This window comes from Chanodichthys erythropterus, chromosome 21, assembly GCF_024489055.1.
Source record: "Chanodichthys erythropterus isolate Z2021 chromosome 21, ASM2448905v1, whole genome shotgun sequence".
NCBI lineage: Eukaryota > Metazoa > Chordata > Actinopteri > Cypriniformes > Xenocyprididae > Chanodichthys > Chanodichthys erythropterus.
Window position 1 is genome coordinate 26,267,697 of NC_090241.1, and position 69,714 is coordinate 26,337,410.

The window sequence follows — 69,714 nt, forward strand, 5'->3', positions numbered from 1 at the left end:
GTTGTCCATGTCCTCTTTAGTCCGGATGACATGGCGTCCCAGTTTTCCAAAAAGAACTTCGAATTTTGATTTGTCTGACCACAGAACAGTTTTCCACTTTGTCACAGTCTATTTTAAATGAGCCTTGGCCCAGAGAAAACGCCTGCGCTTCTGGATCATGTTTAGAGATGGCTTCTTTTTTGACCTATAGAGTTTTAGCCGGCAACGGCGAATGGCACGGTGGATTGTGTTCACTGACAATGTTTTCTGGAAGTATTCCTGAGCCCATGTTGTGATTTCCATTACAGTAGCATTCCTGTATGTGATGCAGTGCCGTCTAAGGGCCCGAAGATCACAGGCATCGCATCCAGTATGGTTTTCCGGCCTTGACCCTTACTCACAGAGATTGTTCCAGATTCTCTGAATCTTTGGATGATATTATGCACTGTAGATGATGATAACTTCAAACTCTTTGCAATTTTTCTCTGAGAAACTCCTTTCTGATATTGCTCCAATATTTTTCACTGCAGCATTGGGGGAATTGATGATCCTCTGCCCATCTTGACTTCTGAGAGACACTGCCACTCTGAGAGGCTCTTTTTATACCCAATCATGTTGCCAGTTGACCTAATAAGTTGCAAATTGGTCCTCCAGCTGTTCCTTATATGTACATTTAACTTTTCCGGCCTCTTATTGCTACCAGTCCCAACTTTTTTGGAATGTGTAGCTCTCATGAAATCCAAAATGAGCCAATATTTGGCATGACATTTCAAAATGTCTCTCTTTCAACATTTGATATGTTATCTATATTCTGTTGTGAATAAAATATAAGTTTATGACATTTGTAAATTATTGCATTCCTTTTTTATTCACAATTTGTTCAGTGTGGCAACTTTTTTGGAATCGGGTTTGTACATTTAAAGTCATCCACTTTAAAGCACTACCACTATAAACACTCAGACGTCACTTCTCATGCTGTTTTTCTAAATGTCCTGCCAAAACATTGTTAAGACAGCATTTCAAGTTTAAAATAGTCCGACCCTTAAAGAAACATGTCTTATTAAGGTCAGATAATTATGCAGGGTTCCTGAAGCTTGACTAGACTAATTGTTCCACCAATCCACTGATTGGTTGATTCTAAAAATGTGTAGTTTTGCATGTATTCACACATGCACTCATTCTTCAAAGGGAAAGCAAAGGGCTCGGTATACTGTATGAATTGGATCCACTTAATTGAAAATCTCAGAACAGTAATCATTTAGAAGTGAGGTATATTCATAGTGATGTTGCACTGTGGCCATGTAACATTGATTACCTGGAAATGCATGTTAACGACATTAAAATCACAATCAGGAAAGCTAAGAAACTTGGCATCATTTTAAGCAATTGTTGTTAAGCCTGTAATAATTATAGTTCTGGTGGACCTTGATAAGATGACTGTAGGATAATTATATATTAGTTGGGATGTTGGAAACAAGATGAATGCTCTATAATGGAAAGCTACTGGTGCTTTTGTTGTAACACACAATGTAATGAATGACCTCAATGCTGATCCACACATGACTGCCAATCAATACCTCACTGATTAAACATATATATAAGCCTCAAGCTAAAACAGAACAGAGCAACATTTCCAAGTATGGCAACCCACATTTTAAAGTGAATGGGTTCATTTAACAAATCCTTTCACTTGAATCTATTATTATTGTACTGCACTTTTAAGTCCGTGAGAATATCTGCACCTTCTGATTTGCTGTATTTTGTAAGCACAAAATGTTCAGCTGGTTTTATATGAATTATATGCTTGTGTTCCTGCAGTAGACAGATGTGAAAACACATTGATGAATCATATCTGCCATGGAAAGATAGCAGCATCCCAGTGGTATATCTCACACACACAGACACACACACACACACGCACAGACATGTGTAAAGAAGGAAGTCAAGAATAAGCCTAATAAATATCAGTGACCTCTGTCTGTTTGGAGGTACATGGCTACAGCACCTTTATTCACAGACAATCACAAATTCAGGTAAGAAGATTTTATATCTCCCGTCCCAGCTAACACACCATGTACCCGTTCTGTAAGCTAAACTCTGCAGGACAGTGGCCATCCAGGATCAACGTTCCCCACCCCTGGGCTACGAAGGCCCTGTCCCAAATGGCGCACTTCATGTGGACTTTCGGTCTCGTGGACTTAAATTGCGCATGCTCGTCGAGTCTACGAGTCCGTAGGCCGTCCCATTCAGCATTTTAACGCTCTGAATTGTGCTCAGCAGCGCCCCTTTGCACCCTTGAAGCGGCCTTCCGCGAAGCCTGCATAGATGCAGGCTCCGCACACTTTAACTACCCAGGAATCCTTGCGAAATGCCAATCAGACAACAGATGGGAGGAGATTTCGCTCAAGAGCAATTGGCTGAGAAGAAAATATTTAAGTGTAGGTATCATTACGGTTTTTATGACCTAGGTGTACATTTTACCAGTTGTTAGCTACAGTTTATACAAACATTATGGTCATCGACCAGTGGTTGATATCTCAAACATAATAATAGCGCGTTGAATAATACGATCGCATTATGATTCATTAAATAAATAGAACCGAATGTCAGTGCTTTACTGAGTCATATGTAAACCTATTTATTATAATTCATCTGAAACTCACGCACATGTTTATTATGTGTTAAAATTCAAATGGAACATTATGTATTATTACAACTGTATACATTATTTAAATAAGCATGTATATATTTAATGCCCAGGTGGTATAAGCAAAAGCAGGCTGTGTAGTTGACATGGAGATAATATTTTGCAAAAGTAAAGAAACCTGTTCTTGACGCTAAATATTATCCCCGAACCTGCAGCGCCTGTCAAAAAACAACCAGACCGTTATTTCCGGCGTGACGATCGAGTCTGTCCCAAAAATACCTCTCAATGCGCCCTCGTGGACTCGCGCCAAGGGCCCTATAGATCTGCACTACATGACGTCACCAAAGTGTGGACTCTGAGGAAGTCCACAAGTCTGGAGTGTGCCATTTGGGACAGGGCCATACTCTGCCACCCACCTTTTGGGAAACATTGGTGTAGGGTTGTAATGGTATGAGATTTCCACGGTATGATAACCGTCTGAGTAAATATCAGGGTTTCACGGTATCACGGTATACGGTATTAAATTTTTATTTATATCATCAATTAAAATGACCAATAAATTAATTAAAATGTTTGTTTTCTCTATTCAGATTTCAGTAATCAAAAACAATCAAACACATTTAATAAATGATTATGGATTAGAACATGAACAAATTTTATTAATAATTAAAATTCAGAAATTCTGACTTGACTAATTCTTCTGGCTTTTATTTTTTAATACAAATATTATCAAAACGATGAAAATGAAATTAACTTTTTTATTATTATTTTGAGAAATACATTCTATTTAACAATCATAATAAATTTCAGTCAATTTCTTCGAGTTAAAAAGCGGTCTTTTATTTTGACGGGATGTAGTGAAGAGCAAACAGATATATTTATACAGCCGTCTTTTTGCGCTTTAATATTCACAGACCCCGCCTAGACCATGTCACGATTTTATTTATTGTACAGCTCTGATTTCGTTTTATTCATCAGTCCAACAAATCGCGCGTTTTTACCTGACATCGCTGCGTTATACTGTACATTCCATTTTCATGACTGGATTCCTGGATTCCCTCTCCATCACGCATATCATACGACCTAAGTTATAAACGGAACATACCTGCATCTACACGGATGGTGTTCTCGAATATAGGTCAACATGTTCGATGCGTTTCCACCTTTTGCAGGTAGGCCTACTTTGCGCCCACATTGTTTTTGGATATCTACACTCGAGGACAGCCCTGCGTTTGTTTTTCTATATCTAAAGTAGCCATAATGCAAATTGTAACTTATTTTTCAACGGGGCATAGAGATTAGAGATAGCAACTTCTGTCTCTGACATTGTCTGCTGTATGTGTGGAGCAAGTTTAGAGTGTAGTGAAGTAGAAAGTTGTTGTCTATGTGCAAGTGAAATTCTGTGTCTTATTTATTTTTTTACAATACCGTAAATAAGCAAATGTAAACGATATGATAATCGTACGTGTTCATACCGAGATATATCGTCATACCGGTATATCGTTACAACACTACATTGGTGTAGAGCAGGCATGGACAAAGTCGGGCCTGGAGGGCCACTGCCCTGCAGAGTTTAGTTCCAACCCTAATCAAACACACCGGAACCAGCTAATCAATACCTTCAGTATGGCAGGTGAGTTTTATCAGGGTTGGAGCTAAACTCTGCAGGACAGTGGCTCTTCTGGAAATAAATTTGACACCCTCGGTTTAGAGTAAAAGTTGTCAACACAAAGTTGGGTACTTTTTGTCTGATGAAAGCTATTCATATTCATATATATTATGTATTTGGTAATATTTCTTTTGACTTCTCAATTAGAGATTAAGTATAAAGGTCAAATGGTGAAAAATTCTAATTTTCTTTAATCTTTTGATTAAGATCTTTTTATTAGGATGTGACTTTCAGAAATGAAATTAAATAGAAAAAAGTGCTTTTAAAGATCACTTTACTGCCAATAAGGGTCAGAGAGAGAGAGTGGAAAATGGCCATGTAAAACTTATATTCAACAAATTATGACTATGCAAAAAAATAACATGACAAGAAGACCTCATGGAAATAAAATGCTAAAAATTTTGATTTGAACCTTTGAAGCTTGATAAGAAAGCATCTGCTGCTTAGAACAACAAAGTAAATGTCAGCATATTCATGCTAGCCCTGTATAATAACTCTTAAGTCTGTTTTTTTCCTCACATATATTAATCATCTGAGCACCGCAGCAAGAAAGGACCCTCATTTGAAATGCTGTTGAATTCATTGTGTGTGGCATAAACATAATGTACAAAGTACAAAGGGAATGGAATAATACTACAGAGAGAGGGGACCAAGTTTCCCTTTTAAACTAACTGCATTAAAAATTGACAGCCATTTCTCAATACACCCCAACCCCTTAATACTCTGAATACCCTGACTATGACACCTTAGGAATACACCCGAAAATATGCCTGCCCAATAAAGGGGGGACAACCAAGTTTGTTCTCACAATAAGAGTGCTGAGATGTGGAAAAAAACAAATATTTCAATAATCAGTAAAAACTGAATTGAAAAAAACTTTGCAACTTCTGATACTAAAAAATTATGGAAAAAATATTACAATTATTAATGAACAATAAACAAAAAAAGAAAACAACATTCAATTCCTTTAAAAATTACTGGAGCAACACAGATTACAGACTAAGTAAACAGTATAATACATTAAATAATAAGACGACTACAAAAGTGCATTTCTTTGACTGCCAACTCAAAACATGCATGCACACAAATGCACATGCACAGCTTCACTGAATTCAATACTGAAAATATACATAACCCAAAGAACACAAATGAATTAATACATTAAAAAAACAGTCAAACAACAACAGAACATTCACAGCGTGTTTGAAACAGAACAGTATGAGTCAAAAATGTTTGAAGCCAGGGTCTAGATGCCAGCTCGCCTATGGGCAGTTGCATATGGGCATCATACAAGTCATGCCACTCAAACCCGTAAGCATTGGCACGCTTGCTCTTCCCGCAGTGGAAATCACACAGAAAAGTCCAACGCTGAGTAAACATTCGAATGGACGCATTCCCGAAAATCACCTTAAGCACGTCATACAGTATATATGCCCTTGTGGTGGGTCCCAGTTGGTTCATTAAATCACATATGGCATGGCCCTCTGGACCAAACTTAACTATTCATGCTACATGTGTATGTTCAGATTGCTTATTTTGTGGGGACTAAATGTGCACACAAGGATAGTGAAACCTGAAATTTAGAGTAATAATATCATAGTGAATAATATTCAAACTAATATGTGAAAATAAAAGGTTTCTGTGAGCATAAGTTTGAGGCAATTAAAATGTGTATAAACAACAGAAGTCAATGGGAAGTCCCCACAATGATGGAAAAACTAACTTTTGTGTGACATTCACAAATATAAATAAAAAAACACAAACAATACTGTTTTTAATGAAAAAAAAAATAGTTAGGAAGTATATGGGACTGTATGTACTTATTTACACACTCATTTCACTAAGTAAGCCTGTGTCTTTCAGAGGCCTGATGAGGAAGCAGTGGTGGACCATGGTGGCACCAGCTCAGTTCTGAATATCCATTATGAGAAAGAAGAGCTCGAGGGTTAGTATTCAACCACACATGCATTTAGTTATTAATCTGATACAGCCAACAGCTCAATACAGTCATATTAACTGAAAAAAATCACATTGAATCTCGCTCCTCTATCACTTCTCTCAGGTCACAGGACTCTTTTTGTGGGTGTGCGGATGCCCATGGGCAGACAGTCTCACCGTCATCACCGGCCACACAGCTCCAAACACCGCAGGAAATCTGAGAGGATGAGGGCTGAAAGTGTATCTCAGGATGATGGGAACACAGAAAGTGCCTCAGCGTCACATGGTGAGAACAACAACAGACCAAGTAACAAGTCAAGCAATATCCAGGATCCAAAATTAATTATATGTGGTATTGCTTTTATAAAGCAATCAAGTAGAAAATAAGTTAGTTAATACTGAGTAACTTACATTTTAATGGTTTGTTTTTGGTTAGTAATTTTCCCTTAATGTTATTATAATATTTCCAGAATGTTAGTTTTTGGTTCCCAGAACGTTATTGTAACGTTAATCTAACATTCCCAGAACGTTAGTTTTTGGTTTGTATAATGTTATTCTAACGTTCTGATAATTTTATTATAATGTTCCCAGAACTTAATAGCATAATAATTTGATATATATATAGTATAAAATAACATTATATATCATATGTGACCTAGCCATGCGCACTTAATAGACTTTCTCATTCTAGCGTTAAAAGGTATACATTTTTGCAATATTACTTGAAACTGTCTTTACTAACTGATAAAAGACTATTTATTAGGTGCACAGAAAGGAATAATATTAATATACATCATCTGTGCACGAGGTAGGGCCTTAAAAACATCAGTCAATCGTTTACGCGATCATCATACGCGAAACACTCATGTTCCAATACTCGTGCATGAGTTTTGGGAGGCGTTCCCTTGAACTGAGCTGTGAAGGAGGGGGGTTGTTCTTACGCATGCACTCATTTAAAAAACTCGATGAAAAGATCCTCTTTAGCACCTTTAATGCTGAGTAAGTAACATTTTAAATATATATATATATATATATATATATATATATACACTGCGTTCCAAATTATTATGCAATTGACATATCAGTAAGATTTCAGTACAATAAACATTCAGATTTTAGTTTTTCTAAGAAAATGTTTGTTTGTTTATTTATCCATGTCTTTTTAGATAACTGGTATCAATCTCGGACAAAATAATTTGCCAGATCTATGGAAACCCTACTTAGAGGTTTTTCCACTTTATTAAGCAAGTCACAGTTCTCATGCAATATGGGGAGGAAGAAAGATCTTGCTGAAGATGAAAAGCATGAAATGGTGCAATGTTGTGCAAAAGGCATGAAAACAACTAATATTGTGTGGAACTGAATGGAGATTATCGAATTATCATAAGATTTGTAAGTGATTTAGAGCACAGCAGAACTCAGTCAGATAAAGGCTTATTAATGAAAGTTCCTATCAAAAAAATGTATTGTATTAAAAGGGCAGCTATAAAAAGAGCCAGTGTTGAACAGCAACAGCAAACAGGTATTTGAAGCAGCTGGTGCCTCTGGAGTCTTGAAAACCTCTCCATGCAGGCTGGCAGTTGTGCGTAAAGATGCATTTTAGACACCACTAACCAAACCTAACAAAGAGAAACATTTACAGTGGGTGTAGAAATACATTTTCAAACAGTTTTATTGCTGTGGTGTTTTTTTGCAGCATGGGATAGTGCATATTGCATTGTACAATAGTGCATTGTACTATGCACTATCCTCCTTTTTATACCATAGCTGAAAATTAATTATAATGAACTCCACATATCTTGCAAAAGTCATTTTAATACCCTCCATCTCACTTCCCAGTATTCTAGCCCAAATCATCACCCACCAGCTCCTTGCTGACATCACAGTCTTGTTGGAACATGGTGGCCATTCACCAACCATCCAGAAATCCAACCATTTAGACCATCCATTTTAGTACGGCATTAGTCAGTGAATAAAACTATTTAAAAATGAGTCTTCATGTATTTCTAAACCCACTGTAAATGTTTCTCTTTGTGAGGTTTGGTTAGTGGTGGCTAAAATGCATCTTTACGCACAACTGCCAGCCTGCATGGAGAGTTTCTTGAGACTCCAGAGGCACCAGCAGCTTCAAATACCTTTTTGCTGCTCAACACTGGCTTTTTCTTATAGCTTCCCTTTTAATACAATTAATTTTTTTGACAGGAACTTTCCTCAATAAGCCTTTATCTGACCGAGTTCTGCTGTGCTCTAAATCACTCACAAATCTTATGATAATTTGATAATCTCCATTCAGTTTTCACAAAATATTAGTTGTTTTCATGCTTTTTGCACAACATTGGACCATTTCATGCTTTTCATCTTCAAAAAGATCTTTCTTCCTCCCCATGTTGCATGAGAACTGTGACTTGCTTAATAATGTGGAACAACCTCTAAGTAGGGTTTCCATAGATCTGGCAAATTATTTTGTCTGAGATTGATACCAGTTATCTAAAAAGACATGGATAAATAAACGAACAAACATTTCTTAGAAAAACTAAAATCTGAATGTTTATTGTACAGAAATCTTACTGATTTGTCTCTTGCTTAATAATTTGGAACGTAGTGTACATATATATATATATATATATATACAGCTATGGAAAAAATTAAGAGTTCTTAATTTTCTTAATTCTTAATTTTTTCCATAGCTGTATATATGAAATATAAATTAGTGCTGTCAGATCGATTAATCGACAATTTAGTGTAATAAGAAAAACATTCAAATAGTATACAGTAATCCCAGCTAACAATTTTTGGCTCCCAGAACGTTAGTTTTTGTTTAGCCAGGAAAGTTTTCTTAAAGTTTTCCCAGAACGTTATTCTAATGTTAATCTAACATCCCCAGAACATTAGTTTTAGGTTTCCAGAACGTTATTTTTTATGGTTTGTTATTGGTTAGCCAGGAAAGTTTTCTTAACGTTCCCAGAATGTTAGTTTTTGGTTACCAGAATGTTATTGTAACGTTAATGTAACGTTCCCAGAAAGGACACCAAATAGCCAAATGACATGAGTCCATATAATTCATACGTTTACCTACACCAAAGCACCCATTAAAAAAAATCACAGCAAAAAAACATTTTAGAATTCAAGTTGCAATACTGAACAGGACCAGATGGAGATGCCAAATAGACCTTAACCAACCGCCTTGACCTGCATATATACTAAAGTTCACAGCAACATACACAGGACATATCAAAACATTATCTTGAATGTGTGTGAAAACAGTGTGAATGTACTGAAATGTGTCTGTGCATAAATACAATGTGCGATCAGTGGGTCGAGAGCGCTCATACATGATTTGTTTGTGCATCAATATAACGGACTCACACGTGCTTAATGTACGACTCATGTACGTCACTGCAATCATCTTTACTTTGATTGCAATCCTCATCCATCAAAACTTTATTAGCGAGAGGCTGGTCGGACAGGAACAGCGTAATGCAGGAGGGCTCGCGCTCTTCAGATACATTGACAGAATATGACAGAGTTCGTGTTTCAAAGCGAAACAGACACTGGAATGAATAATTCTCTCTGCCATCTCTGATATAATCAGCATGGACTTTTAAGATCATCTAACTGCATGACGTAGGCTAAATTACATTAATGACACAATTTCACATGCTTCAGTAATGTATTTGCGTTAAATGTTCCCAGAACGTTAGTTTTTGGTTTTAATAACGTTATTTTAACCTTCTCATAACGTTATTATAACGTTTCCAGAACATCAGTTTTTTTTGTTTTTTTTTTGTTCCCAGAACGTTATTCTAATGTTAACATTCTCAGAATGTTATTCTAACGTTAATCATAAACGTTTTCGGTTCCCAGAACGATATTCTAAAGTTAATCTAACATTCCCAGAACATTAGTTTTTGGTTTGTATGGCGTTATTCTAACGTTCTAATAATGAATGTTAGTTTTTGGTTTGTGTAACATTATTCTAATGTTGTCATAACGTTATTACAACAGATTATATATTATAACTTCTACTACAACCCTCCAAAGGACTGGACTATGAAGAACACAGCCTCACCAGGATGCAGTCTTCATTTTAAGAAACACCCATAAAATGCAGTTCCTGAATGAATCTATGTTTTGAATGAATCGGTTGAGTGAATGATTCAAATGATTCACTCACATTCACTTGCCGCCACCTACTGGCATAACTATGTAACCTGCAGTGAGAGTCACTGAAAATCCACAAATCTAATGAACAGACCAACAGATAGTTAAGATTAAATTAATATTTGTGAAGCACAGGGCCTAAACTGTTTCATAAAAATGTTCATTACCCTACTTAGCCTACATCCTCTCAGCATTGTGCCCTTGAGCCCACAAAACCTAAAAACATAAACTCTTATTTATGATAACAAACACTGAAAATTGCTCTGGTGAAACTTTTGTTTACTGTGCTTCCTTCCTCTATTCCTCTCTCACAGTGAAAATGAGGTTTACAAATATACTCTTGTCTGTGTCTCTCATTCGTCCTATCTCTCTTTCTCAGATACTCCATCCCAGAGGGTTCAGTTTATTCTGGGCACTGAAGAGGATGAGGAGCATGTGGCACATGAGCTCTTCACAGAACTTGACGAAATCTGTGTTAAAGGTGGCAAAGATGCAGAGTGGAAGGAAACTGCTAGGTATGAACATGTTTCTTAATATCAACACATTTCCTATCCTGCAACAGCATATTCAGTGCTAAAATGTAGGTTAACTCAGGGGTTTTTAGTCTTTTAGATGGCACAGACCCCAAAACATGAACATCCACATGCTTGAGACCCCATCCTAATATTTTTAAGGCAGCTATATATTTTCATGCATAAACACCCAATTTGCAAAATATTACTTAAAAATATTTAGTAGGCTATCTATTACGTTACATTATTGTTTTTTTGGTACGCACTATACTATTGTACTTGAAGTAAGAGGCTGTATATATGAGTCTCTTCTTTCTTTAATACTTCTTAGGTGGCTAAAGTTTGAGGAGGATGTGGAAGATGGCGGGGAGAGATGGAGTAAGCCGTACGTAGCTACACTTTCTCTCCATAGCCTGTTTGAACTACGAAGCTGCATCATAAATGGAACTGTCCTGTTGGACATGAAGGCCAGCTGCATTGAGGAAATTGCAGGTCAGTCAGAAATCAGTGGGTATTGTGCTTTGCACGTTTAACTGGGAAAGGATGAATGTTTAACATTGAAATGACACACTTCACCTTTAAGGTTTTTAAAATGGTTTTGTTGTATCAGATTCCGAAAATGTCAGTAGTATACTACAAAATGCTTCCTCAACACTATTTTGCTTAAATATGTATATAAACAACAGAAATCAATGGGAAGTCCCCACAGTGATAATTCCCAAAACGTTATTCTAAAGTTACTCTAAAGTTCCCAGAACGTTAGTTTTTGGTTTGTATAATGTTATTCTAATGTTCCCATAACGTTATTATAACGTTTCCAGAACGTTGTTTTTGGTTCCCAGAATGATATTGTACGTTATTAAAGGCCCCGGTATACTTCAAACGAAGTTCTTTTTCGTTCTTCGTTTAGGGGTAAAACAAAGTTCGAAATGCATGACCAGCGATATACTGTAATCGAACATCTGACGCCGCCCACACTGCTGAGATCGACGGTTAGATGAATATGTAAATATGTGCTGTACACTTTCTTCTCAGTAACAAAATAAACACAACAAAAATGAGAAAACAGCAAGCATTTATTATAGAAAGCATAAGAAAAGCGTCTGATCATAACAGCATGGGAATGTTAGCACGAGCTCTGCAAATTAGCACTCCAGTCACGTCACGTTTATTAATATAGCACTTTATTTAATAGATTGCTTAAAATCAAGCAGCTTTACAGTATCAAACATGAAAAACAGTGTTAGGGGCCGTTCACACAGAACGCGTTTTTCTATTCCAATGCGCTACTTTCCCATTGTTTTTCTATGTAAACACGCGCTTAACAGACGTGCATGACCGTTACGCTCGGTTTCGCGTCTTTTGCAGTGCCTCACACATGAGCGCCGCGTTTTTAAGACGCCGTGTCAAGTTAAAAGAATTTCAACTTTTACACGCAGCGCCGCTCATCAATGTCAGTTCCAAAACAGTGGACCAATCAGAAGAACTCGGAGGCGGGGCAAGCGTTGTGAGCTTCTGTTTACAAAAGCAAGTTGGCATGACAACTGTTATATATGACTGCAACATGGCTCATTATTATCTTATTTTCTTTTTTTCCATGTCAAAACTTGTATCTGTCAATTCTGCTGTTTGCCTATTTCTATTATTTCCGTTATTGTTGTTTTTTCATCACGTCTCAAAAGCGCGTCTCGAGACCCTCGCGTTCTATGCTGCGCTTTTTTTAAAACCACTCCTAAGCGCTGCGTCTCGCGTTTTTAGATGCAAAGACGCGTTCTGTGTGAACGGCCCCTTAGAGCCTCATTTTTTTACAAGCACAACTTCATTTTGTACTATAACGTGGCTATCCAGCGTGTTCATGTTTTCACCCGCGGAGCTCTTACCTCGACGAACTCAAACACACCAAATGAGTCAAAGACGCGCGTCCCACGTGAATGAAGGCGGAGCCTCAGCGCACACCTCCTGTTACGTCACTGACCTATGGTAGTATGAAGGTGTTTTGCAGCTGGAGCGAACTTTCCTGAAAGTGCGCTTTGGCAAGCCGTTTCGAACTTCCAAAAAGAACACAAAACAAACTTCGTTTTGGCCTGATTTTGTTCGAAATGACATCACATCAGTTCGTTCTTCGATTTCGTTTGAAGTATATTGGGGCCTTAACTCTCCCAGAATGTTCCCAGAACGTTATTCTAACGTTAATCATAAACGTTTTTTGTTCCCACGTTATTTTAACGTTAATCTAACGTTGCCAAAATGTTAGTTTTTGTCTGTCTGATAACATTGTTATAATGTTTCCAGAAGTTAATAGCGTAATAATTTGATGTAATAATAAGAAACATAAAAATAGTATAAAATAACATAATACACATATAAAATAGTGCTGTCAGATCAGATCAATTAATTGATAATTTAGTGCAATTATTAGTTCCCAGAACGTTGGTTTTTGGTTTGTATAAAATAATTCATTAAAGAGGACATATTATGTCCTTTTAAAAAGTTTTGATTTTGTTTTTGGGGTCTACTAGAATAGGTTTTCAGGCTTGAATTTTTCACATATTTTACATTGTTGCAGCACCTCTCTTCCCAGTTTGTTAGTACTGCTCTGTTTAGTTCCTGTCTCTATGAAGCGCAATGTGCTGTGATTGGTTGGCTGGACAAGTGTTGTGATTGGTCGACTATAACAGCGTCTCTTGGACATGGCGACAACACACAACTAAGGCAACACAACCAAGCATTGCCCCCAATTTTTTTTTTTTTTTTGGCTAATGCCTTGGGCAGGAATTATTTAAATGAGGAATATATTGGTGTACTGAAGAAAACTCAAGACTACAATCAAGGCATTTCAAGGAGTTCAGAAACAGTGCTTATTGATATAAAGAATAACTCTCTTTGTAGTGACTTTGTGTTTCATAACTTTGCAGACCCATTTATATTCTCAAACAGCAACATTACACACTAAAGAAAGTTGAAAATGTAAAAAAGCATAATAGGTCCTCTTTAACAGTCTGATCACGATCTGACTGATCCTGACAAGTTTATATTTATTCAGTTCACATTTTTAGTAAAGATTAGTACAGCAGTGTGACAAGTGTGTGTGTCCTGCAGTATATTAGGCCCACCTGTAACTTTACACACATACTGTAACCTCACACTCCCACTCATGCTGGTGATAGACATATGCAAACACTCATAACACCCATGGGTACTTAGTTTGAGAAACGATGCATGGCTGTTAGCAGCCCTTAAAAGGAGGAAAAATTTTTTCAGTTTTAAAATCTCCTTTAATGTGCATAGACAACTATAAGAACAGCATTTGTAGGTTGATTGTTCAAAGAGTGCAAAAATTGTGGCAGTTCTTTTAAAACTGTGGATGTTTGAATGGCTTGAAATGTCCACTGCATAAGTTGGCGCGGGACTACCTGTTTGGAAACAGTCATTTTTGCAATTCCATTTGGTGCCACTAGTGGCACTCATTATACACATCGCCTTTCAGATAACAATACAACAAAAACTGTGGCAAAATATTTAATTTAATAATTAAATGTTAAAAAACACATAGAAGTCAGCAATAATATAATTTAGAAATTCCCATCAAAGATGATTGCAGCCATGCAACAAAGTTCTAATACTTAATTCAAACATCAGCCATTTAAGTCTAACATACTGACAATGTAACCTGTGTCTCATTGATTCATGACTGTTATGATCAATGTTGCAGCAGTGGTAGGCACAAGATTAATGTCTGAGATTCAAGAGAAGGACAGGGAGAGCCTGAGAGATTAATTATACTGTAAAGGTTGGAGGGGAGGGAAGGAGTGAGTGATGCAGATTAACACTGCTGCATCAGCTCCAACTGGAATTGTGGAAGGTTTTAAAGAATAAGAGAGTGTGAAAGTGTTGCAGTATTTAGCATGCTGGAATACAACATATTCAGTCCTAAATATGAGGTTTATCCGTATCGTCATACAGTTTAATCACGCAAAACAATACATTGTCACTTTAAATTATACGATATTGTGCCTCAACAGTATGATGTACATTTGTGTTCTCATGTGTAATTTGTTGCATGTAGATTTGGTGCTTGACCATCAGGAGGCAGCTCATGAACTGGATGACAGTGTCAGAATGAAGGTTCGAGAGGCACTTCTGAAGAGGCATCATCACCAGAGCGACAAGAAGAGGAACAACCTGCTGCCTATGGTCAAATCCCTCACTGACTCTGGCAGGAGACAGAGTGAACCTCACTCAATGGATAAGACGGGTGAGCTAAACTGCACATTTTACATGTGCGTTTATTTCATGAATAATTCTGAATTTCCTCATTCAAATCATTCTTTTGTGGTCGGAACTACTTCTGGTGAATTAATGGCATAATTTCTCTGGGTGGAGTGTCAAGCTTCAAAAAGTGCTTTACAGATTACTTCACATCCTGTGTGGTATCCTTGTGGGTATACTATGAAAATGAAATGGTTTACTCTATTTGCATGCTCATGATTTGAGATCAAAGAGTGGATAGAGCTTGGTTGTTAAGTGATTCTACCATATCAGTCTCATACTAACACCTAAAATGTATGGTTTATTGTTATATTCAAAAATTTTTATAAATATATATTTTATTTTATATATTTATGACCTTTATTTCAGCACTATAAATTTCCATATTTAATTTTAGATTACTCCAAGCACATTTATGTGGTATCACCTGCAATAATGCATAATTGATTCCTGTGGTAATGCTGAAGCTGAGGATATTTTAGGATGCTGCCAATATTAGATATTTATCATGTTTAATTGTATCTTTAAGGTCCTGCCACCTCTCCTCAGCCTCCACCTACAAACCCAGATGTAAAGAACGGCGCAGCACCGGATAATGGCCAGATGGATCTCACCAAGGTACTAGAACCACAACATCAAGACTAATTAGGAAGATTCATTTTTATCAAAATACAATTAAATAATACCAAATAATAGATACACACATTTGTGGGAATAAAAATGTACGCTATATCACTAATGTTTGCATACTGTGTGTAGCCTGGCCTATGGCCTCATTCTGTTTACCTCCAGAAATTAAGGCACAAATCATATACACAATCAGACGAAACAATAATGCCAAAACCTGTCCTGCATCCTGTTTTCAGAGAAAACAGATCTAGAAAAATGGATCATTTGTGAAATGGAATGGTAAACAAAGAAATAGTATAAGAAAAGAGAGGAAAGATGATGCGAACCCATTAAACCAAACAGGTTCAATCTGTTTATTTCTGTTTCTATTCTGATTGCTCACTGGAGGCAGGCAATGTATCGATTACCAAGAACATTTGGGTCAAATGCAATGCACTTACACAAACACTGCTATCTAGTGATCCTTAGAGGTACTGCAGCTTGTTTGTGTAATGTTATGCTACTCATCAGGAAACAGGAAATTAACTGTAATGAGCCAGATGTCAGCCATTTAGAGTGACAGTGAGGATGGCAGAGAGGCGACCCCAATCAGATTACATACCTTCTGTTCTTCTTATCTATAACTGTCACCCTGACCGAAATGAACAGCTGTTTGTAACTGGAATAACCACTAATAGAGTTCTACATCATTTATTTATACTATATATAATATATGAAATAAAGTTTAAATAAAAAAATGAAAAACAATTGATGAAAAACTTCTTAAAAAACAAACAAACGCAGCGCTTTGACATGTACAGTTGCACTTTGAGCGACCTGAGTTCGAGTCCTGACTCGTGGACCTTTCCTGATCCCGTCCCCCTCTCTCTTCCTCTGCGTTTCCTGTCTTCACTATATTAATCTCAATGAAGGCAAAACACTTTAGAACTGTTGCTTTGGCAACTAACTGAAATAAAATATGTTTACGTTGAAGTGCTAAATTACTAAAAATTAAAGCTAAAAACAACTAGTAAAATGGAAAAGGAACACAGCAACATTACTAAAGCCTAAAACAAAAATTTAAAATGAATACTAACAATAAATGAAAAATATGAATAAATACTATAATAGTATATAAATAATACAAAAATAACACTGCTATGACCTTCTTTCTCCATAGGTTGACACACATTTTATGAAAAAGATCCCAACTGGAGCAGAGGCTTCTAATGTGCTGGTTGGAGAGCTGGACTTTTTAGAGAGATCCATTGTTGCATTTGTTCGCCTGTCTCCTGCTGTACTGCTCACAGGGCTCACTGAGGTTCCCATTCCCACTAGGTATAAATTGTTTGTTTGCAAATGCATGTATGGAGCTGATAAATCCACTGGAACAGAATGATCAAAATCATTCTTTACTCTGCAGATTCTTGTTCATTTTGCTTGGTCCAGATGGAAAAGCCCACCAGTACCATGAGATCGGTCGCTCTATGGCCACCATCATGACCGATGAGGTCAATGCAGAACTCGACATACAGTGTATCAGTAGTCATAGCATTATCTCATTGGATGTTAATGCATTAATGGGGTAGTTCACCCAAAAAATAAAATTTTGTCATCATTTACTCACCCTCAAGTTGTTCCAAACCTGTATGAGTTTCTTTGTTCTGTTGAAGACAAAAGAAGATATTTTAAAGAATGTTGGTAACCAGACAGTTTGATGGTAGCTGTTGACTTCCATTAGTAGACAGATTTTTCATTTTTCAGTGAACTATCCCTTTAACCCCAGTCCTTTTCAGAAATACCATTTGTAGATTAAATTGAATTTTTTCTTTAATATAATTTTCTTTTCTTTTTTATCTTAATATGTCTACATTCTTCCATCATTTAGATTTTCCATGATGTTGCATATAAGGCCAAGGACAGGAATGATTTGTTGGCTGGTATAGATGAGTTTCTGGATCAAGTGACAGTTTTGCCTCCAGGAGAATGGGACCCCTCTATACGCATAGAACCACCTAAAAGTGTCCCATCACAGGTAGGGAAAAGAACACAGTTTTCAAAGTGAGGTTTAAGTGATTGATTATTTGTTTTAATTGATCTATGCCTCTATCGGAATAGGAGAAAAGAAAGATGCCAGGGGTGCCGAACGGAACAGTTGTTCCTGTTGAGGAAGAGCAGCATGGGGAACACCATGGACCAGAACTACAGAGAACTGGAAGGTGTGTGTGTGTGGGTGTCAAGATTTAACTACATTTTGGGAACTAGATCTGCTAACAGCCCCCTTGAGGAGAAACAGCTTAATAAACATATTGAATAAACAATTAAAGGTGCTAAAGAGGATCTTTTCGTCGACTGAGAAACCAAAGACTGTTAGTGTTTTTGAAATGAGCGCATGCGTAAGAACAACCCCCCTCCTTCACAGCTCATTTCGAGAGAACGCCTCCCAAAACTCGTGCACGAGTATTGGAACACGAGTGTTTACCACCGGCATTCGCTGTGTCGTGTTAGTGGATTCATTATGTCAGACTCACCGCAGGTAACTCATAATCTGCAGTTGTTACGCCTGTCTCCTGACAAAAACATTGCATGCGGCGCCTGTGGAGTGTGGAAAGTTACTGGAGCGCGCAACCGTGCACATCTTTCACAAGGAACGTAATGGCAGTGATTGACAAGCCAGAGGGCCATTCGCGTAAATGATTGGCTGATGTTTTTAAGGCCCTACCTCGTGCACAGATGATGTATATTAATATTATTCCTTTCTGTGCACCTAATAAATAGTCTTTTATCAGTTAGTAAAGACAGTTTCAAGTAATATTGCAAAAATGTATAAAACAAAACATCCTCTTTAGCACCTTTAACAAAAGCAGGTTCGTGCGGGGTTTAGAGGTTTAAGGGATAGACATGTTTCTAGTTCAATATAAAAACAATAAAAATTCATAAAAATATATATTTCTCTCCTTCTAGGCTGTTTGGAGGACTGATTTTGGATGTGAAGAGAAAAGCTCCATTTTATCTGAGTGATTTTAAAGATGGTCTGAGTTTGCAGTGTGTAGCTTCTTTTCTGTTTCTGTACTGTGCCTGCATGTCACCTGTTATCACATTTGGAGGGCTTCTGGGAGAGGCTACAGAGGGACGCATTGTAAGTATGCAAACACACACAGTTTTGTTTCTGTGTGGTCTACTAGGCAAAGTCATGCAAAAATATGTTTATAATGTAAAACACAGCGGTCGTGTGTATGTGTGTGTGTGTGTGTGTGTGTCAGAGTGCGATTGAGTCTCTGTTAGGAGCGTCTATGACTGGGGTAGCATACTCTCTGTTTGCTGGACAGCCGCTAACTATACTGGGCAGCACTGGACCCGTCCTTGTGTTTGAAAAGATTCTCTTCAAGTTCTGCAAGTCAGTACAGACCACACCAAGTATTAATAATATACATATTTAATCAATCACCTAATCATTCAATTTCTCACCCAGAACAATTAGTCATTGGTTATTGTGATTTTAATATATATTTTTTTAATAATTTGTATATAATATTTATTATTATATATTATTTATTCATTAATTAATAATTCTTAAAAATATTTTATTTTTTATATTTTACATATTATAGTCTAATAATACTAATTCTCTTTCAAAAACATAGTTCATTTCAGGGGATGTTAAATAAATATTTACAATTTATATTCTGTATCAATTTAGTATTCATTTAGCCTCACTATGTCATAAATATTTCATATAAAATCAGATCTTAACCCTTTTTATTGTTGCTGTCCTGCCCGCTTCTGTCCCTGCAGAGACTACGATCTCTCGTACCTGTCCCTGCGTACTTGTATTGGACTGTGGACGGCTTTCTTGTGTCTGATTCTTGTTGCAACAGATGCCAGCTCCTTGGTCTGTTACATCACACGTTTTACAGAGGAAGCTTTTGCTGCGCTCATCTGCCTTATCTTCATTTACGAAGCACTGGAGAAACTTTTCCATCTTGGAGAACTGTACCCGATCAACAGACATGGCGATCTGGACAAACTAACACTGGCCTAGTAAGTATAAACTCCTATACGCAGACACCTACACAAGTTGGATCTCGGGAAATATCTGGAGTTCCTATTTTTTTGTTCTTAGATGATAATAATACTGGTTCAAATAAATGAATAAGGAAGTACATAAATAAGTTATTCTCCTAGACATCAATGATGTTAAATGGAGAGAAATTAAGACTGGAATAACTGTTTGTGAACACGCATTTTAACATATTGAATTGTGTGCCATCAGTTGTAAGTGTGCAGAGCCTGATAATCCCAGTAATAAAACGTTAGAACTGTGGAATCAGAGGAACGTCACAGCCTCTGCAGTGCCATGGAGCAACCTCACAGTAACGGTACTTCAACCTCCCACAATCCTCACACAGTCTAATCAAAGTACTGGAAACTAAAACATTCTTACATGGTCTTAACTTAAAAGTGCACTGAGCAATTTTTGCTTAGCTGGCCGATAAAACAACATCTAAGACTTACTTATACTGACACCTACTGGTGTGGATGCATTATCATGCAAAAGCAACCATTTTGTTTAGACCACTGATGGGGCTGGAGTCTTAAAGGGGTGGTTCAGTGGTTTTTTTCTAGGCTTGATTGTGTTTTGGGGGCACAGATTAACATGTCTTAATGCTTCGTTTTTTTGAAAAAGCTAATTTTTTAATATATTTTACATTTATTCTACACCTCTGTTTCCACTGTCATATGAACGGCTCGTTTGACTTCCTGCTTCTATGAAGCCACTCCCTCCGATATACGCAATGTGCTCAGATTGGTCAGCAGGTTGGTAGCTGGCCCAGTGTATCGTGATTCGCTGAAGCGTCCGGAAACGCCACGCCCCTTACCATCCGTTGTTACGAGTTTAGGTGGAAATGTAAATAATAGCGCCTATATTGCTGTATCAAATTGAGCCGAATCAGACCCAGATGAAGAGGAAAAAGCAGAACCTCTGCAATCATGGCTTTTAAAGGACGTTTATAAATGGTATTTCATTTAGTATTTGTGTCAAAGTGTTTGGATGCTGTCACTGCTGTTTGTTAGCTTTCAATATACAGTTTTGTCCTGATTAAAGCTTTATTGTAGCCGAATACATGCCTGAGTAGTCGCATATTTGTAAAAGTAGCGTTTAATTTATAACATGAGCAACTGTTTGTCTATGAACATAGATGTTTGTTGGTGTTTGTTGCACTATAACTTAGCTAACTGGATAGCAAAAACGAGTTTGCTCTTTGTATATGTCCTTGATGCATTAAAAATGGCAACAGAACTATAACATTACCTTTAAAAGACATGTACAAACAATAAAAGGTACTTACAGTTTGAGAGCCATAAACAGCAGCTTCTGTTGTTAAAGTAGGAACTGCTTCATCTTTCTGTAAATCCAGCATTGAACTCGTGCAGATTATGGAAGTTGTCTTCAGCGCCGCATCCAGTGTAGAAAATATCACAGATTATAATGGGTTCTATTATCTTTTGACGCGTCGCGTCGCGCAGCTCGCGTTCGGTGTAAACAACTCGTGTTTATGTTAATAGCAAGGGTTTATGATGTCACCAACCCGGGAAGAAGCTCATTGTAGTCCAAACCAGTCGTTTTTGTAGGCATTAAAGGTACAATATGTAAGATTTTTGCAGTAAAATATCCAAAAACCAGTAGGCTAGTGTCATATATTTTGTCCAGCTGATTACAAACAATATCTCTAATGTTTTCAACTACTTGTAAATCATGAGAAAATTCACATTCTAAACAGTGACACGGGGCAGTGTAGTCGCCTGTCAATGACGCCAGTTACCTTTGTTACCACCTTTACTGACGTAGAAACCACATGACAACAGTGCCGTGGACAAATGCGGAAGTAGTGTCTAGCGTCCAGTGCCCAAAGAAGTCGACCGGAAGTTGAAGTCGGCCGCGTGCCGCCATCTTGTAGCAGAACTTCACTTGCGTTAGCATTCCATTGACTCCCATTCATTTTGGCGTCACTTTGACAGCGAATAACTTTACATCTGAGGCGTTTAAAGACTCCATTTGTCCTTAATTTATTTCTAAACATACACGACAATGTATAAAGGGCTCCATTACCTTCTATGTTACATTATGGTCCCGTAGAAACAGTTTTTGTAAAAATAGGCTAACGATTGCGTCATAACCACTCGACTCTCTGTCGCACAGTAGAGAAATTACCGTACAAACAGGAGGAGAAGCTCGCAGGCAATAGTATGCATTAACTTAATATGGCGTACTGGCGTTACATTTTAAAATACTATACAAACTAATTAATCAGAATAATTACTCCTGCTCACTCACGCCAAAGAACTCCCCGCTCAAGCTCGCCGTCTCTGCAAGATTAACGATGGCAGTTTTCATGCACAGCTACTAGAAGATTAACTTCTGTCAGACAGGTTGCTGACGTCATCAAGCTTAGTTTGAAAAAAAAAAAAAATGGGCTTCACTTGTCTCAATTGAGTTTCAATGGGGTCGCTGTGTCCATTTCTTTTACTGTCTATGCTAGCGTCCAGCAAACCACTAGTTTGCTTCAAGGAGTTCCTTATTTACTTCTTGCACGTTTTATGGTGGATTGTGTTACTTATTTATGGAAAATAATTACTGTTTACCATCTGCCGCTGGTTCTGTCGACAAGGACAGCTCCCGTAAACTCATGACCAGAAAAGCGGAAGCGGCGCCGGCGACTGTGTCATAATAAAAGTCCCGCTGCTCGTGAGGCGTGTGTTGATCAATCGCTCCAGCTCCTCGTTCAGCTCCCGCAATGCTCGGTCCTGCTCTGCTTCATACTACAGTAACGTTAATAATCGCATCCACGAACATGAGTTCTTCCCCACTCCAATCCCTATTCTTTTGCACCGCCCGTTGAGATGGAGACCACATGTCCCAAGTTTCCGCTCTAAAACTTGGCGTCATCAAACTACGCCTTTGTTTTGAATAGGCTTCTAGCGACCTCTAGCGGAAAAAAATATCACAAATTGTACCTTTAAACTGCCATAACTTTAAAAGACAATATCGCCGTTTGCATTGAACCTTCAGCCCTGTAACGTTGCAGATACCGTTTATGCTCAAGCAGCAACATTACACACTAACTAAAGTTAAAAAAGTGAAATCGCATTGAACCACCCCTTTAATCTCATGTGTGTAGGTGATTTTTGAACATACCTGTATATATCTTTCAGTGTAAATATTAATGAGAAAAAAATTCTTTTAAAGGTGATTTATCTAACTTTTAACTTCTCAACAGCCTCACATTGTCATGAACATCTTACAGCATTGGGCAGTGAAAAGAACACACATTGTACAGTCGGAGGAGTCCTGTTATTCAATTCTCGTCCCATTACCGCAGTGCAATGTTATTTCACAGTGTAGTCTCACACAGATCGCATTTAGTGCTAATCCTATTTTCACAGCTGAGTCAGTGTCTGGGCTGCCAGTGCTGTTAAATATGAGCCAAACTTTGTGTGTGTTTGTGAGTAGGAGTGTTTAGATCTCCAGGGACAGTTTATTGGATCGTCGTGTGGACACCATGGTCCCTACACCCCTGATGTGCTCTTCTGGTCAGCCATCTTGTTTTTTAGTACCTTTTTCATGTCTGGCTTCCTGAAACAGTTCAAAACTAGCAGATACTTCCCAACACGGGTGAGGCTGAAATACTTACATACATATGTTTGCATACATGTGATTTTGTATAGAATAAATGCAAAGTGTGTATTCATGTGTTTTTGTGATGTAGGTACGGTCAGTGATCAGTGATTTTGCTGTGTTCCTCACCATTGTTCTCATGGTCCTGATTGATTATCTCATTGGAGTTCCATCCCAAAAATTACAAGTGCCCAGCAAATTTAAGGTAGGAATCAATAATCAAATGTGCACACACACACTGGTGTTTGCATATTTAGACCTATAATGCTGTATTTTTCAAATTTGGTAAATGGCTTTCTAAGGTTTTACAATTAATGTGATAAATGCTGCATACTTTGATGAAAGATACTGGTACATGTCTTCTGTCCCCTTGTGGAAAATCCATGCTCTTCAGGAAGGACTTTTAATGTAATTTTCAAAATGCCCGTCTCTGTCATTATCAACATCCCTTTTGCTGGAAAATATTTGCATTTATTATTTTTAATATTTATACCGGATTGAAGTAATGTGTTCATAATATTCCATACAATATATCCATACATATTTGAGGTATATTTATTTTAATCATAATAATAATAAATAAATAAAATGTGGTCATTAAATAAACTAATCATTAAATTAAACTAAAAAACTGAAATATAATTTTACTATATAATTTTACTCATTTGTTTATATATTTATATATGAAGCTTGATCTATCTTTATTAAAATCTCATTGATTTTTTTTATATTAATGCAAACTCTAACATATGATAAAATATAAATTAGACAAATAAAACAAAATAGCTGCCAGTCAGATCTGATTTAATTAGTACCAAAAAGGAAACATCTTTGAAGATCAGTAAAGAGTAAAAGCTCTCTAGTTCTTCCTAACAGTTTACAAAGCTTTTTCATTCAAAGCTTACCTTACAGTGATGAATGCACTGCTTCAGTCTTCAGTCAGTTCTTTGCTGCCCATTCATAATCCACAACAGTACTGTTTTGTGCAGTTTGTTCATGTCTTGTTTCTAGGTACATTTGTTCATATGATTAGATTAGAGTGGCACCCCTGCAGTGACAGATTAGATGATTAGACAATGCTGAGTGTTGGAATTGAGTTTATACCCCAGGCTAATCCACATACATGCGCCGTGTGCTGACAGTGATCTATGAACAATTGAGCTGGACTAATATGTAATCCACAGTCAACAAATATTCCTCAATTTAGACTGAATTGTCAGAAACGTTGCATTATTCTTGGTTAAATATCTTAAAGGAAAGACACACATATCTTGAGCTAAAAGTCATCTGACACTAAACTGTAAAAAATGTTTGGTCAATTTATTCCTTTTTGGGGTCAGTAAGATTTAAAAAAAAAAAAGATTTTAATACTCTTATTAATAATAAGATAGAAATAAATTGATTTAAAAAATGGACAGTAAAGACTTCTACTGTAATGTGTGATGTTTTAGTAAAGATGTATGTCCAAATGAAGTATTATTTTAATTTTTTTTCAAAATAACAAAGGTAAATCCAAGCAAAGGCAAAAAACTGAGTACATCCAAACACAATGGGAAAGGCAGACAGAAACTGAACTAAAAACTAAGAACACAATACATCCACAAAGGACAACACCAGACAAAAAACATAGAAAACTCTAGGGTATAAATACACAAAATAACGGCTTAAGAGGCTAACAAGGGACAGGTGATGGTAATTAATCACTATAGCAACAAACAAGGGAACCCAAGGAAACAAACCAGAGGCCTGTACCATGATGGTAGATGAACAAACTCAGGGTTATAGGATTAGTTTCGAGTTGACAAAACCAAACCACTCCAATCTGGCTTTGTTGGTACAATGATGCTGATCTTCAACTTTCTCTGTCAACTCAGGATTTGATCCTGAGTTTGTGGAGCGTGTGCACATGAATCCGTGACATTAGTGGCAAACAGCCAATCACATGCCTTGCAACAGAAATAAACTGTGATTCACTTCTCGCGAGAGAGCCAGCGTGATTCAAAACTCTTTCGCTGAAAATGAAGAACTTAAATGCATTTACACTAATGGAAAATACTTGTCTGTTGAAGAAGACAAATAAAATAAATGATCTTTCTCTATCAGTGCAAGTGAAAGTTGTGAAGTTAGTTTATATAGTTGATAATATATAGCGATAGAGACTTAAACATACAAGGTCACGTAGTAATTTTTAAAGAGTATATTTACTCCTTATTTAGGCCTATATTAAATATGATATATTAATATTCATTGAAACTAACTGCTTAATAACTACTGTTACACTAAACTTGCGTGTGTGTAATGGATTAATAAAAATATAGATCATATAATTATACAAATCATATAAATTATATTATCATTAAAACCAGACAATTTCATCGTTATATATTTGTTTGTACTATATAATGACCTTTAATTTGGAGGAAGAGAAACTGGGGGAGTGACTTTATTGTGTTGAGTGTGTCAGTGTCACTTTGCTCACATCTGATTGGTCCAATTTCAGTTTGAAATCTCTAACCCCGGAGCAGGTTAGCCGTGGAGCGTAAGTTACTATGGTGATGAACACCAATAAAAGTTACTTTCAAGGTACTTAAAACCCAGGATTGGCGCAAACTAATCTGAAAATTACCTGGCTAGCCAGCTAATCCAGCTTCATGGTACAGGCCCTGGGAAGATAAGCCAACAAACACAGGAAGTGAGACACAGGAAAAATTGAAACAGAAAATACATATCAAAATAAGAGTCCTAAAACAGGAATTGTCACATCTAGTTACAAAAAAAAAAAATCTATTTCAAATAAATGCTGTTCCTTTGAACTTTCTATTCATCAAAAAATAATTAAGCAGCACAACTGTTGATAATAAAAAAAAAGTTTCTTGAGCACCAAATCAGCATTTAGAATGATTTTGTAAGGATCATGCAAGGAAATGGCTGCTGAAAAATGTGTTAGTTTCTTAAGGTAATACTAGCAAAGATGAAAAATATATGAATTTGCAGTGAAGCTTTTTTTATGTTTGCCTCACAAAAAAGTATTAGTAATACTATGGAGTAAGTATGATTACCATGCTATTTTCAGGGGGTTGGTTGGTTGTTTAAATTCCTCCTTGTGTTTTACAGCCCACACGTGATGACCGTGGTTGGTTGATTAACCCCATCGGGCGAAACCCTTGGTGGACTGTGCTGGCTGCCTCAATACCAGCTCTTCTCTGCACCATCCTCATCTTCATGGACCAACAGATCACCGCCGTCATAATAAACCGCAAGGAGCACAAACTTCTAGTATGTATAGTTTTTTAAAGTAGCCTTTACCTAGAATGTGTGTGTGTGCTGATCATATGTATGTCCTCTATTCCTCTACACAGAAAGGCTGCGGGTACCATTTGGATCTTCTGATGGTTGGAGTGATGCTGGCCGTATGTTCTATAATGGGGTTGCCCTGGTTTGTCGCAGCAACCGTCCTGTCAATTTCCCACGTTAACAGCCTGAAGCTGGAGTCTGAAAGCTCCGCCCCTGGAGAGCAGCCTCGATTTCTGGGTATTAGAGAGCAAAGGCTGACTGGTTTAGTCATTTTTCTACTAATGGGCTGCTCTGTGTTCATGACTGGGGCATTACAGGTACTCACACAAAATGTGGTTTCATATAATATGTACGGTGGCCTACTTGAATGAGTCACACTTAATGTCATTGCATTAGATAACAAAATATCTTTTGTTTTACAGTTCATTCCCATGCCAGTTCTCTATGGTGTTTTTCTTTATATGGGTGCCTCATCCCTGAAAGGCATTCAGGTAGAGATATTCATCTGACACTAAACATAGACATGCATTCAGTGACACGTCAGTCACTTATCATCTTTCTCTGTCCCATCTTTCTCAGTTCTTTGACCGTCTGATGTTGTTTGGCATGCCACCGAAGCACCAGCCAGACTTTATTTATCTACGTCACGTTCCTCTAAGGAAAGTCCACCTGTTCACTCTAACCCAACTTACCTGTCTTGTGCTGCTCTGGGTCATCAAAACTTCCCCTGCTGCAATCGTCTTCCCTATGATGGTAGGACCCATAACCAAGTACATACTTTATGTTAGGGGTGTAAAAACTTCATTAACAATTCAATATTAGAATAAAACATGTAGCTTTTTTGTACATTTATAGTGAACAGTGGGTGTAAAATAATAATACATGTCTGTGAAACCGGAGGTAAGTGTATTAATGACAGACACTTTTATCCAAAGCATTTGAGGTATACAGTACATTTTGTTAGTTCATGCATTCCCTGGGAATCGAACCCATGACCTTGGTGTGTTTTAGTGCCATGCTCAAATGTTTGAGCTACAGGAACAGTAATAAAGATTGATTTAAGAACTATGGGAATAATATAGTATAACAGTGTCATAAGTGTGTTTGTTTCCCGTAGGTGCTGGCATTAGTGTTCATCCGTAAGCTGCTGGACTTCTGTTTTTCCAATCGGGAGCTTAGTTACCTTGATGATCTGATGCCTGAGAGTAAGAAGAAGAAGCTGGATGATGATTCCAAAAAGGCAGTAGAGGTTTGTGAATCATATGCAGGGTTTAATAAAGCAAGTGTATCCAAACATTCAGTGTTGTTAAATCCATCCAGGTAAAAGATCATACACAAATTGTCATAGAAATGCTACTTTTTATACTATGCAGCATGTATAATGTGCATTGTTGTAAATCTTCTTTATGGGCAGAAAACGTATCATTTGCAACATTTGCCAAAGTGATGCAGTATGCAACATAATATTAAATCCCACAATGCATTGTGCTCAACTAAACATTCTATCTCAGGCACAAAAAAATGTTTTTTTTCCTTATTGACTCATTTTTGAGCTACATTTTTATACAATTTTGGATTACCGGTAACAATGCAACATCATAAAATTAAATATAAAAAAATCATAAAACCTATTTTCATGTATGCATTTCTGTTCATTTTTATGATTTTTTTATTAGTATTTTCTTTATTATTTATTTCCTGTATAATAATTGGATGTCCACAAACTAATAAAAATGCAACAGAATGAAGTGACAACAATGGCTCCACCCTGAACACCTGATCTTTCAAACAAATCAGGCTATTTAGGCATGTAAACTGAAAAATAATATATCATCCTAACCTTACATGGTGGTTTGTCACTTGTAATACAATGAAGGAGGCTGTATGTATGTGTTTATATGAGTAGCAGGAATCACAGGAGATGCTGGTGGATGACTCTGACAAATCAGAAGACAAAGACACAGTGCAGATCCCATTGGAGAGCAAACCTCTACACTCACCTAGAACCCCAGACCCCAGGTACCACACTGCTATCCAAACACTGTGGCGTGCCGCAAAAACCCTGGGGCCCCGTCCAACAGTCAGACTCGTTCAAAATAAGCTTAGACACCATAATGACCACTGTGTATCTGTTTATGTGTACTTACTAACACTCACCTTTCCGTTTGTCCCCTTCTCCTGCCCTTACCCCTCCTCTCCTCGACTGTGTCCACCTGTTGTCCAGGACCGATCCCTCTGATATTAACATATCTGATGAAATGTCTAAAACCACTGTCTGGAAATCCCTCAATTCCAATCACAAGGACACACAGCGCTCAAGTACACATAAAAAGGCAAGGACTCTCTCTTTCCATCCTTTAAAGTGTTTGTTTTGATCCAGCTCCCTGAATTTCCTTTCTCACCCTTGTGTCTAATACTTTTCTTTGTTAAAGAGGACCTATTATGCTTTTTTACATGTTTAACTTTCTTTGGTGCGTAATTTAATGTAATGTAAGGTCTCCAAAGTTACAAAGCACTCCGTATCAGTGAGCACTGTTTTTAGACTCACTGAAACACCTAGATTGTAGTCTTGAGTTTTCTTCCGGCAATGTACATGTCACCATATTCCTCATTTAAATAATTCCCAACCAAGGAATATGCAAAAAAGGGGCAAGGCCTGGTTGAGTTACCTTAGTAGTGTGTTGTCGCCATATCCAAGAGATGTCGTTTTTTCCAAAGACTATAGAATAACACAAGACGTGTCACTCGTATTGTTTTGAATGGTGAAGTGTAACGCGCAATATGGCATAATAAGTTCCGCCTTCTAAATAAGAGCCAATCGCCGACTGGTAAAGTCATTGCATCACTTCAGCGGCCGTTAGACTCACTGGTTTCTATAGAAACAGTCAGATGAGCACCTCCGAAGAGATGCGCATTTAGGTCTGCGCATGCGCATTTAGGTCTGCGCATGCGTATTAGCTTGATCCAGCCTGAAAAATACATTTTTTTTTGTCATGATTCGAGCGTTTAGAAACTAAATTATTGAGCCGGCTGTTGTTAGATTTCATTGGTGATTTCAAATATGAAATTTAATCGTAAGGTTGTCGAACAGTTTTGGAGAATTTGATGTTTCCTCATTCAAAGAGATTGCATGATGCCCAGGATGCCCGAGAGGCGTTTCAAAGATGGCCGCCAAGTAAAATGACTTGTCTTAAAGGGACTTTGATTTTTCCACCCTGGATCAAACGTGGTTATGGTAAGAGGTGTGACATTTCTAAAACATGCTTTAAACGGTTGACCAATCACAACACACTGGTCCAATCAACCAATCAGTGCACATTGTGCTATTCGGAAGGCGGGCTTCATAGAGACAGGAACTAAACAGAGTGTTACTGACAGCCTGGGAAGAGAGGTGCTGCAACAATGTGAAATATGTGAAAAATAAGGTATTTTTGTAACATTTCAGCGTAATAGACCCAAAAAACAAAATCAAGACTTTGTAAAAGTATAATATGACCTCTTTAATGCTGGTAGCTAGATGATTATTAGATAACAAACTACTAAAAAGTTTTGTTTGGTGTTTTTCTCTCCACACAGGAGGTTCCTTGAAGAAACCCCACAGAAAGAAGAAATTACATTCTTGGCGTCGGTTGTTTGAAATTCAGCTGACTTAGAGAAGCAGCCATGTGCTAAAAACGCACAGATATTTGTTCACTCCTTCCCACTGTTTCTCACACACATGCGTTCACACACATGTGTGTTTATGTATAGCTGTGTGAGATATATTGGTGTGTCAGTGTGTGTATGTGAATATGTGCAACATATTCTCCTACCAAATCCAGGTTCTTTTTAAGTTTTAGCGGGGTTTTAGCAGACATAGTCGTCTCTGTGCTGTGCTGTAGTGTACATGTATTTTTTTGGTAATTGTCCGATTCTCATTTTATAATAATAATTGTTTGAATGTTCTCATTTTAAGTATATACTAGCTGTAGATATTACTGTATATGTGTGCTTTGTTCATCGTCAAAACATCCACAATAACTATGTGTGTTTAAGCCAAATGGCCGGTCAGAATAATAACCTCAGTTTGATATATTTTTGTGCCAGTATAAATAGCCATCAGTTACATTAGCCAACATGGCCATGAACCAAATTAGTCCTTATCCAGTAGACGGACATGTCTATTTTTATTGAGTGTGTTGTATTGAAACGTGTTAATATTGAGCAATAAAAGGCTTCTATGTGGTTAGGTCACCAGGGACACTGATGGATAAGGATGAACTCTGATGTAAGTGTTTTTATCACCGTTTCAAAGTCACCCCTCCCCTAGTAAGAACAGACTGGTTGGAAGTTCCATTAGATGCACCATCCAAATGGCTTTAGCTTACTGGTCTTTTGAGGCACAAGGGTTGAGGGTAAACTGGACTGTTCAGGCTTTCATTTGAAGACCCTTTCTGGTCACAAGTCCCAGTTATAAGCCATCTCCTTTAGACTACCTCCCCACTCTTTTAAAACTCCCACAGTAGTTTCTGCACTGAAAGAGGTGAAAAAAAATGTTTGTGTTTTTAGCCTCATTGAAATAACACTTTATTTACAGTTGCACTTTGTGTAGATATATACTGATATGATTTTATATTTTGAATGGAATTATTATATAGAGTATAACAGTGTGATACAATTATTTTAAGTAAAGAATTTTTCTTTTTTATATAAATGTATTTTAATAAAATTAGTTGAGCAGATACAGTAAGACACTGGCTGTTAATATGAATGGGTTACAGCTGTACTTTTCTTACACGACTAGTTGTCTGTAAGTTGTAATCTGATTTTCACCTTTTTAAACTGCCTTCAGATGATAGCAGGAGAATGTCAATATTTAATTCAGAATGTCGACTCATATTTGGAATGTTGAGGAATGAAGAATTTTCCCAGCTTGACATTAAGCTACTACATAATCTTTTTTCTCCCCTCCATGGCTTTCTCGTTTACGAAAACGTTGTCGTTGACTTGATTGTACATGTTATCTTAATGCTGGGATGTGCTCAAAGAGAATGTCTTTCACTCCAATAAATTTTAGATTTTATGAATGAGATGAGCCTGTTAACAGTTGTACGTGTGTATTTTTTTTGGTGTGTAAATGTTTTCTTGAACAGCATTACATCTCATTTAGTTACTAAATTAAGTGATACATAAAACCTGAAATTTGGTCATGTTTTGAATTTTGCAACTGAAAATAGTATCGATAAGAAATGAATGTGTAATTATTAAGTTCTAGTCATTGAGTCAATTGTATTTCAACCACAGCTTGAGCATGTACTCTACATGTACAATTGAAAATCCATTATCACATTGATTTTCTGCTCTGATCCACCCCAGAATAATGTCATTATTCACTTCACTCTAACTGAATTTATATTCCTGTATATGTTACGGATGCTGGTATATCAAACACACGACGAGGAAGAGTAAAATAATAAGTCTTTACTAGATTATCCACAGGGAGAAACACAGAATCCAGAGTAGAGCATACACTAAACACATCCAAATACAAACGAGACCTGACCCACAACTGACCACAGACAGGAACTTAAATACACTAACACAAACAAGCTAAACAGGTTAACAAGGGGGCGTGGCCCAATGAGTGTCCATGGTGACTGAATGTGGCGGGAAACAGAACAAAGGAACACGTGACAATGCAAACAAACAAACTGAAAGTCCATGTGATTGTGACAGTATATTCATCTTCACAATTATTTAACCCAAAATTATTTACCCAATACATTACATAAGTATATTTCAGATCGCATATGTGTTTAGGCTATTTCGATTAATTATCGACTGTTTACATTATCCTGCTTACTAAACGGCTATTCGACAAATAAATGAATATGTATATTTTTGTCATTAACATTCATTTTAAAAACTATTTTATAATTTTAAAGGGTTAGTTCACCCAAAAAATGAAAATTCTGTCATTAATTACTCACCCTCATGTCGTTTCACACCCATAAGACCTTTGTTCATCTTCAGAACACAAATTAAGATATTTTTGATGAAATCCGAGAGGTATAGCCTATGACTCGTCCATAGACAGCAATATAAGCTTCTAAAGACATCATTAAAACTGTCGACGTAACTGCAGTATTTCAACCTTAATTTTATGAAGCAACGAGAATACTTTTTGTGCGCAAAACAAAAATAATTTTATTTAACAATATCTTCTCTTATGTGTCATTCTCATACGTTGTTTTTTGCGCACAAAAAGTATTCTCTTCCCTTCAAAATTAAGGAAAAGAAAAACAAAAATGTTTTTAGGACCTTTCTGGACCTTGAAAGTGTTGATTATATTGCTGTCTGTGGACGAGTCATATAGGTTACCTCTTGGATTTCATCAAAAATGTCTTAATTTGTGTTCCGAAGATGAACGAAGGTCTTACAGGTGTGAAACGACATGAGGGTGAGTAATTAATGACAGAATTTTCATTTTGGGTGAACTAAACCTTTAACAATATATTACTTTAACGTATTTTAACGTATTTTAATAAAAACAACCTAACAGTGTTGTACAAAACAGCTGAAAGACAAACAGTAGGCCTATAATTATTACATATAACATTAAAGAACTTAATTTGTGTCTGTGTGTTTCCGTGACTCTTTGCACGCTTCAGTAACTGATAATTGCGTAAGAGTTCCTCAACTGAACTGATAAAATAAATAAAAAAAGAGCTGACAGGATGTGACTTGTGAAATCTGCATCTGAAGAGATACATGACCATCACAGAATAAACATGGCATATATAAAAATGTGGATATTTTTAAACATCCTGTCATTTCTGCACTACCTCATAACAGGTAAGACTACTTAATTAATGTGTAGTTAGTTCATTTATATATAAATTCGACAATTTTTAAAACAGATGTGTTTCCCTCAGCCTGTACTCCATCAGACAGTGGTGTGACAAAGATAACAGCTTTCTCAGGAGAGTCTGTGCTGCTGCCCTGCACTTGTACCAACACACAGGACAAGCCCAAGAGCTTCTCCTGGGAAACCAAAAGCAGAAGGGCTTCAAAAGATGGCATTTACATAGATATATTCAGTGTGTTTGAGCTGTACAGAAACAGAATTACACTGTTAAATCAGACTTCGCCAGGAAACGTCTCTCTGCTTCTGTCAGACCTGACTGAGGATGACCAGGGATCATACGTCTGTTTGTTAGAAACAACCTCCAGATTCATCGACGTCTTCGTTAAAAGTAAGCAATCAGTCTCTGTTACCATTTTAAATGAATATATTATTTTGAACGTAAAACAAAACACTATTAGTCATTGTACACAAGTAAACCTTCCGAAAAAAGATTAGTGTTGAGTAATATTGTGCAAAAACCATTTTCTCTCTGTTCATTCATTAGAGAGAATTGAAAGTACACCATTATCTAAGACGAGTCTCAGTGTGTTGATCTCTGTGCCGTTTCTAGTGATAGGAGGAGCAGCTGTCATTTACTACATTCACAGAGGTCAGCACACACACATTAACATGCACATACAACACAAATACATTTCAGTGAGCATGTTTTAATTCTGGTAATTACTGTTTCTAAAGCTCACAAAAAAGCAAGAATGGAGACTGGCAAGATAAATGTGGAAAATAATTTGGTAAGTTTCCAAAAAAACCTTGGGCCTGTGTTCATTCTTTTTATTAGTAGGAAAGAAAGAACAAGTGCTTAAAGAAATGAAACGTTTAATTGTCAATAATCCAATACACAATAACAAATGAATACGTTAAGGATCTTTCATAAACTGTCTCTTTAGGATGATCACAATTCAACATATGGTATTCTGCAGAGAAAATATGATGCTGAGGAAATGTATGGAACTATTGGCAACAGACCAAAGGACCAATAGGTGTGTGGTGAAATCTTCATTACTAAACCCTGTTTGCAACTCAACATTAAATTATTCTGTTACATTGTCTTTTTTACATTTATGCATTAGATGCAGAGTTTTGCCACTAGATGTTGCTGTTGAATGCTGTGCTTGTGTACTGTGTTCCACTGTTCATATTCCCTTTCCTTTTGTCAAAGTATTCCATCTATACATGAAACTGCTTTGAAACATTACAGATTTTAATTATTAGGCTATTTTTTTTTTCTCTCTTTGCTTTAGTGAAGAAGTACGCAGTTCTTCTAAAAGATATTCATGGATTCTGTCAGCAGAACAAGTCAAATAAAAGCATTTTAAAAGGATTTTGTCCATTCATTGATAATTGTTTAGTAAATTATACATTAATAGCCTACATTTTTTATCCTCCATGTGAATTGATCTTTGTGGTTTCTTATTGCTGATATCATGTGAGTGACAGGTTGTCCCGCCCTCACTCCAGTAATTTATAATATTTACAACAAAACAACATTATTAGCCATGATATCTCATTTCTTGTCTTTAAAAATAAGTCCTGCCCTCACAGGCGTGGCAGAATGAAGACTTTATAAATCTGCCGAGCAATAGCTTCAGCTTTTCACAGCACAAACAGCATCACAATTTGCTTAAAACTCAGAAAATGGCAGAGGCAGCTAAACATGTAAGTATAGGCAATTCTTGACAATTTATATCTAACATATGTCAAAACGATCAGTAACCGTCTTAGCCACAAATAAATGTAATATAGTCAAACATTAAAGCATATTGACAGAACTTATTAAATGAGAACATCATTTTGAGTTTAATTAAGGATGCGTTCACACTTGTGGTTCGGTTCGTTTGGTTCAGTTGGTCCGGACCAAAGAAGAAAAAAAAAACATTTAGTCCTGGTCCAATTAGCGTTCAGATTGGCAATTTTATCACCGAACCAAAAGATACCGAACCTTAAGGCATAGGGATACATTCACAAACGTGATTGGTCGGATTTGATTAGCTACGTATTGCCTATTTTGAGACGGAATTTACCGAACATCCAAAACAATTCCGTGTGCTGAGGTAAATTAATGCACTTGTGTGTGCGTAGCCTTCATGTGATGGTATTTTGGCCAGCTGGGAACTCGCGAAGAGCTTATAAAATGTGTAAAGTAATCAAAACAGCGGCGGGAATCCCTCCGTCACACACGATCTGCTGCGTGGAGACGCGCGTCTGATGCCTGTCATGGGCAAACTCGCGACTATGACAAGAAAAACCGACATGCGTAGGATTCTGTCCATTTTAGGGTCTCGTCTTCCTGTTCGTTTACATGTCTTTGGTCCGTGTTGCGTTCATATATCATTCGAACCGCACCAGAGTTCGTTTGGAAGCGGACCGAGACCCATCTTTGCAGCGGTCTCGGTCCGCTTGTTTGGTGCGCACCAGGGTTCGGATGGCAGCGTTCACACCTGGCCGCAATCGCACCAGGGTTCGTTTTAATCGAATCAAACATGACAAGTGTGAACGCACCCTAAAATTGTTTTGCTTAAACTTAGTAACCTAATGCTGAAGTGTTACAGTACATTCAACAATGTCCAACCAAACGCATGGACTCACATTTCCAAAAGGTTTATCATATCATCTAACAATAGTTCAGAACACAATCTAGCCTAAAGCTAAGCCAAATCTAAACAAAACAAGGCACAGACATGGTGTTAAATTATGTTAATTCAGATCTCTGTTTTGTTGCTGTGGCGCAGAAAACAAGGTTTGTGTCTTGTGTTTTTAAATTGATGAAAATAAGTAGGCCTATAAAGTTCTGTGAAATAATAATTTGTTCATCTGGGTATGTATTAAAAGCTGATAAAATTGAGATATTAAATCTTAATCTTTCCAGTATGCCTTCCACGTGGGAATAAAACGCAAGAACAAATAATGCGTGACTTCAAAAAATTGGGAATAACCTATGAGCTAAAACTGCTTGATTACCTGACTAGAAGCATCCCAAACTATCCAACCCCCACTAAATGTCACATCTCAGAGGTGACTCATGTCACTGACATATATGGTCTTCACAAAATCTTGGAGTCAGAGGGATTCAAGGCTCATGATAATTATGATGAGAAGTTCTCATGGTGGAGCCTGAAGATTGATAAAGAGAGTATACAAGCAGCTGAGGAGCGTTATCTGGAGAAAGTGTTCCCAAACAGATCCCTAGAACAAACAAAGACAGGAGCTGTTCCTGAGCAAATTCACCACATCACCTGCATTCCATATTGACGAATCACGCTATGGCAACTTTCGATTCTCTTTTCCTCTGAATGATCTGATGACAAAATACAGGGTGCAGATGTGTGGAGACCAAGACCCAGTTCTCAATATAAGACAATGTTTTACAAGCAGGAGATCATGTACATTGTTCTTGTTCACAGCCCTGAGGACAATGAGAGGTTCAAGAAATTCCCAAGGATTAAAAATAGTTTATTCGTAGATTATGAGGAAAATCAAATTCTCTGGAAAGCACAAGCCATTGGTGATGACATTAGATTTAAACTAATTCTGATTAAAGAGGACAACATTGCAAAGGCTGAACCTGTGAATAAAGAATATTTTTATTATGTATGGGATCATGTTTGCCTGGCATTTCATTTAAAAGATGTCTTCAAGATCCCAAAAGAAACCCTGAAAAAGAGCCTCACCCCTTGTAAACTGGCTAAAATATGCAGTGCAAAGGGAATCTACTGCTCATATGAAGACGCTAAAGAAATACTTAACAATTTACAGTAGTAATAAGAGGACAGTGGAAGCAAGCACATCTCCTTTCCATTAGCATTCAGCACATTGATAACATGAATTTAGCTTAACATTTACTGGTTCTTTACTATTTTCTCACCTGATTAGTGTTTTGTAATCTTCCATAAATCTTTTTTAATGTAATGTCTGCATTGTTAATACATGATCAAATTTATAATAATAATTTGTTACATTCATATAGTGATTTCCTCTGCACTCAAAGTGCCTCAGGGGGAATCTTTCAACCACCCCCAATGTGCAGAACCCACATGACGTGACAGAATGCCCACCACACACCAGCTGATTGGTGGAAAAGAGACAGAGTAATGAAGCCAATCATTATATATCGAGATGATTACAAGACCATGATGATAGACAGGGGCCAATGAGCAAGTTTGGCTAGGAGTTACAACCATGTTCTTTCTGAAGGGCATCCTGGGTTTTTTTTTTTTTTGGACCACAGAGAATCAGGAACTTGGATTAGGATGGTGTGTTTTTGGTGTGACCAAATCACTACATTTTGTCCCCATCACTATACTGGGGCACTAGGACCCACACAGACCACAGTGCGAACACCCCCTGCTGGCCTCACTAGCACTTCTTCCAGCAGCATCCTAGTTTTCCAGGAGGTCTCCTATCCAGGTACTGATCCAGGTACTGCTTAGCTGCAGTTGGCAACCAGGCGAAAGCTGCAGACCGATAGCTGCTGACTTTTAATCAATAATTATCAAGAATCATTAAGGATAGTTCACCCAAAAATGACAATTCTGTCATCATTTACTAAACCCAAGTAGTTCCAAAACAATGAATTTCTTTGTTCTGCTAAACACAAAGGAAGACATTTAGAAGATATTTGGAAGAATGTCAGTAAACAAACAGATCTTGTTTACTGACATTCTTTGTGATCAAACAGATCTTTGTGTTCAGCAGAACAAAGAAATTCATACAGTTTTGGAACTACTTGGGTTTAGTAATTTTTGGATGAACTATCACTTTAAGAAGTTTTTATATTTATAGTATTGAATAAGAAGTTACAAATATGCTGTGTGTGCTTAATTAAATGTAGTATATATACACTTTACCTGTATTTTACTTTTACCTATATTTACCTAATTATACACATATGGCAGTAATTTTCATATTTGTAAAGGTGTCTTGAACCTTCCTATTGAAAGTGACTTTGTATGTTACACTTTTCTAGGTAGGCCTGTTTGTGTGACTTCAGACTTTAGAGTATGGAAAACACTCTATGATCATTAAACTCTTTCACATTTGTGTACAACTCTGATTCCTGGTCTGCTTTATCCACAGTGGGACCAGCTGCATACCCTCTATGTTAAGGCTGTGTCTTAAAAACTAATCTGACCAACTAGCAGTTGGGATCTATCATCAATCTTACTTTTCAAATTCACATTAGACCAGTCTACACTTTTAAAGGGTTGTTCACCCAAAAATTAAAATTCTGTCATTTATTACTTACCCTCATGTCGTTTCACACCCGTAAGACCTTCGTTAATCTTTGTAATACAAATTAATATATTTTAGTTGACATCCGATGGCTCCGTGAGGCCTCCATAGAGAGCAATGTCACTTCCTCTCTCAAGATCCATAAAGGTACTAAAAACATATTTAAATCAGTTCATGTGAGTACAGTGGCTCAATATTAATATTATAAAGCGACGACAACACTTTTGGTGCGGCAGAAAAACAAAATAACGACTTATTAGTGATGACCGATTTCAAAACACTGCTTCAGAAAGCATCAGAGCATAAATGATTCAGTGTGTCGAATCATGAATTGGATCGCGGGTCAAACCACCAAACTGCTGAAATCACGTGACTCTGGCGCTCCGAACTGCAGATTCGACACACAGATTCACAATGCTCCGATGCTTTCTGAAGTATTGTTTTGAAATCGGCCATCACTAAATAAGTTGTTATTTTGTTTTTTTGCCGCACCAAAAGTATTGTTGTCGCTTTATAATATTAATATTGAGCCACTGTACTCACATGAACTGATTTAAATATGTTTTTAGTACCTTTATGGACAGAGGAAGTGACATTGCTCCCTATGGAGGACTCACTGAGCCATCGGATTTTAACTAAAATATCTTAATTTGTATTCCAAAGATTAATGAAGGTCTTACGGGTGTGAAACGACATGAGGGTAAGAAAATAAATGACAGAATTTTCATTTTTGGGTGAACTAACCCTTTAAGTAAATGACTCATAACCTGAGACCCAGTTCTTATAACCAGTTATGACCAGTTTCAAAGAAAAAACTTCAGATGACTAACTTGTAAGACTATCGTCTAGGCAGGTTATGCAATGTCCACTAGCCTCCCAGCTGGAATAAACATTAATTATTCATGCTCATGCTAACGACTACTTTTATGAACACCAATGCATTATCAATATGTTTATCATTTTGTGCAGTATTATTAAACCATCTCCTCAGTATTGACAATGTTTGCAAAGTAGAAACAGTCATGGGTTTTATTGCTTTACTGAAAAGCTTACATATGACAAAGTTCACTTCTGAATATATAGTCTAAAATTAGATGGCTTTTCAGTGTTTAAAGCTGGGAAACATTACAATCAGATTAAAGAGGACCAGTGATTAAAAAGAAATGAGAATAAACCGAATTTACAGAGGACTTTTATAATATCATGATGAAGTTCTATTTTTTAGACCCAGAACAGTTTGATTACATTACCAGCAATAGTGTTATGATCATAAACAACCTGTTTATGTTTCATTCATTCTGAATACATGTTTCTGCAAGCTTCCAGATACTGAGAATAGAGTTCAGCGCACTCCTTCGCTGTGTTGAGCTGCTGTTCACACCAGTCAATCAGCAAGTTCTTCAGCACATTCACTCGGGAGCTATGGAAATGCTCAATCTGCCACACATTAGTCCAATAAATATACAATATCCTATATAAATGTACAATATGTAATCAACATTATTTTAGAATGGAGAAGGTAATCAACTGGTAACACATTTAGCAGATAATCTTTAGGTTTAACATCAGTCACAGCATTTACCTCTTGTTTAGCCACAGATGAGATCAGGTTGAACTCTTTTTCAACAGCTTTTTGAAATGCCTCCATCTACAGTATTAGACACAGAAAGACTTCATTTAAAATTACCGGTTAAATATGATGTGAACACTTCAGTGTGGACGGACGTGTATCTGGACAGAGAATATATGAAAGATACACAGATTAAAAGCATACCACTTCTCTCTTATTGGCCTTGGCTTTTTCTGTACTCTTCTTAACAGTTTCTAGCTCTACCAGTTTACAGGTTCTTCTGAAGAGCATCTCCTGTAAAGTAGAAATGGACAATTACAACCACAGCAGTCATGGGTTTCATTATTTCATACAAACCTGCATTCAAAATAAAATATTATATATATGGTTTTGTAAACAAATATTCCAGCCCTTAAATTTGATTGGCTGAGGGGAGTTCTGATATACAGTCCAGTCTGTCAGTCTGTGACAGTGTTATTATAGTTAACAAAAACATAAACATTTTTGTTACTTGAAATAAAATAAAATATAACAAAGTAAACTTATTTCTCATTTTCATTTAGTAACTTGATATAGCCTACCAAAATAAAAATGAATAAAACCAGACAAGTCCTCTGCACAGACCTATGACCAGACTTCTTCTCCATACTGGCGTGCGTGATGAATCCGATTTTCAGGCAAAAGGATCTGGATGAAATATTTGAATGCTACTGATCCTCAATCTGATTTCTGTCTTGTGATGCAGCCTGAATCATAATCGCACTGTGTTCTTTCATTGGCATGAGGCTCTTCAGAAGAACATGTGCTCATGACCTTAAGGCTAGATTATTGTAATGCTCTACTGGGTGGTTGCCCTGCACACTTAAAAAACAAACTCCAGCTGGTCCAAAACGCAGCAGCTATTTCTTACTAGAACCAGGAAGTATTACCATATTAGTCCAGTTCTGTCAAAACTGCATTTGTTCCCTATTAAACACTGTATACAATTTAAAATCTTCCTAATTACTTACAAAGCACTAAATGGTTTAGGACCTAAACACGACCACAACACATCCCTGAAATGTCAACAGAGATTGTGTCACACTACCCTGTGAAGGCCTCATCATCACAACAGCCAGTGAAACAGATCCTCAACAAACCCATCTCCATACCGGTGTGATGATGAATCCGATCTTCAAAGAGATGGAACTGGATTAAATATTTTGAATGTTCTGATCCCAACCTGACTTCTGACCTGTAATGCTGCCCAAGTGATAATCATGCACTGTTCGTGTGTTGGCTAGAGGAGAACAGTAACTGGTAATACTGTATCTAAAAGATTAGTTACTCTGTATTAAACATTGTAAAGCATTATCACACATAATCACAGTCATTTCATAAAACATACTTTCTCTGCCTCTTGATAGCGAGACTCCAGGTCCAGACCCAAACCAAGAGTGGTTAGGTTGTTACTGGCAACTTTCTCATAGTTTTGCTAAAGAAAAAAAAGAAAAAAATCTAATTTTAGTATTCAATATTTTTATCTAAATACAGGAATGAGAGCCCTTCAATTGTTTGCAAAGATTTTGCATGTAAAGTGTACTTACCTTTACTGCCTCAATAATATCAGACAGCTTCAAGCAAACCCTAAAGAAATACAATATGAATAAACTGATTATCCTCTCATAACCAACATTCACATAAACAAACATTTTTCTGACACATTCTTTCTTTATTCAGCATGCACATTAAAGGGTTAGTTCACTCAAAAATTAAAATAATGTCATTTACTCACCCTCATGTCGTTCTACACCCGTAAGACATTCATTTATCTTCGGAACACAAATTAAGATACTTTTGATTAAATCCGATGGCTCAGCGAGGCCAGCATAGACAGCAATGGTACTTCCTCTCTCAAGATCCATAAAGGTATTAAAACATATTTAAATCAGTTCATGTGAGTTCAGTGGTTCTATCTTAATATTATAAAGCTATGTGATTTTGTGCGCCAAAAAAATCCCCAAAAACGTCTTTTTAACAAAATCTACTGATGGCTGATTTCAGTACACTGCTTCAGAGTGTTATGAATCTTTTGAGTCGAATCAGTGATTCGGATCGCGTATCAAACCGCCAAACTGCTGTAATCCCGTGACTTTGGCTCTCCGATTCACTGATTCGATTCGTAAAGCTCCGATGCTTCATGAAGCACTGTTATGAAATCGTTCATCAGTAGATATTGTTAAAAAGTCATTATTTTGTTTTTATGGGGAACAAAAAAATATTCTCATCGCTTTATAATATTAAGGTAGAACCACCGTACTCACATGAACTGATTTAAATATGTTTTTAGTACATTTATGGATCTTGAGAGAGGAAGTACCATTGCTGTCTATGCAAACCTCGCTGAGCCATCAGATGTGATAATGTAATTAATTACTAATTACATTATTTTCATTTTTGGGTGAACTAACCCTTTAATGCAGAAACAAAAGGTAAATTTATTTTGTGAATTTTTACTTGGAGAAAGCTACAGCATCTGCATCGTCCTGATTCACACAAAGATGAAGAGATGTGGAGAAATGTCCACAGGCCAAAGCAAGCTCTGTAAAACACACACACACACATAGTGATACATAAGCCTACTGTATTCCCAAATCATGTGTTAACAGCGACTTGCAGTGACTTACTTTGCTCTGTCATCACAACATCAAGTAATTTCTATTGAGAGAAGAACACAATATTGCAAACTGAATTATAAAATGACTTATAGTCCACTGGCCAGATAAAAACTGAAAATAAATAAATAAATAAAATAAAAATTTCATTAGTGTACCTCTGTGGCAACCTTTGATAAAGCAGCAATACTTGTGTTTCTATTTCTCTCGTTCTGAAAGAAGTTGTCCACATCCTGGGGATATTCAATTTTATATATGATATAAATCACATTTATATAGTCATATATCTATATATCTCTAGTCATATATAAGATACCTTATGACTTTCTTTTCTCATCTCCTCCACAGCCTGACTAAGGCGATTAAAGATTCCTTTCCTGCCTCGCTGTTTTCCAGGAGACTAGTCAAAAGACACATGCAATGACAAAAGCCAGATTATCATCAAAGATTTCTTCACCTTGCCCCTTAAAACTGATTAAGGTGATGACAGCAATATGGTCAAACAATAAAAACAGAAGCCTTTCAAGCAAAGATCTTCTCCATGCTGGGGAATCCAGTTAAACCATCTTATGGTGGTAGCTGTGTTTTTGAACCATGTTTCCAACAGATACAAGCTGGTCTATTCCGGTTTTGGAGACTGAGGGAGCTGGTTGAGCTGGTGGAACATATTGGTCAAGAACACTGCTTAAAAACAAATAAGATCATACCAGCTTAAGCTGGTCAGACTTGTTTTTTTGAGTATAGTAGCTTATTTGTTCCAATATGGGCGACCAGCTCAGCTAGGTCTCCACCATCTTATAGTATAGCTGGTCAACCACCTAAATGACACTTGACCAGCTATTATGTTCCACAACAAAATTACTACCTTCAGTTTTAGCTGGAGACCTCAGTAGGTTAGCCTGGTTACAATTAGCATTGTATTATCAATCATATATCAGGCTGAGATGCAGAATTTAATGAAAAATCACAATCACTTTGTGTATGTGTGTGTGTGTTTATACCTCAGTGTTAATAAGAAAGCTCTCCAGTGCTTTGCACTTGCAGAGAGTTGGGTGTGTTGCCACCTGCTGGAGATAAAACTCCAAAGCCTTACAATAACTCTGCCAACCCTGTCCTAAAGCCAGGAACCCTGAACACACATCCAGAAAAACATATAAAATGTGTTATATAAGAAACAAAGTATCAAACCAAGTGCCATTTACAAAAATAAATGAATAAAACCTTTCTCAGAATTAAAACTATTCATATATTTTGTCTGAATTTCCTGTGCATATTCAAATAATACATACCAAGTTGTTTGAATGCTTTGGTCTGCATGTTCACCTGGGTTGGAAGTGCTTTAGGGGGCAAAGGTGGAAACTGTGGGCATAAATTAATCTCATATAAGTGCTTCCCCATTCATACATCTTATGGTTTTAGTGAAAAATTAATAAGCAATTCCTAACATTAAAAAAAAAAAAAAAAATCTGAAGAAAGACTAACATAAATGCCATGGATAAATATTGACTGAGTAATCCACTATTTTGTTGAGGGGGGTCAAAATGACAAAAATTACTTTAAAGATGGCAATGCATCTTTCTAAAGTCATTTTCTCCCCCCTGTAATCTAACTCAAAATCTCAGGTGAAAATTGTTATTTAGACCCTCCTCCACAAAATAGTGGATTACTACATTTTCATCCATGACATTTAATATTTTGGCTTTCATCACTTTTAATGTTTGTCTTTCTTCAGAAAAAAAAAAAAAAAAATTTATAAATCAATAGTTTTAGCTAGGGTAATTTTCATTTGGTTGATTTGACATAGAAGGACCCTACAGTGATTAGAGAATTCACTCACTATAATTCCCTGAAGTCCAGGAACATTTTCTTGTGAGAAAAGACTCTGTTGAAGCCAATCAAAGTCCTCATATGTTCGAAACACACACACCCCGGCACTGCCGTTCAACTGAGGGGAAAAAATGAAGTAATGATATTTTAGCATTCCAAAAAACACATTTAACACAAGTTTTATGCATTTGCTAGGCATCTTACTTTCTGGGACGTGATGGCAAACGTCAGAACGTCTCCATCCTGAGTCAAATCAGTGATTCTGATGCTGTTCGCACTTACACTTAGTGCTGCTTCTGCACTTGAACCTTCCTAAAACACTCACAGAGACATTCATTCACACAGTACAAGAATTGAATTTAATGCTTGCAATCAATGTGACAACTATAATCATGCATAGGGATTTATTAGCAAATAAATATCTGTGTTGTTATACTTTAAAGACATTAATTCTCATGAGGTAATAATTTTCCAGTATATACACTTCTTATAATACTATAAGGTTCAATTCAGTAGCATTAGTTAGTGTATTAGGCATCATGAACTAATAAACAATGTGTTTACAGCCTTACAGTTCTTACGTTTAACAATAGTTAATGCATTATGAACAAACATGAATTAACAATGAACAACAGCATATTTGTGAAATATCCTATTTTATAAAAATTGTATAATGTGATATTTAGAAATACGTAAAACATTTCATTAAAATTTAAAGCATGAATTAATATTAACAAATTGAACATTGTCTACAAACAGCAGATGATTGAACAGCATGTTACTACATGGTCATGTGATAATCAACTAGAAACGGTTACTTACCATCTCACTCGAATTAGACAGGTTTCCTACTTTGGTTTACTCTTCAAAAGGGAAAAAACACAGACATATAAGAAAACTAAAAGTAAAACCTTTTCTTAATCTTCCATATAAACCCCTTTTACTGTCAACTCTACTTTTTACTCTTTTCCCCTTCCTCGCACTCTCCAGTTGATGCAAAATGCTCACACGCACATTCTTTCAGAGACAGGATATCCTTCAGATCAAAGGTCACTATGGTCCTGCGATTTGGTTGTATGTAAAATTTTATCCAATATATAGTTTTTAGTGTCCTCTTTCAAATGACATGTGAAATACACTCAAACTAAGTAACTTGTAAAGCACACTCATTACAGGCTACTGAGTAACTAAGCAGTTACACTGGGCAAAGTTTATGAGTTGCACCTGACTGCAGTGTTCATAGCATGCATAAAAACATACAAGAATGTGGTGACAAACACAAAGCAGAATGAAACAGTTCACAATCATTAGAACAGAAAAATGATGAAGAGAAGATTAGCTTTGGTTAAATCATTTTTGCTTTACAATTTTATGGACAAATACGGAATAGGATTAGGGCCAAGCAATAATAAAAAAATAAAACCATCTCGAGATTAAAGTTGTTAAACGAGAAAAAAGTCGAGATAAAATGTTGAGAATAAAGTCATTAAGTTACAAGAAAAAAGTCATTAAATTACGACAACAAATTTGTTAAATTATGAGAACAAATTCGTAATTTAACAAATTTGTTCTCATAATTTAACGACTTTTTTCTCAACATTTTATCTCGACTTTTTTCTCGAACTTTAATGACATTTTTCTCATAATTTAATGAATTTATTCTCAACATTTTATCTCGACTTTTTTCTCGAAATAAAGTCATTAAATTATGAGAATAAAGTCATTAAATTACGAGAAAAAAGTCGTTAAATTATGAGAAAAAATTCGTAATTTAACAATTTGTTCTCATAATTTAACGACTTTCTCATAATTTGATTTTATTCTCAACATTTTATCTCGACTTTTTTCTTGAAATTTTACATTTTTCTCATAATTTAACGAATTTGTTCTCGTAATTTAACGACTTTTTTCTCGTAATTTAATCTCAACTTTTTTCTCGAAATTTAACGAGTATATTCTCAACATTTTATCTCGACTTTTTTCTCGAACTTTAATGATATTTTTCTCATAATTTAATGAATTTGTTCTCATAATTTAATGACTTTATTCTCAACATTTTATCTCAACTTTTTTCTCGAAATTTTACATTTTTCTCATTTAACAAATTTGTTCTCGTAATTTAACGGCTTTTTTCTCGTAATTTAATTTTATTCTCAACATTTTATCTCAACTTTTTTCTCAAAATTTTAAATTTTTCTCATAATTTTACGAATTTGTTCTCGTAATTTAACAACTTTTTTCTCGTAATTTAACGAGTATATTCTCATTTTATCTCAACTTTTTTCTCGAAATTTAACATTTTTCTCATAATTTAACGAATTTGTTCTCGTAATTTAATTACTTTATTCTCATAATTTAATTTTATTCTCAACATTTTATCTCAACTTTTTTCTCGAAATTTAACATTTTTCTCATAATTTAATTTTATTCTCAACATTTTTTCTCTACTTTTTTCTCTAAATAAAGTCATTAAATTATGAGAAAAAAGTCGTTAAATTATGAGAACAAATTCGTAATTTAACGAATTTGTTCTTGTAATTTAACGACTTTTTTCTCATAATTTAATTTTATTCTCAACATTTTATCTCAACTTTTCTCGAAATTTAACATTTTTCTCATAATTTAACGAATTTGTTCTCGTAATTTAACGACTTTCTCGTAATTTAATGACTTTATTCTCAACATTTTATCTCGACTTTTTTCTCAAAATTTAACGAGTTTTTTTCTCGTAATTCAACAAGTTTATACTCAACATTTTATCTCGACTTTTTTCTTGAAATTTAACAAGTTTTTTTCTCGTAATTTAACGAGTTTATTCTCAACATTTTATCTCGACTTTTTTCTTGAAATTTAACAAGTTTTTTTCTCGTAATTTAACGAGTTTATTCTCAACATTTTATCTCGACTTTTTTCTCGAAATTTAACGATTTTTTTCTCGAAATTTAACAACTTTAATCTCGAGATGTTTTTTTTTTTTTGTTATTGCTTGGCCCTAATCCTCTTCCGTAGACAAAAGTTACTTAAGTTCTAATTTATAAATAAATTTACAACCTGGTGAAAGAATTGATGGCAAATTACATATGGTTAAAATAAGCTGTTCACACTGGGAGTAAACAAATAGTGATGGAATAAAAGATGCACAAAGATCAAACAAAAATCTGGTCATTTTTTATTCTAACTTTGCAAATCAGTTACATTTTACATTCAAAGTGTAACCGTCTCTCCTGCTTAAGACTGACATAATGCATCCAGGTTTGATGCAGCCTTCCATTTCCTATAGTTTCCCAAACGATTTTCTGACTTGTTCACGTAGAGTGTTTGTAGTATGACAACAGATCATCCAGACTCTGTGTTTGAGCAGTCTGTGGTTGAGAAGGTTGTGCATATGTGGGAATGTCAGAAGGATGACTAGGGGTAGATATGTTCTCTGTGTCTCTTTCTGTGGCCCTTTGGGATTCAGACCACTTGAAGGCAGGTTTTCCTTTGGCCTGCCCTTTATCTGTTGCTCTGCTGTGATTGGCCCATCTGTCTTCTGCGAAATAAGCAGAGGGAGGAGCAAACTCTGACTCTCGCTCATCACGACGATGACTGGTCCACTGACCCCAGGAGAACTCTGGAAAAGGAAATAAATATTTAAGTTGTGTTTTCTTCAAAACAGCAAATGTAAACACTGAAGCAAAGGAAAACGAAGGAAGGAATACGGTGTGCACTTATGTGTACGGTCATGTACCTTTGCCTCTGTCCCACTCTCTTATGTATGGAACGCCAGGTTTGGTGTCTTTTCTTTCCTGAATCTCCACCTCTACTTTCGACACTGTTGCAGGGGCTGGAGGTCCAATTTCTTCATCTTCATCTTCATCATTCTCAGCACCATCAGCAGCAGGAGCTACAAGGGAACATCATACATTATCCAAAAATATCCTTTAGAAATCACCACCAACATATACTTCAAAGCATATATGGTCCTAATAAATTAAATATTCAACAACACACCATCTTCTTCCTCCCCTGGCTCCAGCTTGCTTTTCTTCATCCTCCTCATCCTCACTTTAGCGAGTCGAGCTTCAAGCAGGGCTTTCCGCTTCTCCTTCAGCTGCTCACGTTTGCTGCGCTGCTCTGTGGTCTGCAGAGAGAAAAAAATTGTAAACCTTAATAATTTACATTGCAGCCAATATTATAAAAGCTGGTGAAGATTTAGTATAGGAGCTGAGGAAGGCTGTTTTAAACCGTTTTAAACCCAGCCAAAAATCTAGTGAGCTCACTAACTGTATGCTGCCAACATAGTCAGTAACCTAACTAATTTTTCGTATCAGTGCACCTTAAGTTGCAGTGCATTCTGGAAGTGCATCCTCTGCAAGATATACATGTGATACTTCCTAATTTTGGGTCTTAGAAGGCAACATAATGCCGCCTACCTTTTGAAACAGTCTTTGCTTCGTATGCACACTTACAATGCTGTCTAGGTAGGCAGCTCATTCTACTTTGAAAAAGAGTTTGTGACTCATCATTTAATTTTGTTGTTCTGACCTGGTCTCTCAGCATGTCTAGAGTTTCTCTCTGTTTTCTACGTTGGTCCTCATCCTGGGCAAAAGCAAAATACCCAACACCCAGCTCTCTGGCCTCTGAAACAGACACAAAACCCTCATGTGAGACACTGTGCAGATTTAATTCAATACCCTCAAAGAAGCACTAATTGAAAGCATTTTCTACACATTAGACAGGTTTCGGAGTGTCTAGAGGTCAATCCTCTCCATCACCTTGTTCTTTGATATTTTCATAGTGAATGGGTCCAACAGGTCTCTTCATCTGCTCCTCTTCCTCTCTCTCCCACTGCTCTCTCTGCATTTCTCTCCTCATGTCCTCAGATAACAGCGTCCTGTCAGCGCCAGTCACCCTGTGCATAATAATAGATATGTAATAGATTTAATAATAATAATAAAAAAAACACAGCAAAGGTAAAAAAATTAAATGTACCTCTTGTTCTGGAGATCTTGGTCCATTTTCTGAAAATCTGGTAGGTCTTTCCTCAGACATCTTCGAGAACGTCCTAAAGCATCAACATAGTCCACCCTGCAAGAAAGAGAGAGTAAGCAAGAAAACCCATAGTTGAGTTCAAATCATATTGCCTCTTAATCAGGTTCAAAATTAATTTATAAAAACACATACCATTCTTCATTTGCATTCTGTGGGGCTGGAACAGGGACGTTCACATCAGATTCCTCTCCATCTCGGTCTCGTGCTACATTTGCAGTGCGTGTCTGTGGTTCATTCCTCTGGTTGATGATCTTCTGGGTGAAGTCCACCAGAAAAAGACTTTCAGTCTCCTCATCTAAATGTAAAAAGAAATCATCAACATCAATATCAGTTTATTTACAAAACACCCAAAGCAGTGCAAAATTTGATTTAAGAAGTGAAATGCTTAAATCTGGGAATGTCAGTAAGCATATACCTGGGAAATCTCCTTTTGTCATCTGTTCATAAAGGCGTGCCTTTTCCTCCAGTTTTTGCCTGCATAACACAAAAATGCATCAGGAGGGCATTAATATGATTGTATTCCACAATGTGATCATTAGATGTATTTGAAACATTAATTTTTCTACATCATTATATTGTAAAAAAATAAAATAAAAATAATAAATACATAATTATTTATTTAAAAAAAAATATATATATATATTTTATTAATAATTGTATTGTATCACCATATTATTTTAAGTACCACCATATTATTATAAGTATATATTATATTATACAGTCATATTATATTACGTTAGTTATATTATATTACAATATATCAGCATTCAAAACAGGGTGTTTGGTCTCATATTATTATGTCATATTAATAAAAACAAAGTGACCCCAAAAAAGCATTTGTATGCAGTAAAAAAAAAAAAAAAGTTAAATAATACCTTTTAATAATAATATATCCTCATTTGTATTTATAACAGGTTGTTATAAAAACAAAAATCATGAATCATACACTGGCCTCAAAATATTTGGACACTTAAGACAGACTATATGAAATTCATTGTATTACATAACTATCAAACAAAGTGTCATCTGCAAACATGCTAAATCTTTTCACAAATGCTAAATCTTTCACACTTTAATTTTTGTAATAACTGGGTTTGACATTTTGTTATATTGAGTTATTGTGATTCATTTGAGTGTCTATATACTTTTATGAAGAAGGCAAAAGTAAACTAATTGATGATGAGGATATAAAGAATCCGAATACTGTAGTACTGGGCTATAAAACAAAAAATACATAGCCAATAGGCAAATAATAATAATAATAATAATAAAAAAATTCAAATAAATCAAATTCCGTTGACAGTCTATTCACCTGGATTTATCTAGTGTGTTTTCTTCCTCAGTAGTTTGCTGGACATCCCTCTGCGCTCGTACATTGACTCCTTCATTTTGTTTAGTCCAGATATTGGGCTTCTGTGAGCACATACACACACAATTACAATTACAACAGGTGTATACATAATGGTCATCAGTCATTAAATGCCCGAGTCTTACTTTTATTTTTGTCTTGGACTTCTGTGCAGCTCCAGCATCTTGGCCAAGTCTGTCGTGCTTAAATTGCTCCTGCTTCCGATATAATTCCGCTTTCAAATCAACCAGCTGAAATGTAAATTGAAAAGTACACGTTGAACAAAACATTTAAGGACTGGGTCATCATTCCCAGTTTAAAAACAGGCACACAATGCAAGTTTACTGTCAGCTGTCATGCTAAGCTAACTATAACACACAAACAAAACTAAAAATATGAAAAGTGCCTTGTTCAAAAAAAGAGAGATAAGATACAAATTATTCACCGATGAAGCTGTAACATTGTATGGTTTCTTCTTTTTATCCATGTTAACTGTAGCTGATTAGGTAAAAGCTAACACTGACATTCAGAGAGCAAAACAGTATCCAAAAACAATGCTGAAAAGAAGAAATGTAGCCTGCCATCTGCTGTCTCGGAGGTAAAACTACAACAATATTTTAAATTGAAACAGTTTTTTATTTCTATGGAGTAAATAAATCATGGATTTTTGCTTGCCTTGACCAAAACATGAAAAACATGATAATACTGTGGTTTATTTTTATTCTAGTATAAAATATGAAGTAGCTAAATAACCAAATGTTCTTCAAACTGATATACACCAAAAACGTGTTTCTACCTGGTTTCTATCATGATAAATGTCCAAAATATGTCATTATGCAATAACAAAAAAAGCAAGCAGCCAAAGCTGAGGTAAGCTGGATGTAGCTGGTTTAAGATGGTCAAGCTGGTGACTGGCCAAGCCAGGTTTCAGCTAGTTTTAGCTGGTTAGTTGGTCTCCCAGCTTGGTCTGACCAGCTAAGTCCAGTCTGACCATCTAAAGAAGTGTCCAAAACCCCTCTAAAACCAGCCTGCTAAATTAGGTAGGACCAGACTGAAGACAAGCTAAGACCAGCCAACCACCTTAGGCTGGTTTTAGCTGTTTATTTCTGCAGATGTGGTACTTTTTTGTTAGTGATAAATATAAAAACTAAAAGTTTAACTGCTACTACCATGTTAAATGGGGAATATGATTTTACGCTGGTATCATATATATATATATATAAAAAAAATCATAATACTCTAATATTTTTTGGTTAGTAAAAAATATGAAAACCAGAAGAATCCCCCCCCCAGACACACGCACACGCACACACACACACACACAGTTGTAATAAAGTAATAGCCTATAAGCTGATATTCTCCATAAAAATGGTACTTTGTTACATTATGATATGAATTTTAATTAGCACAAAAAAATAAATAAATAGCAGACCAATATGCATATCAGTTATGGGTAGGAAGAATATGCTGCCAACTATGTACAAGGGTGAATCCACTTAAAAGTGTGTGTTCATACCAAATATTTACTCCTGTTACAGAGGAGTTGCCAGGTCTATCAAATAAACATGCCATGGCAATAGTTCAGTGGTCTAGTAACACATATATCTACTGACACAGCAGCCATATTCATATCACCCTGAGGAAAATCTATTTGTCACGCATACAGTAACAATCAAGGATTTTTTAGTTCTGTTTGTTTTCACAGTGTCATTTGTAGACTTTAATGCTAATTGTTAACCAAAGGCTATTATAAAAGTGAGAAGCAGATCTCTCTGCACAGACCTACTTGAAGCAGTTTGATCATTACAGAAGGTGGGATTGATTTTTTTACCATTTCTGTGCTCTCAGTATATACAATGTATTTTAAAGATGCAGCCATTAAGAGTGTTGTCATTAAACAGAACTAAACCAGCTGATTTCCCAGGATGCCTCTGCACTATCGTGCCAGCCACATGTTCCTGCTCATATGTGCTCTTTCCTTATGTCTCGAGTCTGTGAGAGGCGGCACCAGCTTTCTCAGTCCTGCTCAGAAACCACAGGTGAGTATATGTCAAGTGGATGTTTTTGAGTGTGTTTGGAGTAAACCAGTTTTAAGGACTCAATTTAGTTTGTCAAGATTACATAAATTCATGCTTGAAGTCTTGGCACCAGATATACTGTGTCCCTTTTTAAGGGTCGAAGGCCACCACGGGTGGGCAGAAGAGATGCTGCTGATTCAGAGATCCCAGTGATTAAAGAGGATGATCAGTTCATGGTAAAACCTCAATGCAAGTGCACATTTAAATAGGATTTCAGTAAGTTACTACTGCAGTCATACTTTGTTCTGTTTAGATGAGTGCTCCGTTCGAACTGTCCGTGTCTCTGAGTGAAGCAGAGTATGAGAAATATGGTCCTGTGCTGCAGAAGGTTCTTGTGAATCTTCTTAGTGATTCTCCATTTGGTGAGCTGAACTCTTGATCCAAACAAGTAACTATGAAAAACGGTTTCATTTTCCAGAAAAAGTCCTTATTTTTAAAGAACCCTAAAAACTAAAAGTGCTTCCTGTCAGAAAATGCTTCAAGGCACCGTGTGTTGCAAACTAATATGCAAAAAGTATTTTCTCGTTTGTTTCAGAATTCTGACAAGAGCTACCAGTCCTCCAAGAATTAACTCCTTATAAATCAAAAATTATTCAAAATTTAAATCATTTTCTAACAGCGATTTGACAAAATAAAGGATGACAAATAATTTTCTGCCTCTGGTTTCTATTTTCTTTGCTCAGTCTCATATGCATGTATCTCATGAAAAATAATTTCATAAACCCATTCATATTGCATTTACATTTATTCAAACAAAATAATAATAAAACCAACAACCTGGTAAAAGCTGTTTGTTGTGGTTTTTCCAATTCTGTTTCACATTTTCTTTTTACACAAACTTTCATATCAAAATTACTGGTTCTAATATAAAGACACAAGATGGCATTTTATGTCACTTATGTCTCAAAGGCATACATAACTTGTAAGCATGTATGCAGACACACAACCAAAGAAACCTGAGAACAGAGAACCATTTTAAAACACAAAACTGAAGAGATATTAAAATGTATCACATTACTAACAGTTTTAACAGATGTGAAACTCCCTATAACAAGGTAAGAAACTTAAGTAGCAATGCACGTACACTTATTAACACACTTTATAGTACATTGAAATATCAATTCTTGAAGACATTGTTATGTTTTTTACATTGTTATGTAAAAAAAAAAAAAAAAAAAAAAAAAAAAAAAACACATTGAAGACGGTTTAGTTGAGAAAGTGCCAAAGATGCAAGACTAAACTGCTAGCAGGACTACGATTTTGAAGGACTTCAGTTGATAAAATAGCAAGTAGTTTAACACGCCGTTTCCAATCACAGTCCGTATATGTGTCTTGTGTTCTGCCGGACTGTTTGCAGTACTGTGGTTAGCAGCTCTCCCTTCAGAAGACTAATCTCACGCAGTGTGTGTATGCCCATACCAGGGTGAGCAAACCTGCATACAGTCTTGGGTACCTACAGAAAGATGAAGAGTGGTGAATGCATCATCCTTCCCCTCAGGTCATTTTGACCCGCGAGAGAAGGAATTGTTTTGCACTTTGTGAGGAGAGGATGAGGGTTAAAGAATGACAAATTAGTCAAGGCGTGTGCATATATGTAAGTGGAATCAAACAATGTGTACTTAGTAACAAGCACTGAGACCTGTCTGGGTAGGAAATATGGCGCATCTGTCTCCAGTAGGATTCTGTCGAGTGGGATTTTTCTCACAGCGGCTCGAACCTCCGTAGCTCGATGGTACGTCACCAGTCCAGTGAAACCCACACACAGGTTAGAGAACTCATTTAGGAACGGCTCAATCACTGAGTAGCTGTTGGTGAAACAGTGTCTAACAAACATAAAGACACAGGTTAGTAGACTATAAACTCTAACCAGTGCTGCCAACTATTTTCAATAGAAAGTCTGCTTAAAGTCATGAAAGGTGCACTAGATTCAAAAATTGAATTTATCTTGGCATAGTTAAATAACAAGAGTTCAGTACATGGAAAAGACATACAGTGAATCTCAAACTCCATTGTTTCCTCCTTATATAAATCTCATTTGTTTAAAAGACCTCTGAAGAACAGGCGAATCTCAACATAACACCGACTGTTACGTAACAGACAATATTTGCATATGCCAGCCCATGTTCCCAACATTATGAAAAGCATTAGACAAGGGCAGGCCGTCTTGATGTGCACAGCTGAATCATCAGACTAGGTAAGCAAGCAAGAACAACAGCAAAAAATGGCAGATGGAGCAATAATAACTGACATGATCCATGATCACATGATATTTAGTGATATTTGTAAATTGTCTTTCTAAATGTTTTGTTAGCATGTTGCTAATGTACTGTTAAAAGTGTTTAAAGTTACCATCGTTTCTTACTGTATTCACGGAGACAAGAGCTGTTGCTATTTTTAAACACTAGCAGTCTGTATAATTCATAAACACAACTTCATTCTTTATAAATCTCTCCAACAGTGTAGCATTAGCCGTTAGCCACAGAGCATAGCCTCAAACTCATTCAGAATCAAATGTAAACATCAAAATAAACACTGTACTTACGCGATTAGACATACTGCATGACGAACACTTTGTAAAGATCCATTTTGAGGGTTATATTAGCTGTTTGAACTTTTATGTTGTTTAAAGGGATAGTTCACCCAAAAATGAAAATTTTATGTTTATCTGCTTACCCCCAGGTAATCCAAGATGTAGGTGACTTTTTTTCTTCAGTCGAACCCAAATTATGATTTTTAACTGCAACCGCTGCCGTCTGTCAGTCAAATAATAGCAGTAGATGGGAACTTCAACTATAACAGTAAATAAAACTTGCTTAGACAAATCAAAATTAAACCCTGCGGCTCGTGACGACACAATGTCCTAAGACACGAAACGATCGGTTTGTGCGAGAAACCGAACATTATTTATATAATTTTTACCTCTAATACACCACTATGTCCAACTTCGTTCAGCTTCCTGTTAGTGAGGTCAAAAAACGCGTTCTGGTGAAGGAAATGATATATTATACTTCAATGAGCGCGAGACATCACTTCCGTTGTCAGAGCGCGATCAGACCTCACTAGCCGGAAGCTGAACGAAGTTGGACATAGTGGTGTATTAGAGGTAAAAATTATATAAATACTGTTCGGTTTCTCGCACAAACCGATCGTTTCAATGTGCCGTCACGAGCTGCAGGGTTTAATTTGGATTTGTCTATGGAAGTTTTTTCGACTCTTATTGTTCAAGTTCCCAATCACTGCTATTATTTGACTGACAGATGGCAGCAGTTGCAGTTAAAAATCATAATTTGCGTTCGACTGAAGAAAAAAAGTCATCTACATCTTGGATGCCCTGGGGATAAGCAGATAAACATCAAATTTTCATTTTTGGGTGAACTATCCCTTTAAGGCAAGCGCGAGCTCTTGAGGCGTGGAGCACGAGATTTAAAGGGCCACACACCCTGAATCGGCTCATTTCTAATTATGCCACTAAATGTCACTATAAGCCGTAATGCGCCAACTGTTGGCACTTTCTATTTGTTTCCTCTCCTAATCCGTGCTTACATACTGTATTTTAATATATAGCCAAATCAAATGCATAGATTATTTATTATTTCTAAAAACGAACATAAAAAACTGGCCCAAGTGTTTATTTTTATGAGAACTGACCTGTGAATTTTGTAATCTCGGGGGACACACTTCTTCATAATTTTCAGCAAATCATCGTCAGCATCACGGCAGTGTATGACGAGAGGCTTCTTAAGGGAGATGGCCAACTGCAACTGCCGTTCAAACACCTTGACATGAAAAAGACAAGAAATTATTTTCTTTTGATTCGCTCAAGTACATAATTAAAAACATTTGGAGGTAATCACCCAGTCTGCCATACTTCTTTCTGTTTCCATGAGTCTGTGGAGTTCTTGTACGAGTAATCCAAACCGATCTCTCCGAACGCTATGGCCTTAGGGTGACGCATAGCACCCATGATGCTTTGCTCATGAGTGTGGTTATACTCTTTGGCAAAATGTGGGTGGCAACCAAAAGCCCCCCACACTTTCTCTTCTGCCAGCAGCCCCTCCCAGATGGCCTCTTTCTCTGTGATTCGTGGGTTGCAGAAATCTGCAATGCAGCCTCTAAACTCCATAGGAAAACTGCTTGCATACATGCTCCGAAACCTTTGGAAGCTTCCCTGGAACCCCAACTTCCCATAGAGCATGTCAAGGTGACAGTGCGTGTCAATAAATCCTGCAGAATCTGCTTTGGAGTAGGTCAAATCTGACAGCCAAAGAGGCTCTGAGCCAACCGACATCCTGCGGGTGGCACTGTCATCAGCAAGAAGCATCCGTGAGGATGTGTAATAATTTGATTCTGAAGTCCTGCGTGTAGTAAAAGAAGAGCAATTCCAGCTTTCAGGTGTGGAGGGGGTGTAGGTGCTGATGATGGGCTGCTGTAATTTGAGGGACCGTCTAACTGACATACCGCATGGATATTTCTTGGGGGTTAGAAGGTCAGAGGCAGTAGACGGAGGCGGACGCTCTGACAACAGCTCCACATCCTTAGCTTGGACGGTTGGGGTAGTGTCAGCCCCTTGAGATTCTAATTCCCAAAGGGCTTGTGGGAATGTTAAAGCTGGTGATGAGGAGTAAGGGTTGCATTCCAATGGTGGAGGAGTGTCACTGAAGTCCACAAGCTCACGATCCCTTTTAAGCTTCATTTGTCGGCCCTTTGGCTCAAAGGACTCATCCTGTGAGAAAACTTCAACCTGCTCTGAGTCCTCAACATCCGACCAATCCGGCGATTCCGGTTGCTTTAGGATCACACTCTGTGCATAGAGACAAAGTCAGTATCAATTCTTTTAAAAGACATTTAAAATAATGCAGAATAGACATATATATATATACACACACACACATTATATATATATATATATATATATATATATATATATATATATATATATATATATATATATATATATATATATATATATATATATATATATGCATAACACAAATGTAAAAAAAAAAAAAAAAAAAAATAGTTTTGAAAGCCTTTTATGCTCAACAAGGCTGCATCTTTTTATTATTAAAACAGTAAAAACAGTAATATTGTGAAATATTACAATTTAAAATAACTATAATATAACAAATAACTAAAATAAAATAATATTTAAAATGCAACCAATTCTTGTGATGAAAGATGAATTTTCAGCATCAGTCTTTAGTGTCACATGATTCTTCAGAAACCATTCTATTATGCTGATTTGGTGCTTGAGATACATTTCTTATTATTATCATCATCAACAAGGCATACATATTATATATAAAAGATGTTTGCATTTAGTTCAAAAGACAAAACAATAGCTGAATTTATTAAAATAACCCCATTCAAAAGTTTGTGAACCACTGATTCTCAATACTGTGTGTGGTTACCTGATGATCCACAACAGTTTTTTTTGTTTTGTGATGGTTGTTCATGAGTCTCTTGTTTGTCCTGAGCAGTTAAACTGAGCTCTGTTCTTCAGAAAATTCCTCCAGGTCCTGCAGATTCATCAGTTTTCAAGCATTTTTGCATATTTGAACCCTTTACAGCAGTGGCTGTAGGATTTTGAGATCCGTGTTTTCATACTGAGGACAACCGAGGGACTCAAACTCAACTATTAAAAAAGGTTCAAACATTCACTGATGCTCCAGAAGGAAACACGATGCATTAAGAGTCGGGGTGTGAAAACATGAAATATCTTACTCAGGACAGTACTAAACAAAAAATAACATGCATTTTTTATTATTTTATTAAAATAATTCTCATTTTCACAGATTCTGCAAGGGGTTCACATACTTTTTCATGCCACTGTGTGTGTGTAATTATATATTATATATATATATTATATATATATATATATATATATATATATATATATATATATCATTTATATAGAAGTTTTTTTTTGTTTTTTGTTTTTTTTGCAGAAATGTAAGAGTGTTTACTGGCACTTTTGATGCATTCTTGCTGAACATAAGTATTCATCTCTTTAAAAAAAAAAAAAAAAAAAAATAGAAGGAAGAAGAAAAAGTATTCATTACCCTGGTGTCCAGCTTTATTTCTGTCCCATCATCTTCTGTGTCTATGAACTCCAGTGGGGGAGGCCTATCCTTAGTCATGAACAGAGGAAGCGGTTCATTGTTCTCACTGAAGGAGCAGCACTCAAGGTCAGGGCAGTTTTCCTCCTCCTCTGTCTTCACAGGTTTCTCTGGGGTTTTATTTACAAACAGACTTTTAGGCCCACCAAATGATGACTTTTTGTCTGCATTCCCCATTGCATCATTCAGCGCTTTGAGGTAAATGACTTTCTGTCCATCCTCTGGACTCCTGAGTTTTTTCCCAGCAGAGGGAGATAAAGGCTCAACAGAGGATTGTTGCCCTGAAACAGTGTCCTATATGTCACACATAAAAACACAAATCAATGGAAATCCTCTCAAATATCAAAAAATATATGTCATTCCACTATAAAATATTAGACTGGGGAAACCGAAAAAATCCTTATTGTTACTCACCTGAACAGGACTGTTTTTTTTCCGTAGTGATCTGTGGGGTCCAGTCAATTTTAAGCGTGTTTTAGGTGTACTTTGTGAAGAACTGGAATGCTGTGGAGTGCTGAGATACATGTTTTCCATGTCACCCAGTCCAGCTGACCCAGTAGAAGTGTTGAGGCCAGGAGAGCCAGCCTCGCTCATACCACCATCCTGACCATCTCCATCCCAGCATGTGGGCTGTGCCACACCCACGCTGTTCTTCATGAGCTTTCTAGGGGAGTCCACCGCCTTATTCAGCCATGTCAACTTCACCTTTTCCCTTTTGCGGTTCATCGTAAGATCTTGAGGAAGAAAGAAAATGTGTACATAGGTCAAAAATGAGAATCACAAACAGATGCAGCTGTTTCTAAGCCAATTTTGAGATGGATTCACTTGCAGGTTATTTGAAAAACAATAAACAAACCATAACACTGTAAATTCAAAGTGGAGATGGAGGTCCAGCCACCAGAAGCAGTTACAAGGACTTTTGAGATTCACTTGAAGTGAAAAGGGAGTAATACTCATCCAATATTTACACGTATCTTTAAAAACTCATTGGTCAGCAGATGGGAATTTTCTACACGTTAGCTAAAAGGTTACAAACACATCGAGGGCTCTTATATACTTGTATTTATTTTTATACATTATTAAACAAAAAGCACAAACCTGTATACAATGTAAAACGCGTTAACATGTTTATTTAAAGAGCCATTAGTTAATTACAGATGCTAATAATTAGCAGAAAACTCGTGCCTGACCTAAAACTGTGATACCAAGCGCCTGTGCACATAACGGCGATCACAAGAACAGAAAACAGTCTGAAAGTGTGTAATAGTCTTGATTAAACCCAATTTCGCCCAAGTAACAGCAAAGTTAATATTACAAACCTTAAAGCCTGTGTGGATGAAAGTTCAGGTGGATCACATGCGTAAGTAATTAGCGAAACGTTCACTGCTGTCAACTCTCCTCACCGTACTGGACCCTGGCGGTGAACGGTTCGTTTGAGACAGTGTACTAAGTATGGAGTGTGCACATTTCAAGCATGCAATGTAGACTTTGAAAGAAAATTAAAGCGAACATTTAATTTGGCTTACAGAATTAAGATTCATAATTTTATGGAAATTTTAGAGGTGGTATATAAACCAGTGTGGGTTTATTTCTGAAAGCCACACTTAAAAAAAAAGTCTACAAAAAATAAATAAAGAAAAGAAAAGCGGTTGAACAGTTCTACCTAGGAAAAAAGATGCCGTTTATCTTTGTGACAACATGCCCCAGAACTACCGTGGCACATTGTCATATGAGGGGTAAACTGTCAAGCTGTTTAATTTTAAAAAATCAGTTAAAAATGATAAAACGCAAACAATTGATATAAATATACATATACGTTAATCTATTGTTTTGTCCAACAAATATTATAATTAATAAATTGTATAGACTTATAGCTTGCTTCAACCTGACAGTTTGAAAGATGAACATCAGAAAATGTATTCTAATATAAGGGGGGTTTGAAGTTGATGTTTGAAACCAAGCAAAACCAGTTGGAGAAAACTGACAGACAGACAGACAGACAGACAGACAGACAGACAGACAGACAGACAGACAGACAGACAGACAGATAGATAGATAGATAGATAGATAGATAGATAGATAGATAGATAGATAGATAGATAGATAGATAGATAGATAGATAGATAGATAGATAGATAAACAAATGCTGGTTTGATGCAAGTCATTAGACTTAGACAGTTAGACATAATTACAAATAGTCACTCTTTTTATTTACAAAGAACATTTTTCCAAATATAGTTATTGGTAAAAGTACGCATGAGAACTGTAACCAAAAATTAAATAATGCTCTCAGCTATTGCACGGTCTACTACACAACCACACAAAATCTGCATTTTCTAAAGTTCTTCCTATGGACTCACATGTCAGTACATCTCACTAAAGCCTAAGGGCCTGAATGTATTGCTTGATACATGTTTAAAGCATCCATTTGCTTAAGAAAATATTTCTTGTCATCTCCGGTTTGTGTTTTACAGTGCCAGACTATATTGTCCGTTTTATATGGTGCTGGTGCACAGGTCTGCTCAGTAAATATGTCCTCATTCACAAAGTTAATGTTCATGTTTTCATCTGTTTTGCTGTTCTCTGTTCTCCAGTAACTTCTGCTCCACTCGCTGGCTAATGCGTCGTAGATCGGTGTGAATGCTGGGTCTCTGAGCGAGGTCATCTTTTAGGCAGTGAGCGATCTCCAGCCGGCAGATATCTTCTTTGCGCACCAACCGCCTCACAACTTGCAGACAGCGATCTCGCAAGGTCAACACTAGTGAATACAAATATAAAGTGCAAAGTAAATTTTAGATTCACAAAAATTAATTAATGATCCCATAATAGTCTGATTAATGATCCCATAATTGAGGGGTTTTATTTTTCCCAGAAAATTTTAATGACTCACAAGCAGAGGAGTATGTTTGTGATTTGCACTTTTTTTTTATTTTTTATTTTTTTTTAAAGATTTTTCTTTTACAATGAAAATATCATCAAGTGATATTATGCCATGCCTAGAAACAGAGTTACTCAATATTGGTGTAAGTTCTAATTTTATAAAAAGAGTGAATTGGTTATCAGCCTGAATACTTAAAAAAAAGCCAGTAAAATATGTATACCAGGTAATGTGATGTTGGCAATTGAGACTTGCCCATTTTCAAGGGCGGCTGGCAAGTACATCTCTTTATTATTGACTACCATTGGATCGTCAGTTTCTGCATCCCGAAACATCCATGGATGTCCTGACAGAAACAGAAATTTTCATTAAAATAGATCTTTGCAATACTTAACCCTTTAAGGCACAGAGACAATATCTTTGAAATTATTCATTTTATTGCCACAAATAAGTCAAAAAGCAAGAGGTTGCTCATTGCAGAACCAATCAGTGGAGCTGTACGATCCAAGCACACCCTAACCATAAGCAGGTTAAGCTCCATCCCCCTTATACTCCAGTGTAAATGGTGCTTACTGCAGAGCCAAATGATATCCAGCTCCCCCTCTCTGGATGTAAAAAATGGAGCTTCACCAAGTCCCCTCTAGGTTTAGGGATGGGGTAGGGTTAGGCCTCCCATTACGTCCAGAGAAGGGGAGCTGGACGTCGAGATTCACCTATTGGCTCTGCAGTGAGCACCACTTGCAAAATGTCAATGGGTTCGAATCATTTACACTTGGGGTCAAAGTTAATTATTGAAGTGGTTTCTTCTCAGACTAGTATCCACTTATGGGGATACAGCTCAACTGTTAACTTAACAGTTTGGTTTGCCTGGTGCAAAACACTTGTTTATCCATTTTGTGTGCACTGACTGGCATATAAAATGAACTTCTTAAAGTATAGCAGGATGAAAATAACTAATGAAAAATTTACCAATTTATTTAGAGCATAATAATTAAACGATAATTTGACGAACCTACATAAGTTGTCATTCTTCGTCCGGTGTACGGCTGTATATCTACGTATGGCTGTGGCTCCCCGCGGAAGTTGATCCAGACGGGCTTCACGACGCGCGGGCTGCAGTTGCAGAACAACACGTAGGCCGGTGTCCGGCTAACCAAAGATCGGACCAGCGGCAGCGGTTGCTGCCCCTCCTGAGATTCCTGAGGCATCGTCAAAAACAGGACAGGACCCAGACAAATATACAAAATAGCAGCTTCGCTACTACAGAGTACAACTAAAGCGCTAATTCTCTCATAAAGGCTAAGAAAGCAAATGAATACACAAACTAGAAATGATAAAGTTCACTTTATCGGCTCAGACCATCAGAGAACACGAACGGAAAGAAGAGAACGCGTACGTGACTATCAGACATACATCTGTACAGCTAGACGTTTGTTGTTATTGCGTAATCACGCGAGAGCCAGTGAAGAAGACAGCGCGCGACAGCACAGCAACACCTCCCTCTAGTGGTTTGGTCGGAGATGAAAACATGACGCATGATGTAGGGTGAATAATTCAGGGTGATTGGGACACTTTTTGCCATTGCGATAACATGGAAGAAGTGTCACTCACAACCACCCTGAATTCACCCTATAGCTGTACTCGAAAATATAACAGTCTATTCTGTATTCTTCCTCTTTTAAAAAGTAACAGTAGGCATTATGCAACATATGTTTCAGACAGTATGCTTCAATGTTGTCACATGACCTCAAGTAGGTTAACTATCCTCAACATTTTCCATTTTTAAATCCATTTTGTACACAAATCCAAGTTGGTCTACAAATGTGACTTTTCAGACTGTGATCAAACTATGGCTCTGCTTGGAATGCCATACTATTAATGTTTCTACGAATTGTAGTGTTACCAAAATTTTCTTTAAAGATGAGACACACTGTGACTTTTCAAAAGTGGTTTATTGACGAGAATTCATTAGTACTGAACAGTATTTTATCTCTTGAACATTACAGATATGCAAGTCAGTGTGTTTTTGTATCTAACTAGTGGAGAATGTACATGTGTGTTGGCTGATTTTCTGTATAAAGTGTGTATTTTGAACTCCATTTAATAAACATGTGAACAGAATCTTTATATTTTTAGAACGTTTCTAAGTGCAGACTGTAGTTTGTCGCACACCACTTCCATTCTGGATACACACATCTGTTTTTGGCTCTCAACTTATATACATCATATCATCATTTAATGTAATGGTATCCAAATAAACAAATGACAAAGGAAAAAGCAAAACAGAGAAACTTATTAAATACAAAATAGTTTTTGGGAATTGCTCTTGATATGAAGTGTAAATAACAAACGGTACCTCCCTGATATTTCCTTTATTATTCACCTTTATTATTCGCCATCTGCCAATTTTAGCCAGGAGTCGTGTGCTAAGTACCCATGAGAGATAGAATGATTTAATTTTAAGCAGTTTTGAAGAAGCATATAATTGTTTGAGGTATTCTACATGATAATTGATTATGTCACTAAATGTGGGCATGAAAGACTTTGTGTTGGACTAAATGAGATCATCACACTTTGGTGTTAGAGATTTTTCCCTATTTTAACACAGTACTTATTTCATAAACATCAAAATAAAAAGATCTTGCTTAAAGGGATAGTTCACCCAAAAATGAAAATTCTGTCATTTACTCACCCTCAAGTTGTTCCAAACCTGTATACCTTTGTTCTGCTGTACACAAAGGAAGATATTTTGAAGAAGGTTTGTAGCCAAGCAGCTCTTGCCCCCCATTGGCTACCATAGTATTTTTTATTTTCTACTATGGTCGTCAATGGGGAGCGAGATCTGCTTGGTTACAAACATTTTTCCAAATATTTTCCAATGTGTTCAGCAGAACAAAGAAATTTACACGGGCTTGGAACAGCTTGAGGGTGAGTAAATGACAGAATTTTTATTTTTGGGTGAACTATCCCTTTAAAGAGCATCAATAACTGTGACCTAGTCAGTAATAATGAAGAAAAGACTGCTTAGACAGTAAATTAAGTGCATTACAACAGATTGTAATCTTAAAGAGCTCATCTGGTATGATATTGCACGTATCAGGCTGTAATTTACACAGCTCAAGGTGTGTGAAGGCAACAACTTGCATTCTGTTGTTCTGTATCTTATGCTTCACTGTCCCCTTTTTCTTTCCTCTCCCTGTTCATGCACACATCTACACATATAAACTCACAAACACACTTGCTTTCTCTCTCTCTCTCTCTCTCTCTCTCTCTCTCTCTGGGTGAGGTTTTGGAGTCTCATTTTTTTGGGGTGATAGAGGAGACCCCTTGGGGAGTATATGCTTATGGGCTGTAGGGTTAAAGGTCACAAGTAATCCTCAGATCACATCACAGGCACAGCAAGCGTGACCCATCAACACCTTCATCGCCTTGCGGGATTGTCGGTAACAGGGCAGAACGAGTCAAACCCCAGAAACGAGGTGGACTCAGATCCTTTTTTACTGCTGAGAACTTCCAGCCCATATGAGAGCCACAGGTTCTGCACTGAGCAATTGTCCACGCATACCTAAGCAAAGAAATACATCACATTTTATATTAATTATTTGAATGGATACTAAGACATAATAATCAAAATGACCAAAAACACATTTTTGAACATATAAAAGCATTAAATCTCACCCTGGAAACCAACTATGAAGTGTGGAAGGCCGTCCAATCAAGTTGAGGTTGTTGGCCTTGTAGACCGTAAGTGTCTCGTGAACATAACCATGTGGGTTCACATATGCTGCCATTGGCCCATACAGAGACAGACTAAAGACAGAGGAGTTTTGCATGAGTAACTGTTTTCATTTCCATCCTAAAAAAGATCACCCAAAAATGTAAAGTCTGTCATCATTTGATAAGTCATTGAAAACCTTCCAGTTTATATATATATATATAAAATGTTCCAACAAGGAAATCATAACTTTATGACTTAAACTTTGGTCTTTTCCTCAACTAAAGCTATCACATGTCTTCACAAGACTGTTTTTCACAAGATAAAGTTGCAATGTTAAAGTTGCAATGAAACAGAAGTTGTGTGATGTACATCCGGGTGAAACAGATTATTAAAAAATTAAAAATGTAGGGAGGGGACTTGGTTCTATGGGACTCAAGTTCTGGTGAAGATTAAAAACTACTATGAAAAAAATGCTTAAAAAATTAAAGATATGCATGGATGAATCATTTATATGACCACTTTCATGGAACTTTTATGGTGCTTCAGTTCCTCATTGGTGCTTGATGGGCTTGGGTGCCTTGATGATAAAAAATAACGTTTTGTAATCCATCTCTTTAATTCTTCTCAATTGCTAAACAATATCTAGAGTTGTCAAACTGACTTTGGTAATAAGTCAGTACTGAAATTTTAAAAATGCTCAATCTGCTGTTGAGTGGATTCGTAAACACCTCTTGATTGGCCATTGTGTTCAGGCACTCATTGGATATGTCTGTGATTGGCTTCAATGATCAACGCATCAAAAACATTGTAAATAGTCATCAATGATGCTCGCGCTTACACAGATACACACGGGAGCGTTTGAAAGCAGGCATCTATCGTGGACCACTCAAGTCCGCTCAAAAGCGCTCAAAGCATCACATTTTTAAATTTTCAGTTCCGATTGGTACCGAAGTCGGTACATTTGACAACTCTATATGTAACTAAATTGTGAAATTCAGTTTCTCATCATTTTTTTTTAATTCATTGCCTGACCTGAAGATCTCATTCTTGCTGGTTATCTCTGTATCCTGACACTGTTTACAGCAGAGAGAGGTGCACTGTAAAGAGACAAGAAAAATATGAATATTATCTTTTCCCGCATTTTACAATGCATAAAACAAACTCCTAGACAAATAGAAAGACATATATGAAGATTTATAGACAAAGGCAACTACACACATACACACCCTGTCCATGATGTCCAACTCACAGCGCAGTCTCTGGATGGCACTGCCAATCTTCAGTAGCTGCAGTCGTAGAGCATCATCTATTGGTAGACATGCGGCCACCCTGTATGAGAAATCTGCAAAGAGAGAGAGAGAGACGTTTTCTAACTATTTGACTGTGTGTGTGAGCCTGAAACTGTCTGTGTGCTCGTCCTCAGTGTGTACCAGTGGGATTTGTAGGCAGGGACTCATCTTTAAGGTTTTCATCCCATTCATGGAGTTGTTTCTTTACTCTGCTCATGAGAGTTTTCTGGAGAGAAACACATAAATAACCATCAGTATGTTGTCAATATTATGGAAATGCTGATGATGGTTTGCAGAGATTGTACATTTTAAAAACACATCAATGTATTTACAATCTAGATAAATAATAATAATAATAATAATAATAATAATAATAATAATAATTAATAATATTAATAATAGGGAAAGGATTAGTTCAAATTTCCTGATAATTTACTCACCCCCATGTCATCCAAGATGTTTATGTCATTCTTTCTTCAGCTGAAAAGAAATTAAGGTTTTTGAGGAAAACATTCCAGGAATTTTCTCCATATAGTGGACTTAAATACGGTTCAACGGGTTGAAGGTCTAAATTGCAGTTTCAGTGCAGCTTCAAAAGGCTCTACACGATCCCAGCCGAAGAATAAGGGTCTTGTCTAGCTAAACGATCAGTCATTTTCTATTTTTTCTTAAAAAATGTATATAATATTTAACCACGAATGCTTGTCTTGCACTAGCTCTGCGATGCGCCACACATTACGTAATCACGTTGGACATAGGCAGAAGTACCGCGGTAGGGCGAAAAAGTCATTTTCTTACATCTCATTTTCTCCTCCAACGTCGTTTTATCTTTTTTTGTTAAAGGACATTTGACAAGTCTTTGCAAGTTCGGTACTTCCGCCTAAATCACATGTGACCTTTCCAGTGTGATTACGTAATGCGTGGCGCATTGCAGAGCTAGTGCAAGATGAGCATTTGTGGTTAAAAAGTGTATACATTTTTTCTTTCTTTTTTTTTTTTTTTTTTTTAGAAAATGGCTGATCGTTTCTCTAGAGAAGACCCTTATTTCTCGTATGGGATCATGTAGAGCCCTTTGAAGCTGGATTGAAACTGCAATTTGGACCTTCAACACGTTGTACCCCACCTGAAGTCCACTATATGTCTATTTTTCACTATATGAAAAATTTCTTCAAAAACCTTAATTTCTTTTCGACTGAAGAAAGAAAGACAGAAACATATTGGATGACATGGGGGTGAGTAAATTATCAGTGAACTAATCCTTTAAATAATATTTACAATAAGTAAATAATGAGAACTACCATTCATTTACAAGGGGTAAAATGGTTTAAATGAAAAAAATTGCACCCTTAAAGGGTTAGTTCACCCAAAAATGAAAATTCTGTCATTTATTACTCACCCTCATGCCGTTCCACACCGTAAGACCTTCGTTAATCTTCAGAACACAAATTAAGATATTTTAGTTGAAATCCGATGGCTCCCTGAGGCCTCCATATGGAGCAATGACATTTCCTCTCTCAAGATCCATAAAGGTACTAAAACATATTTAAATCGGTTCATGTGAGTACAGTGGTTCAATATTAATATTATAAACCAACGAGAATATTTTTGGAGCACCAAAAAAAACTAAATAACGACTTATTTAGTGATGGCCAATTTCAAAAAACTGCTTCAGGAAGATTCGGAGCACAAATGAATCAGTGTATCGGATCATGATTCAGATCACGTGTCAAACCGCCAAACTGCTGAAATCACGTGACTTTGGCGCTCCGAACAGAAGATTCGATACACTGATTCATTTGTGCTCCGATGCTTCATAAAGCAGTGTTTTGAAATCGGCCATCACTAAATAAGTCGTTATTTGGGGTTTTTTTGGCGCTCCAAAAATATACTCGTCGGTTATAATATTAACATTGAACCACTGTACTCACATGATCCGATTTAAATATGTTTTTAGTACCTTTATGGATCTTGAGAGAGGAAGTGTCATTGGTCCCTATGGAGGCCTCACTGAGCCATCGGATTTCAACTAAAATATCTTAATTTGAGTTCCGAAGATGAACGAAGGTCTTACGGGTGTGGAACGGCATGAGGGTAAGTAATAAATGAAAGAATTTTCATTTTTGGGTGAACTAACCCTTTAAGGCTTTATAATGTATAGTGTAAAATCTTTTGTTAATAATATAGTCAAATTAATACTCAGAGATCAAACTCACAGAGTCATAGAGTGCATAAACCCAGGGAGGCCATGAGGTCATACCAGCACAATGGAGCTTCTTCTTTAAAAAGAAAGTGAGAGGGAGATTACGTGTT

General features: G+C 36.6%; 8 protein-coding genes across 13 annotated transcripts in view; 3 read left to right on the top strand and 5 right to left on the bottom strand.

Moving 5' to 3' along the window:
• The first annotated feature begins 6,386 nt into the window (after window positions 1–6,386).
• On the top strand, window positions 6,387–28,662 carry slc4a8 (solute carrier family 4 member 8). Its single transcript, XM_067374507.1, has 21 exons — window positions 6,387–6,519; window positions 10,774–10,909; window positions 11,238–11,398; window positions 14,973–15,161; window positions 15,705–15,793; window positions 16,965–17,122; window positions 17,208–17,295; window positions 17,673–17,819; window positions 17,903–18,003; window positions 18,749–18,923; window positions 19,048–19,181; window positions 19,580–19,825; window positions 20,058–20,163; window positions 23,298–23,459; window positions 23,554–23,667; window positions 26,577–26,738; window positions 26,822–27,073; window positions 27,179–27,247; window positions 27,336–27,509; window positions 27,874–28,005; window positions 28,660–28,662. The coding sequence occupies exons 1-21, from the start codon at window positions 6,387–6,389 to the stop codon at window positions 28,660–28,662; spliced, it is 2,931 nt and encodes a 976-aa protein (XP_067230608.1).
• Window positions 28,663–33,455: 4,793 nt separating this feature from the next.
• On the top strand, window positions 33,456–34,981 carry LOC137011584 (cell surface A33 antigen-like). Of its 3 annotated transcripts, none has more exons than XM_067374532.1 (6): window positions 33,456–33,590; window positions 33,671–33,991; window positions 34,148–34,252; window positions 34,339–34,391; window positions 34,548–34,640; window positions 34,902–34,981. In XM_067374532.1, exons 1-5 carry the CDS (start codon window positions 33,527–33,529, stop codon window positions 34,638–34,640), a joined length of 636 nt encoding a protein of 211 aa, XP_067230633.1. In that variant the 5' UTR covers window positions 33,456–33,526; the 3' UTR covers window positions 34,902–34,981. The 3 variants fall into 3 exon arrangements, with proteins under 3 accessions (XP_067230633.1, XP_067230634.1, XP_067230635.1); XM_067374533.1 differs by having other exon boundaries at window positions 34,214–34,252; XM_067374534.1 differs by lacking the exon at window positions 34,148–34,252.
• A 4,896-nt stretch (window positions 34,982–39,877) lies between these two features.
• On the bottom strand, window positions 39,878–45,994 carry si:dkey-28n18.9 (sorting nexin-6). Of its 2 annotated transcripts, XM_067374118.1 has the most exons (15): window positions 45,897–45,994; window positions 45,763–45,803; window positions 45,145–45,252; window positions 44,951–45,058; window positions 44,403–44,472; window positions 44,115–44,242; window positions 43,430–43,513; window positions 43,272–43,346; window positions 43,126–43,156; window positions 42,956–43,040; window positions 42,046–42,085; window positions 41,847–41,933; window positions 40,664–40,753; window positions 40,472–40,537; window positions 39,878–40,326 (listed from the first exon to the last, which is right to left on the bottom strand). In XM_067374118.1, exons 2-15 carry the CDS (start codon window positions 45,763–45,765, stop codon window positions 40,183–40,185), a joined length of 1,119 nt encoding a protein of 372 aa, XP_067230219.1. In that variant the 5' UTR covers window positions 45,766–45,803; window positions 45,897–45,994; the 3' UTR covers window positions 39,878–40,182. The 2 variants fall into 2 exon arrangements, with proteins under 2 accessions (XP_067230219.1, XP_067230218.1); XM_067374117.1 differs by having other exon boundaries at window positions 45,763–45,923.
• A 2,108-nt stretch (window positions 45,995–48,102) lies between these two features.
• Window positions 48,103–51,898, bottom strand: ccdc174 (coiled-coil domain containing 174). Its single transcript, XM_067373930.1, has 11 exons — window positions 51,768–51,898; window positions 51,469–51,573; window positions 51,287–51,387; window positions 50,390–50,448; window positions 50,107–50,269; window positions 49,915–50,010; window positions 49,698–49,834; window positions 49,468–49,562; window positions 48,934–49,063; window positions 48,671–48,826; window positions 48,103–48,553 (listed from the first exon to the last, which is right to left on the bottom strand). Exons 1-11 carry the CDS (start codon window positions 51,807–51,809, stop codon window positions 48,246–48,248), a joined length of 1,392 nt encoding a protein of 463 aa, XP_067230031.1. The 5' UTR covers window positions 51,810–51,898; the 3' UTR covers window positions 48,103–48,245.
• Window positions 51,899–53,074: 1,176 nt separating this feature from the next.
• On the top strand, window positions 53,075–54,049 carry ghrl (ghrelin/obestatin prepropeptide). 2 transcript variants are annotated; one of them, XM_067374179.1, is made up of 5 exons: window positions 53,075–53,134; window positions 53,224–53,361; window positions 53,496–53,576; window positions 53,654–53,762; window positions 53,936–54,049. In XM_067374179.1, the coding sequence occupies exons 2-5, from the start codon at window positions 53,248–53,250 to the stop codon at window positions 53,941–53,943; spliced, it is 312 nt and encodes a 103-aa protein (XP_067230280.1). In that variant the 5' UTR covers window positions 53,075–53,134; window positions 53,224–53,247; the 3' UTR covers window positions 53,944–54,049. The 2 variants fall into 2 exon arrangements, with proteins under 2 accessions (XP_067230280.1, XP_067230281.1); XM_067374180.1 differs by having other exon boundaries at window positions 53,119–53,134; window positions 53,247–53,361.
• A 663-nt stretch (window positions 54,050–54,712) lies between these two features.
• Window positions 54,713–60,245, bottom strand: tatdn2 (TatD DNase domain containing 2). Its single transcript, XM_067374471.1, has 6 exons — window positions 59,934–60,245; window positions 59,463–59,813; window positions 57,269–58,201; window positions 57,049–57,176; window positions 55,040–55,223; window positions 54,713–54,853 (listed from the first exon to the last, which is right to left on the bottom strand). The coding sequence occupies exons 1-6, from the start codon at window positions 60,243–60,245 to the stop codon at window positions 54,713–54,715; spliced, it is 2,049 nt and encodes a 682-aa protein (XP_067230572.1).
• A 1,474-nt stretch (window positions 60,246–61,719) lies between these two features.
• Window positions 61,720–63,891, bottom strand: vhl (von Hippel-Lindau tumor suppressor). The gene is made up of 3 exons (XM_067373880.1): window positions 63,410–63,891; window positions 62,621–62,743; window positions 61,720–62,277 (listed from the first exon to the last, which is right to left on the bottom strand). The coding sequence occupies exons 1-3, from the start codon at window positions 63,603–63,605 to the stop codon at window positions 62,084–62,086; spliced, it is 513 nt and encodes a 170-aa protein (XP_067229981.1). The 5' UTR covers window positions 63,606–63,891; the 3' UTR covers window positions 61,720–62,083.
• A 1,467-nt stretch (window positions 63,892–65,358) lies between these two features.
• The window catches only part of crbn (cereblon), a 6,464-nt gene continuing 2,108 nt past the window's right edge, over window positions 65,359–69,714 (bottom strand). The window contains exons 6-11 of one of the 2 annotated variants that reach the window (XM_067373854.1): window positions 69,618–69,677; window positions 67,546–67,630; window positions 67,342–67,457; window positions 67,148–67,212; window positions 66,076–66,207; window positions 65,359–65,962 (exon numbers count right to left, since the gene is read on the bottom strand). In XM_067373854.1, the coding sequence (XP_067229955.1) occupies window positions 65,785–65,962; window positions 66,076–66,207; window positions 67,148–67,212; window positions 67,342–67,457; window positions 67,546–67,630; window positions 69,618–69,677 (636 nt within the window). In that variant the 3' untranslated portion in view covers window positions 65,359–65,784. Of the gene's footprint in view, window positions 65,963–66,075; window positions 66,208–67,147; window positions 67,213–67,341; window positions 67,458–67,545; window positions 67,631–69,617; window positions 69,681–69,714 lie in introns of both variants that reach the window. The other variant, XM_067373853.1, reaches the window with a different exon arrangement.

Bases quoted from the DNA above. Each gene is read 5' to 3' on its own strand.
- ghrl (XM_067374179.1), top strand. From the start codon at position 53,248: ATGCCTCTGCACTATCGTGCCAGCCACATGTTCCTGCTCATATGTGCT. The intron at 53,362-53,495 runs GTGAGTATATGT...TCCCTTTTTAAG, and splicing joins GTCCTGCTCAGAAACCACAG to GGTCGAAGGCCACCACGGGT. The intron at 53,577-53,653 runs GTAAAACCTCAA...TGTTCTGTTTAG, and splicing joins AAGAGGATGATCAGTTCATG to ATGAGTGCTCCGTTCGAACT.
- slc4a8 (XM_067374507.1), top strand. From the start codon at position 6,387: ATGCCCATGGGCAGACAGTCTCACCGTCATCACCGGCCACACAGCTCC. The intron at 15,794-16,964 runs GTACTAGAACCA...CTTTCTCCATAG, and splicing joins GCCAGATGGATCTCACCAAG to GTTGACACACATTTTATGAA. The intron at 19,182-19,579 runs GTCAGTACAGAC...CTGTCCCTGCAG, and splicing joins ATTCTCTTCAAGTTCTGCAA to AGACTACGATCTCTCGTACC.
- LOC137011584 (XM_067374532.1), top strand. From the start codon at position 33,527: ATGGCATATATAAAAATGTGGATATTTTTAAACATCCTGTCATTTCTG. The intron at 33,591-33,670 runs GTAAGACTACTT...TGTTTCCCTCAG, and splicing joins TCTGCACTACCTCATAACAG to CCTGTACTCCATCAGACAGT. The intron at 34,253-34,338 runs GTCAGCACACAC...CTGTTTCTAAAG, and splicing joins CATTTACTACATTCACAGAG to CTCACAAAAAAGCAAGAATG.
- ccdc174 (XM_067373930.1), bottom strand. From the start codon at position 51,809: ATGGATAAAAAGAAGAAACCATACAATGTTACAGCTTCATCG. The intron at 49,835-49,914 runs GTACATTTAATT...TATTATGCACAG, and splicing joins CAAGATCTCCAGAACAAGAG to GGTGACTGGCGCTGACAGGA. The intron at 48,827-48,933 runs GTGTGTTGTTGA...GTTCCCTTGTAG, and splicing joins GCCAGGGGAGGAAGAAGATG to CTCCTGCTGCTGATGGTGCT.
- si:dkey-28n18.9 (XM_067374118.1), bottom strand. The intron at 40,754-41,846 runs GTATGTTTTATG...TCTACTTTACAG, and splicing joins GCTATCAAGAGGCAGAGAAA to GAGATGCTCTTCAGAAGAAC. The intron at 40,327-40,471 runs GTAAATGCTGTG...AATGTGTGGCAG, and splicing joins CATCTGTGGCTAAACAAGAG to ATTGAGCATTTCCATAGCTC.
- tatdn2 (XM_067374471.1), bottom strand. From the start codon at position 60,245: ATGAACCGCAAAAGGGAAAAGGTGAAGTTGACATGGCTGAATAAGGCG. The intron at 57,177-57,268 runs GTATGGCAGACT...TTTCATGTCAAG, and splicing joins ACTCATGGAAACAGAAAGAA to GTGTTTGAACGGCAGTTGCA. The intron at 55,224-57,048 runs GTCAGTTCTCAT...TATGTTTGTTAG, and splicing joins CGAGATTACAAAATTCACAG to ACACTGTTTCACCAACAGCT.
- vhl (XM_067373880.1), bottom strand. From the start codon at position 63,605: ATGCCTCAGGAATCTCAGGAGGGGCAGCAACCGCTGCCGCTGGTCCGA. The intron at 62,744-63,409 runs GTTCGTCAAATT...TGTTTCTGTCAG, and splicing joins AAGAATGACAACTTATGTAG to GACATCCATGGATGTTTCGG. The intron at 62,278-62,620 runs GTATACATATTT...TGTATTCACTAG, and splicing joins TGCCAACATCACATTACCTG to TGTTGACCTTGCGAGATCGC.